Source organism: Larus michahellis, chromosome 1 (assembly GCF_964199755.1).
Source record: "Larus michahellis chromosome 1, bLarMic1.1, whole genome shotgun sequence".
NCBI lineage: Eukaryota > Metazoa > Chordata > Aves > Charadriiformes > Laridae > Larus > Larus michahellis.
The window spans coordinates 90691221-90752168 of record NC_133896.1 but is presented as its reverse complement, the minus strand read 5'-3'; the positions used below and the strand labels follow the sequence as shown (position 1 = coordinate 90752168).

Here is a 60948-nt window from a genome sequence, read left to right as displayed (position 1 = left end):
CATTTGCAGCTGTAAGAATGATCACCTCTCTCACTGATACACAGAGTAACTTAAACAAGAGTTGAGTAAAATAGAAAATATAGGTACAAAAAGAAATAATTGAAAGACAAAATTTTTTCTGGCTTTCCTTTTTTATTTTAAACACACTTTGTAAACGTTTTCTTAATTGTAACAGTCAGCTCCGTCCCTCTTCCAAACTGCAGTAGCTCTGTGTAAGTACAGATAAAAATTATTGCTAAAATTGCTAAAATCTTGCAGATAGAAGTCCAAATGGCTAAGGTTGTTATTCTGTGTTCTTTGAGTTCGTGTAAAGGAGAAAACAACTCAAATTTTCTCCTTTAGTGGGGATGCAAATGCTAAGACTTTATATGAATTATTGAAGGACATTAAATTGTTTAGTTGAGGATATCAAAAAATGCTCCTTTTGTTCATGCCTTGTGAATTTGAGACCCACAAAGGCATTTTTGCAAAAAGCAGTCTCTAAGAAAAGAGTTCTCCTTTTTGTTTGAAACAGCCATGAAACTACATAAGTAATAGTTGTAATCAGAATACAAAATAAATCTCTGTTCAATATGATATTCTCTCCTGTTCTGAAGTGTTTCGAGGAGATTAAAGAAGTGACAAGCACAGAGCAGGAAAAATTACTCCATTTTATGTGATTATACTCATCTTTCCTCTAGCACTAAGATATACTTTTTTCTGACGATGACATTAAAAAAGACATACCAGGTTCCCCTCAAATCTATCCTCAAACCCTTTTCAAACAAACAAATGCATTAACTGACAGGTGACTTTTAATCTATGCACCGAATGTTTCTTCGCTACCACCATGAGCCTGGTGCTGTTACCAAGCTTATCTCGAGGAAGAACACAGCGAGAGAAAAAGCAGCTAACGTGCCTCTCCTGAAAGGGTGTCACTTCTCATCTGGGAAGTACTGCCAACAGGCGTACAAACGCATACACGATACAAGTATACGTGTACACACAGCCAGCCACATCGGTCACTGCAGACAGCAACACTCGTGCAAACCGACCTGGATGTTTGAGCCCCCATGGCCTACCACTGCCTGGTACAGACCCCCTCACTCACAGGTACAAAACCTCATGCATGCCTTTGCTCATGCACACACACACGCGCTGGATCCCAGTAACTGGCCTTAGACTTTGAGTCTACCCAGCAACCGGTCCTCCACAAACTCCACGGTCCTCCAGTTACCTCCCACACCCACATGCACACTGGGACCCATGCTTCTACACTATGGATCTCCCAGAAACTAGCCTTAGACACGCAGTCTGCTTGCTAGCTGGCCCTGGGTGCTCACCCTCCCAGTCGCTGGCACTGGAGTGTGCAACCCTCTGAAGCCTGCAGCCCCACTCCAGTTGTTGGTACACAGTGTAAGTACTGGATGAGCCTTCTAGTGTTCTCTTAAAAGATAAGCTATTCCTATAAGGATTGTCAGTGAATGTTCTTTAATGCGAGTTCCTTATGATACTACACATCGCTGGAATTTGTGTTGTAGGACATTATTGCTACAAACGACCAAATTAAAAAAAAACAACTCATGTTTCTTGAATGGAAAATAAGCTAAAACTTTATTCCTAATTCAAGGAGCTGCGTTCTCAGCCTCTGAGCATTAAAAAGGTGTCTGCTTAAAACATATGATACTATACAATATGACATGATACAATACAATATAATATGATGTCGAAGTGCAGGGAAAACCCATCAGTGATTACAACAAAGTGGAAATAACAGGAGGGGGACAGACAATCACTAAGAAATAATATTCAGAATTTTTTAGACAGATGCATGGATTCTTTGCTAAGGAAAGTTAGAAAGTATAATTTGCTGTGTTCCTGCTGATGTGATGAAGAGGACTCTTCATTTATTCTCTATACAACTTGCCACCACCCTAATTGAAAACAAAACAGAACAAAAAAAATTTTTAAAAAAGCAAAAGGAACAAATACAATAATCATCTATCAGTGTCCCAACTATTGTGTCTCCTGAGACCATTAATAGAAATGACCATGTTGTATCTCCATGCTTTCTCCCCTTTGTGTACCAAGGAAGCATCTTAACCTGTACAAGTTATTTACTTACATATGGAACTAATATCTTTACACACAACTTTGTGTGTTAGATGACTAATCTGGTGGCCTTCTATAATGGAGTGCCTGCATCAGTGGACAAGGGAACAGCTACAGACATCATCTACCTGAACTTCTGTAAAACCTTTGATACAGTCCCCCACAGCATTCTTGCTGCTAAATTGGAGAGAGATTGGTTTAATGGATGGACTGTTACATGGGTAAGGAATCGGCTGGATGACCATGCCCAAAGAGTTACAGTCAATGTCTCAACGTCCGAGTGGAAACCAGTAGAAAGTGGTTTCCCTCAAGGCTACATACTGGGACTGATACCATTTAATACCTTCATCAGTATATCATTGATAGTGGGATTGAGTGCACCCTCATCAAGTTTGTAGATGACACCTAGCTGAGTGGTGCAGTTGATGTGCTTGAGGGAAAGGATGCCATCCAGAGGGATCTGAACGGGCTTGAGGAGTGGGCCCATGTGAACAACATAAAGTTCAACAAGGCCTAGCACAAGGTTCTGCACCTGTGTTGGAGCAATCACCAGGACCAGTACAGGCTGGGGGATGAATGGCTTGAGAGTAGCCCTGTGGAGAAGGACTTTGGGATACTGGTAGATGACAAATTTTATGCCAGCTGACCATGTGCACCTGCAGCCCAGACAGCCAATTGTATCCTGGGCTGTATAAAAAGAAGCATGGCCAGCAGGTTGAGGAAGGTGATTCTACCCCACTACCCTACTCTCATGTGACCCCACCTGGAGTACTGCACCCGGTTCTGGGGGCCTCCAGCACAAGAAAGCCATGGACGTGTTAGAGTGGGTCCAGAAGAGGGCAACAAAAATGATCAGAGGCATGGAACACCTCTCCTATGAAGAAAGGCTCAGAGAGTTCTGGTTGTTCAGCCTGGAGAAGAAAAGGCTCTGGGGAGACCTTCTTGTGGCCTTTCAAAATACAAGGGGGCTTATAAGAAAGACTGAGACTTTTTACCAAGGCTTGTAGGGACAGGACTAAGGGCAATGGTTTAAACTAATACAGGGTAGCTTTAGATTAGATATAAGGAAGAAATTTGTTATGATGAGGGTGGTGAGACACTGGAACTTATTGCCCAGGGAAGTTGTGGATGCCCCAGCATTGGAAGTGTTCAAGGTCAGGTTGGATGGGCCCTTGGGTAACCTGATCTAGTGAAAGATGTCCCTGTTATGGCAAGGGTGTTGGACCAGATGATTTTTAAAAGTCGCAAACCATTCTGTGATTCTATGATTGTGATCCAGTAAAGTACAAACCTACTCCCTCTTAGTATCCTTGAAAAAGGGTGCAAAAACATAATTGAGACTGTGTTCATACTCACTCTCAACTCTACCAGGTCACTTTTCAAATACGCGTACTAGTCCTGCTTTTAAAGGAACAAGTACTGAGGTTTCTACTACTCTCACTGGGAGTATCTTTCAGCCATATGAGAAACTTACTGATAGAAAGTATTTCCTGGTAGCTAGTAAAACTTCTCCCATTTTTTCAGATTTATGCCATTGTTCTATGTAAATCTATGTAAATCTCTGTTCAGATTTATCCCACATATGTCCTCAAAAATGCTGATTATTACTTTTACTGCAGGCATGAGTCCCTTTTCAATGTTTACTGAAAAGTATGATATATCTGATATTTCCCTTCTTTACTTTCTGGAGAAGTTGTCATTAATTCTCATTTTTTCTGTGTGTTTGAAAGAGTATTTTGAGAAAGAATTTCTCTGACAGATAGTATTGATTTTATTTGAGTTATGGAAAAACAATAATAGAAAACTCATCACTTGTGATTTTTCTAACTAGCCTGCACAAAGCCCAGTAAAGCACATGGAGAACAACGCCACAGCTGAGAATAGATTTACTCTGTATCCACTGATCCTTGTACTAGTGAGTAAGCTCAACCTTCAAGTGGAACACTAGCCTACCTTGGCTGTCCACACCAGACTGCTCACCAAAACTGCATAGACCAAGGCTTTGCCACAGAGAATCAGGTAAGTGAGCTTCAGGGAATTTCCATACCACAGGTAGGTCCCTGCAAATCAAGCATCATTTGTGTATTGAATTAATATCATCACAAAACACCAGACCTAATGTAGCTTTAATCAAATAAGAACCCTTGAAATCTTTAGCCAAGCAACACAGAGGAACTAGAGCCAAATGCATGGCTCCATTGAGCCATGTAGGTAGTGGGAAAGAATTGTAGGTAATGGGAAAGAACACTGTGATTCAAAGAACCAAAAGAGACATGGAGTCTAGAAAAGACGGAGGTTGGCTTTATGCTAAGAAAGTATGTTGTGACTGGAAATGTTTAACCGTTGTGTGCCACATTTACTGAAAACTAGGCTGTTCGCGTGAATCCCCTTTTAGGAACTCAAGCTTAATCACAAGATATGGACATTTTTCACTTGTTATTGTCAGTAGTCTTGTGAGTGCTGCTGATATATCAAGGAAGCTTTATATCGCCCAGAATAACATAGTATCTAGAACTTTTATTCCTGTAGATTTTTCACTCTTAAGGAATTGCAGTAGCCTTGAGACACCAGCCTGATCTTGGTTCAGCCTTAAGATTCCTGAAGCATTAGAGAAGTTGGTGAAAAACAAGAGCATGTAAATATATATACATAGACGAAAGAAACATAGTTTTTAATATGGATATCATCACAGTTTGGGGGTGAATGTGACTTGTAATGAGAAATATTCTGAATTTGATACTAAGAAATATTCAGAATTCCAGATTCTGAATCTTGATATCATAATCCCTTGGCTATGTATGAATTTTTTCTTTTATGTCTGAGCAAGCAGCTTCCCAACAGAAGCCAGTGTTAAGGACTGGAGGAGAAGATAAAAAGAGAAAATTACACTCTATAGGAAGGTTCCACAATTTCTTCTGTTATTTGAGAAAGGGAATCATAAAGAAGAGCTAAAAACCCAAAACACAGCTACATATAGCATGGCCATACAACTCTCCCGAAGTCTTTTTTTTTTTAATCTAACATACAAATCACTTAGATGACGAAGTACAAGTTATTCTTGAAGTAGAAATCTCACACACCTTGTACTTAGCCTCAGTAAAACTAGAATTAAAATACATAGACATTTGCCTGTAAAAAGACGCACATACCTTCCGTGACTGCACAACCTGAAAGACAAAAATGAACTGAAGTCATGTTTCTCTTCAATGCAAACAGAACACAAATTTTAGAAGTTTCAATTTACAATATACTGCCTGATTCATTTTCCTATACTATGTATTTTATTATACTATACATTTTACTATATTACAGAGATTTCTCAGTGAAAATCTGAAGATACCTTTGAAAAACTATAGATGTATAATGATAATGGAGATACAGAGGCCCAGGAATATGAAGAGACATATGCAAATACCTACATTATTACATATATATTTGTGCCATAACAACCCTCTATAGAAGTTGTATATAGATGTGTTTCACATCATAACCCACATCCTTTTGACTTGTGATTTCTAGTTTGTACAGCATGGTGATACGCATTTTTTACTCACCAGCATCACCGTTGATTAATTTGTGTATCGATTCCAGTGTTCCATTCTTAAAAAATTTTGCAACACACTCAAAACGGTTCAAAGGGTTAAACCATTCCTGGGCTGAGATCCTCAGTCGGCTTGTCAACGAGTAGGTACTCCCATTCCACGTGGAAAACTCATCTGTCCCCACCCCTTCTGTCCTCTTAGCACCATTCACCTTCCAGAACAGATTCAGGTGGTCAGGGTAGAAACCAGAGGCCAGGCATACCAGTGTGGCCTTGCTCTTCTGTTGGATCTCTTGCTTTGATGGGGAAAAGATGGCCACAGATGGAGGTATGATTTCGTCATTCTTCTCTAAAACAGAAAGCAACATGGCTCAGAGACTCCTTCATTGTCTTCAGTCAGAAACCCCTTAAAACTGTGCTATGTTTATGCTGTGTGACTCCTGATATATATGGCCTTTTAACAACTGTCTATTAGATTAATATCTATTAGATAGGTAGACACCAGGAAACTTACAGCGTTTGTCTTCACTCGTTATACAGGAACATAAAAGGTCTGGCTACAGAAATACATGAGTGAATTGTATTGTCTCTGCCAGAAGAATAGGAAAGCTGAAAAGAAGCTGAGCAAACAGGTAGGCAGAGAAGTACCCAGTAGTGCTAGAAGGCCTGTATTTGTAATATTGTACTAATAGATAAGAGTCTGTGTTACAATGCACAAGCATCTTCAACCAACTGCATTATATTCCTGGATATGTAGTAAGACATGACAGTTATTGCAGTGTTCAGAATTACACTGCCATGTGATAACCTACTTGGACCCCCCCACCTAAGAGGTGACTTGGAAGGAAGGAGCTAATCTTTCTCATTGTCTGAAGCGAAGAACACTTTTGGTATGTGATTTGAATCTGCCTGGGACAATTTTTGCTTTAGGTCTTACCTTGCCATCCTTTTTCCTTTAAGACTATGAAATACCTCTTTATGTTATTTATTATTTAGGTTATCCTGGGTATGATAAACTCTCATCCTAGACGACATATCTTTCCAAAATGATGCAAGATTTTATACAATCACAAACCAAAATTTGTCCCCTGTCTGAAAGTGTTTAATACGTACATATAAGACCAGAGACAACAGGCTTCTACAGTCAAAAGGATGTACAAAGCAACAAGATGTTACACAGAAGCTAGGCAGAGACCCTGAAAGCCACCTTTTTTTTTTCCCCATATACATTATTAGAGTGCCTTTTCACTCGTCTAGCATGACAAACCCACCAGGTCTGCAGAGGGCACGTGGAAACAGAAAGACAGAGAGAACTATGGATCCAGAGATAAGACTCTTACTTTTTCTCGATGTGAAGGCACTATAAATTCTAGATGCCAGTGCTTACTCTACAAAGATCCCTGGGGTGCTTCTGTGAAATGTGTGAGCTTGTACAGACTCTAGATAGTAATGGAGACAACTCCCTGGAAGGTTCAGCACTGCACTGCTTTCCTTCCAGTGGATATGAGGAGAGATTGATCAGTTTTACTGCTCCCTTCTAGTACGTGCCTTTATGAATTTTTTCGTACCCTAAAAGTATCTCTGAGATGAGTTCATTGGCTCATAGCCTAAACGGCGAATGAGTAAAGACATGGAAACAGATAGGGAGGACACAAAAGAAAAATGAGAGAGATTTAGCAGACTTCAAAAAAAAAAAAGGCAAAGAGGAAGGCAAGTAAAAAAAGACAGACAGGAAGAATGAAAAAACTACTGAAAAGATAAAGAAAGCCAGAAAATGAGCATGCTTGAAATGGAATAAGGAGACTGGTACAAGCAAGAACAGAGACAATCAGAAAAAAGTGTTATCAACAGCCTATTCTGTTCTGACCTTCCTCAGTGTTCATGGCAGACACTGGCACAATGCTTAATCACTTTCACACATAAAGTCATGCATTCCCTGTCACACCTGCTTTCCTTCATGAGAAAAAGTACCACAATTCTTCCATTCCCGTCATGGCAAGGTGAGTTTCACGTTTTCTTGTTATGTTTGACTCCTACTCTCATTTTAAAATCATCTGCGTATATGCTACGTATCTTTAACGCAAAGGAAATTTTCAAGTGTCCTCCACATTGAGCACTGGGTCAATCACGGCTACTTACCTATAACTCTGAGCACAGTGCCAACTCCAAAGGTAAGCTGTGCAGCTGAAAAGCACAGCTGTACATGGTCAGACTACAACCCACGGTATCATTGTGCTCTTCTTGCCAGCCGTTTAGTTCCTTGCTTAAAGGAGCAGGCACCCGTGTGTGTATTTCTACAGTTTACTATCAGATATGGCAGTAGCAGATGGAAAAGGTTATTTTGTATTGTGATTCCAAAATGCCTTGATATAGGTGGTGTTAAATCCTTTCCTGGGAGAGGAGAACGCAGAGAAAGCAAACACGGAAAAAGAGAAAGAATAGAGGAGAGGAGCGCACTGAGAGAAAAAGAACATAGTCCTTTCTGAGAATTAGAAGTCACGAAAGCCAGTGTCCTAACGCAACTTTAGGCAGCCTGCCCACCATCTATGGAGCAGAGGGCAAAGTACCAGCAAGACTACTTTGTCCCTGCCTGATTCAGCGGACACAAGAATCCAGACTCTACCTACGAAATGTTGCTTTTGATTGTTACATTGATGAACTGCAAAAATTTGCAGACCAAAGAATGATCTTTCATTCCCAACCCCTATAATGTTTTCTTGGAGAATGGGAAAAACAGAATTATTTCTTCCTTTCTCCCTTCATGAAGTTCCCAGTAAGGGAAGACAAAAGCAACAGAGACAAGGATCTGAAAAGTCATGCCTGCAAATCCTACGCTTCCACATTAGCACATCTCATTTTAATAAGCAACCAATAAAGCACTAATCACGTCCTCATGGCCATATGAAAAATTATCATTATTATGCTGTTAACAAAGAACGCTCTTGTCCCCGAAACCAGTGTTGTATATATCACGGAGATGTGACTTCTGTCTTACCTATGACGGTGAGTTTTGTCCCACTGCCAAAGTCGAGTTTGTTATTATTCACACTGTTTTGCAGCTGCAGAAAAACCTCTCCTCTACTTTCAGTCCTCTGAGCCAAACCTGTGGACTAACCCTACCCTCATGCTATACCACCAAAAGAAGAAATACAAAGTACATTAATTTATGGTCCCTTTAAAAAAAAAGAAAGGTCTTTAAGGGAACACCACCACATCTGTGTGTCTAACCAGGTGAGATCAATCTCAGAAATACCTCTTCCAGAGCCCTTTTTCTTCAGGCTTAGGTGAATCGGTTGTTGCATATTTTGCCATTTCTTTAGATCACGTTTATGTATTTATCTAGGTGTACTCTTAGAAAATATTTCCCATATGCATAGAGTAATTTTCTTTGCTTATTTTCAACTTAACAGCCTCATTTCCTTAATTTCCTCATTTCCTTTCAACATCGTGAATATTCTTCTCTAGTAAAACACGTCTTTTTTTTTTGACTTACAAAATAACTTGCAATATATAACACAGGACCCTGGTCCACTCTCCCCATTGTAGCAGTTCCTAAATATCCCTCCCTTTCTCCTTCTCTGGAAGGAATTCTCTGCTTTTATTGTCTCTAGTCTCTTAGCTATTATTATTGAAGTTAGCTGCATAATTGTTTATCGTCAATGGGGGATCATCAGCTCAGGCACTTCAGATTCACACTGGATTTCAAAAAAATGTACCGATCACTGAATATTTCCTATGGACATTGAATTTTATCACTTGTAAGCATTTTACTCTGCAGAGGAATGGTATGGTACAAAAGGCTGAGGCATCAATTCCTCCAACTCCAGGAACAATACAATGAGAAGAAGAGATCGCCATGATTTATCAGTCTTAGAAGCAGCCTTGTTTTCCCCTGGATTTGGACTCTCTCCAAATCCAGAAGTGTGGCCCAGAGAGAAACATTCCCTGAGAGCTACTTTTATTTGAAATCAATCACATATTCCATTTCTGTGGTTTTCAGTGGGTTTTTAGCATCTACTCTGAAATAGTAAGACTGCTGTCCTAAATGATCTTTTTATCACTATCTTGATGAGCCTGTTTTGTGGAAAGAAACTTGCTGTGCTGTGGACAGTTGTTTTCTATAACAACAAGGAATTAAACAACTGCAGAGAGCTGTTAGTATTGCTTATGATAAAGTTGAATTTTTATTTGTGGCTTCTGTTTTGTCAACTAAAAATGCTAGTACACTTATTTGTCTTTCCCAGTTACCTGAGATAACACATGCTTTAGTTTACCCTGAAAAGACACAGAGTAATTTAAGTTTGTGGAGTATTTATTTGGTTTTCTTGACCTGCCCAAAGTGTAAATGTAACTCAGTTCTTCCCAGCCAAATACCCTTTCATTGAATTGTCCTTAATCACCTGTGGTCCCAGGAGAACTAGGATTATGGAAAATAGCTATACTTTGGGGAACAGTGATTTTTGCAGGTGTCAATTTATTAAGACAATATACTTATGATATGCGCATACTTTTTAACCCAGTCCTCATCCTCGTTCTTTCTATGGAAAACTTTTTATTCACTGAAAATGCATTCATTCAGTTCTCCAAAGTGAAATGTGTGTCCCTACCTAGGGTACTAAGGTATTCTCCAAAGTAGACTGGGTTACTAGCACATCAGGAAAACACCAGTTTAATAATGAAAGGGAGAATAAGATTGAAGTGAAGCTCTCTAAAGAAAAGACCTGGGATTTGAAGTGACTTAAAAGAGAAAACAAAAATTTCTTACCCATTACTGTAAGTTTTGTGCCATTGCCGAAAATCAGGTTATTGGTAGTCACAGTGACAAAATGTTGTATCATAAACGAAGAAAAGGGATGCACTGCAATTGACTTAAGGAAATAGAAGCTTAAGCAACGTTTATTGGATCTGGAATCACAAAGATCCCTCAATGTCTGTATGAAGGGCTTTGGCAGAAAATCAGCTTGAAATCCCCATTGTGTAATCTCTAGCCTTTATCAAAGCATTTCCCGGAGTTTTTTGATACTTATTTTTACTGTCTACATTTCAGCTCAAGTTATTTTACAACCCTTTTCTAATGTTGTCGCATTGATATTACCTGCTATTCTAATTTTGCAGATGTAGTAAACCATGCAGACGTACCACATAGGATGTCATTGTCTAGAAATAAAATTCCTCTACAACTAGAGCTTCCTTACTGTCAGTCTTGTACTTTAAGCATTGGGAAGCCTTCCTTTCTGTAACTTGTGGAGTTAATAATAAAATAATACTTGCTTTGTGGTTGTCATAGTCACATGCATTTTCATATAGGCGGTTCGCTTTTGTGGCACTGAACTACTTTTAGTAGTTCACATTCCATTTGTTTTCCCCTCAATGGTAGGCCATCCATCTGGAGTAGTCTTTCAGGATCCCATTCAGTTTTCTGATAGGTTAAAAGTAATCCAAACAAGGAGAGTCCAGAAGAATCAGTTGGCTGGTCTCAGACAAACCCTTGACATCAACTAGGAAGAACTGCAGTGAGACAGTGTGAAGAAGGATTAGAGAAAACCTTTGTGCTCACAGGCGTGAGTCAGTCAGTGGACACTGGAGGCTTATTAAAAGAGAAAACCCCAACACATTTTATATACTGCATCTGAGAGATACCTGCTACACATCAGAATTCTTTTTCTAACCCTTTTATCACACAAGAACCATTTTGTGGTCTATTGCAAACATTATCACATCAGAAAAAAATACTAATTCTCTGCTTCACGTACTCCGATAGGTTTTAGGTGCATTTGCAGTCAACCTGGTTTGCTGAAATTCATTTCAGTGTCTCAGAATCTCCTGGCTTGTTTTCCAGAGAGAGCAGGCTCAGTTCTCAGAAGATGAAAGTAAGTCCTAGCATCCCAGGCCTGTCAAGAAAAAACAAGACAGAACGTGCCTGCTGTGCTGCAGAATTCTCTGTGGCTGCCTTAACGCACTCTCCCACAAGGCTTTTGCACATTTGGGTTTTTGTAAAGGCCTCCTGGGGAATGTATCATTGTGGGCTACCTGTCCCCACAATGATAGAACCTCGTACAAAAACGATCCCACCCATGGCTCCGCCCTCCCATTTTGTCACCCCATGGGAACCACAGGCCACATCCTTCCTCTGCCATTACTGCTTCTGTGTGGTAGTCCAATTACCTCTTAGTGTATGCATTACCCCTGAATTTATAATCCCAACATTTTTCTCCTATAGACAAAAAAGTAATTTTTTTTTCTTTTATTGGCTGGTTTTAGATGCAACTATTTTTCACTTGGTAACTTCATGACAGTGTTTATGCTGCTTTCCTTCCCATGCTTTTTTCTTCTGCCCCAGGATGATAAACAGACCTCAAGCCCACTGTAACTGGTCTGATTTGCTTAGTACAGACTGGTGTTTCTGTTTGTAGCCTGGCCTGATTGTGAATATCCTCTTTGGTCCGTGCTGCACTTGTAACAGTTGCTCTGCAAGGGAGGGAAGTAGGATGATGAACTCTTAAGTTTGTTTTCCTCTGACTGCAGAAGTACAGGAAGCAGAAGTACAAGCTTCTCCCCAGTGCCTGTGACCCTGACTATGAAAAGGCTTCATCTAGGAGTAAGAGCATGCCTTCATTTTGGAGACCCTCTGAAGGAGCTGGGGACTGGCAGCGACAAGTAACAGGATACTTTTATCTCCCTCCCTTACACATAATTAAATGGAGACACAAAACTGTATTTTTTCCCCCCATAGGTTTGTCCAGATATGATGCAACTCCCAAGAGGGAAAGATCTGTGCCACTGAGGCGGTGTGTACCAGAAAACACTGAGGCAATACGGGGAAAGACAGGCACATGAACAAACCAGTTTAGGTTTGGGGCATACGCAGCCCATTCTGGCCTAGTCTTCTTACATAAAAGGTCAGCACATAGTCAGCAACGTGACCAAGTACCTGCAGTAAACATGTTGTTCATATTGCTCTTTAATGGTTTCACTTCAGTCTGTCTTGATATAAAAAATAGGCTGTAAGTACAGGACACAATGCTTCAAAACAAGTTAATTCTACTAGGAAAATCAGAAATTATTTTCTCTTGTTTTCAGATATCACCGAAGAACCCATAATTTCTCATACAGCCTATTCAGCTGGGAACAGCTATTAGTGTCCCAGGGAAAAGAATGAGAAACATAGGCTAAGATGAAACATTTAAGATCAAGACATAAGACTACAGAAGGTAAGATATTGGACCAGTGATCTCAGGTGCCCCTACAGTATCCTCTCTTCAACAACAGCAAAACTGTGTGCTTAAGTCACTAGTTATGTGAATGACTGCAGACATTTGTCTTTGGTTAGATTGAATTCCCTTTAAAAATACATTTAGGATTTTATTTGTCTGGCTCTGCCTAAATAATAACACTAATAGTGTGATATTATTTGTTTGCCTGGGTCTTAGTCTGCCTCTGATCTCAGCACTGTTTACTCTGGGTTTAAAACCATTCTACGAAAATTCATTTAAGATTATCCTGTCTCCTTCTGCAGTCTATACCTCTATTACTGTCCTTACTATCGCTAATAGACTCTCTCCAATATGGTGCCTTTCATTTAAAAACAGGCAAATCACCTCTATATTAATTTTGAAGGAGTGTTTCTATGTGGTGCTAACATCTCCTCAGGGCATGTTCATAAAGCAATTTCCAAGACATGCCAGCAGAGACCAGTGTTGTCCCACTTCAATGTTCACCTGCAACCTGTCAAAATGAAAGGCCTTCTGGGCCATGAATTCAAATGAGTGAGAGGAAAAGAAGAGCGGAAAGACAGTTCCTTGATTTTTATTTCCATGTCTCTCATAGGAGCCTTCACGGGCCGAGTTGTGTAAAACTTCAGACAACAAGGAAAAGTCACAATATGCAGGCAAGAGACATTTAGAGCCTTTACATTTAGAGACCATTTCTAACAATGCTATCATTTTAGTGGGGGAATTTCACAGGAAAGTAGTGATCGTATCACTTACATCAGTCCTAGATTCTTCTTTAGAATTTACAGAAGAAGCAGCTGCAAAGAAGCAGACAGAACTACAGAGATGCCCTGAGCTTTACAGATTTCTTTTAGGGACACCAGGAAGCTCTTTTCATAAATATTCAGTACTTTTGACCATGAACCCCTAAAATTAAGCAACAGACCCTTTTTAGGGTATGTTTGTTGCTGAAAAGATAAGATGGTGGAAGGAGAGGATGCATAAAATCACATCGTGTGGTGGGCTGACTAGGTGGCTCCCAGGTGCCCACCAAGCCCCTTTGTCACTCCCCTTCCTCAGTGGGATTGGGGGTGAGGGGGAAGAAAATAAGATGAAAAAAACCTCATGGGTCAAGGTAAAGGCAGTTTAATGAAGAAAAAGCAAAGACAGTGTGCAGAAGCAAAGGAAAACAAAAATATTTATTCTCTACTTCCCATCAGCAGGCAATGTTCAGCCACTTCCTGGGAAGTAGGGCCTCAGTGCACACAGCAGTTGCTCCAGAAAACAAATGCCTTAATAGCGAATGTCCCCTCTCCTCCTCCTTTCTCTTAGCATTTCATTGCTGAGCATGACATCATAAGTTATGGAATATTCCTTTGGTTGCACTGGGTCAGCTGTTCTTGCTATGTCCCCTCCCAACCTCTCTTGCACCCTCAGCCTAAGTGGCCTTTGGGCAGGGTGGGCGGTGGAGGGGATGGGTTCAGAGAGAGAGTCTTGATGTTGTGCGAGCACTGCTCAGCAGTAGTAGCCAAAACACTGGTGCGTTATCAACACCTTTCTAGCTACAAATACAAAGCATAGTACTATGAGGGCTGCTATGGGGAAAGTTAACTCCATCCCAGCCAGACCAAATACACATCCCTATGCCATCCTACGTATGTATATTTCCTTTATTTCATTTCCTTTGTTTCCCTTCTCTTCCAGCTTCTATCTACTCAAGCTTCTTGTTAGAGGCCATTGATTTGCACCCAAGTTGTTCCATTAAAGAAAAATATTGTTTCCCAAATGTTCATCTTTGCTCCCAACCCAATACCTGTATTAAATGATTAACACAAGGTTATTTGTCCTATTATTTCTGTTCTGAGTCAGTTCTTGTCTCACAGGAAACCTGAGAAACTGCAGCAGTGCTGGGAAACACCTTTGTTTGGCATCCTCATTAATGATCTGGATGATAGGGCAGAGTATACCCTCAGCATCATTTTGCAGAAAACACCAAAGTGGGAGGAGTGGCTGGTACACTACAGAGTCACGCTGCCATCCAGAGGGACTTCGACAGGCTGGGGAAATGGGCCGACAATAACCTCATGAAGTTCAACAAGAGGAAGTGCAAAGTCCTGCACCTGGTGAGGTATAATCCCATGAACCAATATATGCTGGGGGCAACCCAGCTGGAAAGCAGCTTGTCAGAAAAGGACCTGGGTCTCCTGGTGGACAGCACGTTGAACATGAGCCAGCAACGTGCCCTTGCTGCAAAGGCAGCAAATAGTGTACCGGGCTACATTAAACAAAGTTTTGCCAGCAATTTGAAGGAGGTGATCCTTCCTCTTCATTTAGCACTATTAAGGCCACACCTGGAGTACTGTGTCCAATTCTGTGCTCTTCACTACAAGAGAGACATGGACAATCTGGAGAGTGTTCAACAAAGGGCCACAAAGATGACAAAGGGACTGGAGTGCGTCGCACAGGAGGAGAGGCTGAGACAGCTGGGACTGTTTAGCCTAGAGAGAGAAGCCTCAGGAGGGCTCTGGTTAATATATATGTATATAAGTAATATAATGTATATAAGTACCTGAAGGGAGAGTGCAAAGAGGATGGAGACAGGCTCTTTTCAACGGTGCCCAGTGACAGGCCCAAAGGCAATGAGCACAAACTGAAATGCAGGGGGTTCCTTCTGAGCACAAGGAAACACTTTTTTACTGTGAGGGTGACTGAGATCTGGAGTAGGTTGCCTAGGGAGGCTGTAGAGTCTCAGTGCTTAAAGATACTCAAAAAGCTGTCTAGACACAGTCCTTGGCCACTGGCCCTTGGTGGCCCTGCTTGAGAAGGGGGTTTGGACAAGATGATCTTCAGATGCTCCTTCCAACCTCAACCATTCTGTGATTCTGTTATTCTGTGATTCTGCAAAACCCTCATAGTAGTTGCAGGGTGACCACATCACATGGTATAGCATCATTATCTGCATAGTGGTGTGACTTTACACATCCTCTTCTTCCATCATCCTATCTTTTGAGTAGCTAGCATAACCTCTAGACTGCAGATAGGCTATTATTGACAAAGTACTATTCATTACAGATATATGGCTGTTTACACAGATGTGCCTGAGATTTCACTGCTGAATATCTAAAATAAGTACTTTTGACAATGGTTTCCGTACCTACAGCTCCCCTGCCACCTTCTACAGCAGGAGATGAAGAAGAATAAATATGAGGACAGGGAGTGCAGCAAGGAGAGTAGCTATTTCATGCAAAACTTCTTAGAATAGCTGCTTTTTGTGCAGTGCCACCTCATGCTGGCAAAAGAAGTACTGCGTAGGAGAAAATTATATCTCAGAGCTGGATTAGAGAACTGTGACTGCATAATTTTGAGATGGCAATGACCACTAGAGATCTCTGTGGTTTTCCACTACCACCTGGAAATTGCACAGCTGTGACTGGTCAATAATTAAGCTCATTAATCTGTTGAACATTGAAAGCTGCTGATAAGTTTGTTTTCACAGGGCCTTAAAATTGCATTTGCCACTCTAAACTAAAAAAGCCCAAGAGTTGAGAAATAGAAAGGGATCCTTCCTCTGTTGTGTTCCCAGAGCTGGTAAAGTTGGTTTTCAGTGTTTAAGCAAGAGGTCTGAGCTAGGACTCTAACATTATGATTTTCAGGAACTGGTAATTTATTAAAAAAGAACAAAAATAATCTAAAAAAATCACCCAAATGTCACTCCCAAAGTTACCACCACGGTGCTTATATCCCTTAATGATTCCATCATAAACTGCTTTTCCTAAAACTTTCACAGGGCATTTGAATCACCAGTAATAATTCCAGACAGCAACAGAGTGAATGTGTTTGGTCTTTGTCTAAGATCAGAGGCTGAAGAGAATAAGGAACTCAGTGTGTCTCTGCTATGTGAGAGACAATGCTTTCCCAGTGCTTCCCTGCTGTTTGTCTGTAGCCTGATATGAACAGTGAGTAGATCAGGGACCTAAGAGTGTTCTGCGGAGTAAATGGGTGCTCCCTGGCAGCAAGGAATGGTGTATTACGCTCATCGCTGAGCTGCTCCTGGAGTCAGAGGAATATTGGCTACCAGGCTGAGCAAGGAGCGGTGCGTGAAGCTGACTCTTTCAAAAATGTCTTTGGAGGACTGGAGTAAGTCTGGGATGCAACTAGATTTAGCCTCTTCAGAGCCTCCACTGTGTCCAGGGTGAGACTACAATGAATGAAGTTTCTGTCATGTGTCTGGATTTCCCTAACCAAGACCATTTTAGCTTCTTTTACAGCAGAGCCTGGAAGCAAAGTAACATTTATGTAGTATGGTCGATCAGGAGACTAGGACCCTGGCATGAAATCAAGTGATCTATCCTGGCAGCACAAAAGTCTCCCAGCAATTTTGGTGAAATGGAGTGTGAGGATCTTTTACAGGACATACTCCCAGCTGATTCCCACTCCTTGCTCTCACCAGCTATTCCCATCAGCTCCCACTCTTTTTTTTTTTTGCTTAATCAAATAATATGTTTCATTTCAGCATATCCAGCTTTCCCACATCACTGAGCATTTGCTGCCTGTGATAGTTATGTGCTTCATATGCTATGTCTTCCGTACAAGCATATGAGACAAACAATTGGTCTGTGCTCGATGGTATGCAGTCTGTCAAAGACATGACCTAAAAACAGAAGCCCAAAATACAGAAGCGTATAGCCATACTTTCTTACAGATAGCTTTTGCTCTTTTATGTGCTGTTCCCCTTTCTTTGAAGAAAAGGTAAATTCTAGGTTATGTTATGAAAACAGGAGCACAGACAGGCAATGGCAGGTAGGGAAACCCTAATAATACCCTGCCCTCACTTTTCCCAGGCCCATCACTGAAGAGCAATTAGTTCATCAAAAGCTCATCTCTGCAAGCAATGAAGACAGAAGCACAATGGGAGGTGATTTCTGCCTTCAACTGTCTCTCACAAGGGGAGCACCAGGTGACGGCAGCTTTTTGTGGTTTCCTTTCTCTGCCCACGAGGTTTTGCTGAGAAGAGCTGCCTCAGTGCAGCTCAGAACCGTATGCATTTCAGTGGCAAGGAAGAGAGGGTTCCTGCAATTAAGCGGTGTGGGGAGGACGTGAATAAAAGTGCTGCAGGGCATGCTATTGCTTGTTAAGCTGCTAAGGGACTGTCCCTTCCACAATGGAAGGTATGCCTGTTTCCTCCCACCTGTACTGGTGCCGTCCTCCTATGTCCACAATCAGAGGCTGGGCTCTCCTCCCACACCAATCAATCTCTCATTGGGCACCTCTGTCTCCGGATGGATCATCAGTTCATCAGTATGTGTAAGAAGCTTGAATTCTCCTTCTGCTTTGTACTCTTTTCTTGGTGCTATGGTGAGGTCCATGGGGAGCTAGTGGCCCAGAACATGACTGTGCTTCTGTAACACCAATCTTAAGAACTATCTGCTACCTTTCACTAACCACATCAGTAGTGCCTCAATTCTTAATGCTGATCTATGGGTTTGTATTTCTGAAGGCTTTTTGTCTTCGAATCTAGATGCTGCTGCACTGCTTTTTCTGTCCCTCTTCCCTCCAAAATGTCCTGGCTCTATTGCCCCACACCTTCCTTGTCTTTCTTCTGCTCTTCCTCTGCCCCTTTCCAATATGTCTTGCACACATTTTTCAGAGACTCCGTCTCTCACTCAGGCAAGGTGGGGATTTTATCTTAGTGTTCAATCCCCTCGCTGTACTGTGTGATCACTCGCAGCACAGAAATACATGGCTGCATCACTGGATGTCACATTCTTGATTGTCATCACAGAGTAATCATTATTGTCTCTGCTTATGCCAAACTTGGCCTCACTGTAACCTTCTTCATAAGAGCTCTGCAACCATGCAGTAATAGTGGCTACTAACTTCAGACCATTTCTTGGAGGCTGCTTGTACCATAACATATAGGCAAGTGTGGTAAAATTCTGGTAGCAGGAGATGTCAACAGTCTCTCCAGACCTCTTAAGGGTTTCTTCTGGCCACTGCTTGATGAGGTTTCCAACCCCAGCACCTGCATGAGTGAGAGAGAAAAAGAGAAAGGGAGATGAAGCCAGGATGATGGCCAAAAAGGGTCCTTTACCTCACGCCAGCCTTGCATGGCCTGGAGGAGAGCCATGCTGCGGATGGATCTGTTGTCTCTCACCAGGTAAAAGAGCAAGCAAAACAGTCAGCATGGCCTCTCAGCTGTCCCAGAACACTGTGTTACTGATGATTGTGAGTCAAGAGAGAAGAGGCTAGAGAGACGGATGCCCCTCCCCTTGTTCTCATTTTTCCATCACGCTTGGGCAGAGAAGAGAGAAGGGACAGTCAACCTTTGATACCCTCTTTGGTGAGCCATTAAAAGAAAAGTGAAGTATTTACGTGGCTGTAAGTTTTGCTTTAGCCTTTCAACAAGACAGGCAGTGTTCGGTGCTGCTGACAAAAGTGTGGGATTGCTTGCAGACCAGTAAGTTGCTGGCTGAATATTGTACTGCCTGTTATTCCATCATCATCCGTGTCTGTGAATAGGATCTGTCAGCCATGAAAACCTGGGAATATTGGCATCATAAATGATTTTTTGACTCATTTACACCTGTGTATGTAACTTGGGATGTCTTTCCAGAAGGCTTTATTCCAGTAAATGTAAGCATATATTGTTTCCTTCTGGAGAGATGTTCTTAGTCCCTGAAAGACGATACGTCACAACTCAGAACTTATGTTAGACAGAAGCAAATATAATACACACAGATAGCGGAGGCACAAAAATCGTTTTGAATCACATCTTAGTTTCTTCAGTTTTACGGTCATCAGGGAAGCATATTCCCGGCAGTTTAATCTTCTTGGGAGTTCTAATTCACTTCCTAATTACAAAAAGCAAGGCATCTCTGCCAGCTTTTTTTTCTGAAAGCAAAAACTGTGGTTAGACATTAGCCTCATGAACAGTCTGTTATTTCTAGTCTGCCAAGTACTTCCTAGTTAGCCTTGTCTTAACCTGTACCATTCTGATCTTTTCTGTATATCTAAGATTCAAAAAACTTATATCATTAGCTGATTCTTTTCTCACTAGTACTTTGAATGAAATATACATATTCAATGATCTTCTTCAGTAATCCTGATATTGCATCTTCCAAACAGTAAGCAATATTACTGAGGTTTTCTCTTTTTCTTCCCGTTTTGTTGATATTTGCCTGAAGGTCTAGAGGAATTCATATTTTCCCTTGACCCTCTTTGTAGAAGAGCCATGTTCTGTCTGTGAGCCTGGTGATATTGTACTTTCTCTGGGCTTAAGGCTGAGTTCCTAGGGTCATACCAGGATTCAGAGCAGTGTGAATGACAAAAATTTTGGTAATGACAGTTCCTTGTCTCGCTTTTTAAATTCTGCTTTTTTAAGAAGTTAACAGAAATTACCTGAAAAGATACAGCTTCTTCCCAGACAGGAAAGAAAATATATTCTATATGATCTATAAAAGTTTTTTTATGATCTCCAGTGTCATGGACACTTACCATATGAGAAGGAGGGTTTTGACAATGGCTCCCATTCAGTCCCTGCCAGTTCTTGTCACTACAGGTTTTCTCAGGAGAAATTATTCCTTACCCATGCTCCAGCAAGGCTGAGGCCAAGGCTGGATGTATTACAGTTTCAGCGACTTGTCAAGGAATTGTAGACAATACAGAACATTTTTTTAATTACCTTCTGTATCTTTTACATTTTTCTTTGAATTTTTGCACTGCTTTCAAAGTCAATACAGCAGTTAGCAAATGAGTTTGACCAAATTTAATATGCCTGTATATTCTTTTATATTTTTGACACAGATTATCCTTGGATGCATATTTTTAGCATTTACTCCCCACACCTGCTCTTTTTTATCTTTCATGGAAGTCTTGTCTTGATTTGTCTTGTACTCCATCTGAATTTATTGACATTTTGCCCTTTCGCATTACTGCTAGGATGGAACAACTTGAGACACTTCCATGGGCAATGTTCCATGGGACACTGCTTCTTTGATGAATGTCCATAAATCACCCCTACATGTCTTGTGCATGGAGAAACTACAGGATTTTTAGTTTGATTATTGTCTGTCATGACAAGTCTAACATGTCTGTTAGAAACCTTTTCAACCTCAAGTCCTGGAGGGAGACACTATTTCAGAGACTTGATGGGAACAGACTACGGAGACTGTGGGAATTAATTCTAGGATTATGCTGTGTAAGAACTCTGAGACAAGGAAAAATCATTTCACTGCAGCTGGGCTGCACATTCTTCTTCAGTCACATGCACTAGAATGTATTACTCATTCCAGGATGAAGATTTTTATCGAGAGTAACTTTTCTGTCTCAGGAAACAAAAAAAAATGATTGCACACTCTCCAAAAGAAGGAAGTATCTGGAAGATGTAACTCAGGACCTCTAGCGTGTCTCTCAGGAATTGCTTAACATGTTGCTGCCTTCTGAAGAGTGGCTAGATTGGCAGCCCTTCTGTTTTTCCGTTCAAAACATCTAATTCTTTCAATCTATTTTCTTTTTAGAATAAAGAAGTAACAAGGGAAAACAAAATAGTACCAAAATAAAGGCAGTTATGGTTGAGCTTCCCAAATCAGACCCTGAACTACTGGATTTGGGGAAGAATAGATGTAGGAAAATAGAGGAATAAAGTTATAGAAGGGGCCAGTCACAGGTAAACAGGTTTCTCATCAGTATGCTTGTCTGGCTATGCCTTGTGCCTCCTCAGCTCAGTGTATGTCTTATTAAATTCTATTTCTAAGTATTTCCCTGAAGGAGGGATAGTCTGTTCTGACCGCATGTGTTTTGTGTATGGAGGTCCAAGTGCTAGTCAGGTAAGAGTGGCCACGTGTTTGTCATGCCAGCAGCTGGGGCAAAGGAGGGTATGTGAGTGCGTGTGCTCACTAGTGCACATGAAGGCAGACCAGCTGGCAAGTAAGTGAAGTGACCTAGGTTCCAGGTGTGTGTCTGTGTTTCTAATGGCAAGACCAGTGGGAGGTGGCAACCAGAGGGAGCGGAGGAGTCTCAGACACCTACTGGGGAGAGGGGTGCGCGTGCGTGTGTGGTTGGTGTTTGTGTGCGCGTACCAGCAATTGGAGTGAGGCTGCAGGGCTTGGGTACTGTGGTGACTGGGATACAGGGGCAGCTACTGAGCAGACTCAGTGTCTAAGCACAGCTATGGAAAGGATGCACACGTATTTCCCACTGTTAAACCTTCATCCAGTTCAGCCAGAGAGGGACACAAGATGAGGCCATTGGTGCTGTTTCTGTTTGTGTGAGTGGTAGGTGTGTCTGTCTGCCCTGATCTGTGTGGCTGGCTGCGTATACATGTATATATGCATTGTATATGTGTGTGTCTAGTGGGAGTACATTCTCAGCCTTGCTATCAGCTGGGTCAGGCGGCATGGAGCTGGGGCAGCCTCCCCTCTGTCAGACAATCAGATTCAGCCCAGCCTAACAGTGAGCCTCAAGGAAAGCAGTGAGATCTGCTCCTTAAGGGAAAAGGAGACCGTAGAAGAAATGTGACAATGAGGAAAGCGCTGAGGTACCCTGCCTATGTGGAAGGGAACCAAAAGAACAAGGAAAAGCTTCCTACTGAAGAGTTTTCAACAAAATCTGGAAACAATAAGAACTGGCTTAGCAAAGTTTTGTGCTGGATTTGGAAATTTATGGCATGAAACAGAGCATCAAGCAAAGATTGGCTGTTGTAACACAAGGAAGGCACTGGCAGCCCATTTTCAGAGCTACATATAGGCTTAGTATTTAACGTCAGGACTAGGACTGTGTCCAGATCAATGGTGACTGTGTGCAATTACCATCAGAAGACTCTTAAATCTTGGTGGATTTAAGGTGTGTCAGGACAGTTTCTTTCAGTAGCCTACACTGGTACAGAAAGTTTCTGTAGGTCCACCTGTTTGTTTATATAATCATAGAATAGTTTGGGTTAGAAGAGAGCTTTAAAGGTCATCTAGTCCAGCCTCCCCTCCAATAAGCAGGGACACATTCAGCTAGATCAGGTTGCTCAGAGCCCCATCCTACCTGACCTTCAATGTTTCCAGTGAAGGCACCTCTACCACCTCCCTGGGTGACCTGTTGCACCACCATCATTGCAAAATATTTCTTCCTTATATTTAGTCTAAATTTTCCCTCTTTTAGATTAAAGCTATTACCCCTAGTCCTATCGCAACAGGCCTCGCTAAAAAGTTTGTCCCCATCTTTCCTGTAGGCCCCCTTTAAGTACTGAAAGGCTGCTATAAGGTCTCCTCGGAGCCTTCTCTTCTCCAGGCTGAACACCACCAACTTTCTCAGCCTGTGCTTATAGGAGAGGTGTTCCAGCCCTCTGATCGTTTTTGTGGCCCTCCTTTGGACCCCTTCCAACAAGTCCATGTCATTCCTGTGCTGAGGGCTCCAGAGATGGATGCAATACTCCAGGTGGGGTCAAATAAGAGCAGAGCAGAGGGGCAGAATCACCTCCCTTGACCTGCTGGCCACTCTTCTTTTGATGCAGCCCAAGATACGGTTGGCTTTCTGGGCTATGAATGCACATTGTTGGCTCATGTCCAGCTTTTCATCCACCAGTACCCCCAAGTCCTTCTAGGCAGGGCTACTCTCAATCCCTTCATCCCCCAGCCTGTATTGATACTAGGGATTGCCCTGACCCAGGTGCAGGATCCTGCACTTGGCCTTGTTGAACCTCATGAGGTTCCCACAGGCCCACTTCTTGAGCCTGTCCAGGTCCCTCTGGATAGTATCCAGTCCCTCAGGTGTGTCAACCACACCACTCAGCTTGGTGTGGTCTGTAAACGTGGTGAGGGTGTATTCCATCCCCCTGTCTCTATCATTGATGAAGAATTGAACAGTTCTGGTCCCAATACAGACTCCTGAGGGACACCACTTGTCACTGATCTCCATTTGGACATTGAGCCATTGACCACTACCCTCTGGATGTGAACATCCTATCTCATCCACCCAACAGTCCACCCATCAAATCTGTACATCTCCAATTTAGAGAGAAGGATGTTGTAGGCGACCGTGTCAAAGGCCTTACAGAAGTCCAGATAGACAGACAATTCCTAAAGAAATCATTCCTCCTCAGGCTTGTCATCTCAGATCCCTTGCCCATTCAGACCTGTGCTGCTCCTTTCACACCTCTCATCTCCAACCAGTCCATTCTAATTCCATTTCTAATCCAGCTGTGTCTGCTTGTCTGGTGCAAATTCCCCTTCCTCATCCCTTCTATTTCACTGTGCCAGCCTCACTGGCTGCCACGTCTAAACTTCTTCCCCAGATTTTTCAGACCACTTAACTTTCTACCTCACCATCTTTACACTTTTTCCAGTCCCTATTTGTCCTCCCTTTTCTTTCCCAAACTCTCCATCCTGTATTGTCACAGCAAAGAGGCAGTTTCTAGGTTTGGAGATGTTAAAATTGCCCAGTAGTGGCCCAGTTTACACAGGTTTGGGGTGCACAGACCCTTCAGGGGAAGTTTTTCTGTCTGCTCTCTACAGATCATGTACTGGATGAGGTGGATGAAATAAATACTTTAAAATCTGATCTCCCCCGTCTGCTATGTCCTTGCAGGGCCCTTCCTTTCCTTTCTGGTCCAGCCATTCGCTGAAGATTCCTGGGACACAGTCTGTTTCCCACCTCAAAGGCTGAGGCTGTATATCCACTTGTGGCTGCATGTGGGACCACTGTTCTCATGAATTTCCTACCCTTCTCCCCAGTACTATGGTCTCTCCTCACTTTGTTATTCCCACAGTGCCTTTGGCCCACAGTCCTCCAGGACCTCTTCCTGAGCCCATGCACTCTGAAAGAAGGCATGACTTTCCTTCTTCCAAAAACAAAAACCAGAATAGCAGAAGAGTAAACACAAATATGTGGGTAGCGCTGCCCCTGCCCTCTCCTCCCTTCCAGTCCCCATGCTTCCTTTCTAAACTGATCTTCTCCCATGCTTTACACTGTTATAAGGTCACAGACCTTTTCTGCACCTGCTTGCTGTTGTTTTCCTTTCCTTAGCAACTAGTCTGTGTTACCTGCTAGATCCTGGTGTCCCTGAGGAAGTGAAGAGGAAAGATGATGATCATTGATCACAGCTGTTGCCAGTGGCCTGACTGCTCTGTGCCTGTGGTCTCTGACCACTGTTTGACCCACCACCATAGTTGTAATGACCACCATCAAAGCTGTCACAGTACCAGTGAGATAACTTCACCATTGGCAGGGGCAAAAGAGGACTCTGCTCCACTGCTGTAGGAACCTCCTCTCTAGGGACCTGCTCCCTCTCCTCCCTTTCTCAGTAAGAGGGCCAGGAGTAAAGAAAAGGAGGAACCTGTCTCAGAAGACTTTCTAGATGGTTCACAATTCCTTATCCCTTTGCCTCCTGGCCCAGCAGCTCTAGGCCACTGCTCCCAGCACTCACACCCAAACGAGAACAGAAGGGAAAGGTCAGAAGGAGCTGGTGTAGGGCTGTAGGGAACCCCCCTTTTGTATGGTGCTCATCAATTCCCAGAGAAAATATCTGTAAGGTCTTTAAGTAAGACTTTTATTTGTGCTATTATCTTAAGAGGAGTGATAGGGCGGAAGGGTAGTGGCCAAGGAGCCAGTCATCAACATGTCACTAGGCTGCAATGGTTTCTTTGATTCAAGCAATGTAATTGCAGACCTTGGTGTAGACACTGGGATGACCTTTCAGAGCACACTCAGTTCCTGATGACATGAATCCTTGGAGTTTTCCAATGCATACATCTGGGACACCTGAGTCACCCTGAGGAGAAAAATTTAGAAGCATGAGCTGATCTCACCTGGAAAGGTTTTGACCTGGTACAAAGAATCTAGGGAATGCAAAGTGAAGTGCAGCAAGTCCTGATACGGAAGCACAGAAAGATAGCGCCCCTTATTTGCTGACCTGCCCTACCCCGCAACAATTAACTGCTGAAAACTGCGGAATTAACTGCTGGAAACTGTGGAATTAACTGCGGAAAGCACAGGGTGCACATATGTGTAGGCTGAGAAATGGAAACTGGCAAATGCAGTTGAGAGTGTCAGAAGAGTTCTAATTTGCTGGGGGGAAGCTAGGGCTGAGAAAGATTGGAAGGAAGCCCTGTTAGTGAAGAAACCAGAGAGAGCATGAAGGCTCTGCAGAGTTGGAGGCTGACGTTATAGCAGAATGTAAGAAAGAACATGTAAGGTGTTTGTTGAAACCATTAGAACAGTGGTTTCCAAACATTTCTGATCACGCACCTTTACCAGTAAAATGTTTTTGAACATGCACCCCCAGTGTATGTATATTTAGTAATTGATAATTATATACATACAATATTGAAGTTCTAATGTTTCCATCCCACACCCCAGTGCATCATCTTGTGCACCCCCAGGGGTGCATGCACCCCTCTTTGGAGACCACTGCACTGGAACATCATAAACCAAGAGCCTGTCCCTGATCGTCAATTATAGATGCAAAGAGCAGAAACGCAAAACCCTTCCCAGATGCTCTCCTGGACTTGAGCAACTGGGGACTTGATGTTCGTAGGTCAGATGGGACATCTTTCAACCAGCTCCTCCCAGGCAAAGAGAGAGACTTGGGAAAAGAGAATCAGTGGTGCCTCCACCACCAAGGTCTGTAAGATGTACAAGGACTAGCCTCAGAAACTCCTCTGCTTTATGCTCCTGGGAAGTTTTATCTCTGTCAGCACATGTTCTCACCACCTTTCCCTTTCCCAGGATCTTGCATCAGCCTGGACAAATGTATTTACTTTATCTGAGTCCGGTGATGATACAGCTGACTGAAATACTTGAACTAGGAACATGGATTTCTAGAAATGCAAGGTGCCATTGATGGTATCTAACACAGCTGCCCTCCACTCACTGATCCTCCTTCTTCCTGTGCCCCTGGAGCTGCAGCTTTGCATTAAATGAGAGACTTGTTTGCACCTGGAGATGTATCCCTGGAGTGTATTTTTTGAAAGACCCTGAAAAAACCTTGCAATGGGTCTGTGGGATGTTCAGCAGCATTGAGCAGAAGAGGGTATTTACATTCCAGGTAGGGATTCGTCATCTTAAAGGAAGGAAGGAGAAGCGTCGGGAGATGTTCCAATTTCATCCTGAATGCAAAGGATTCTCTTCATCCTTCACAGTTCTCACTGAAAGGCCTGAAGGGCTGTTCTGAAGCAGCCTGTCTGCTGGATGACCCCTGAGCTGTGCATCAAAAACAGCCCTTTGCCTTCATTTGAGATCAGTATCCTCCAGGAGCTGCGCTGCTGGCACACACCCTGGAGTTCTGGAATTCATGGGAGCCTCTATAGCAGGGGCCCCTTCTACAGAGGGGAATATAGGAGAATGGGAGGGACTCGGGTGAGGCATGTTCACTAGATATCTGACATCAAGGACTTAGGAACACAAGAACCACAGGAACTGTGACCCAGGACTTTTGCCGTGAGCTCTGGCAGTAGCCTGGGAAGAGGTCAGTACTGTCCTCTTGGTGACTTAAGCAAGTAGCCTAGAGAGTTTCAGAGAGACCTTTTCTTCAAGGAGATCACCAGCCGGCCCTATATAATGCCTTTCCTGCTGTTGAGAAGAACTGATCTGTTAAAGACCAGAACAGGTTAAATAAGTAACAAGGGAAAAGAAAAAAAGTACCAAGACAAAGGCAGGTATGGTCAAGCTTCCCAATTCAAATGCTGAATTACTGGATTTTCCTGAAATTGTTTGTGTTCACAGTATATTTGTTCATACACATTACATGCATAAGCATCAATGTTATACTGAAATTCTTCCGTGGCAAAAATTAGTATCTGTAGAACATTCCAAAGCTAAATAAAAAAATACGTGTTTTGGTACTTAGGCCAATATTATCATAAAGATTAGGTGAGAGAAATGCTTTCAAAGAGATGTGGTGAGAATTCGCACATTTGAGCTATTTAACTTGGAAGGGGGGAGGGGGGTAGGCACAGAATAGTTTTTTCACAGAATCACAGAAACTTCAGAGTTGGAAGGGACCTCTCGGGATCATCTAGTCCAACTCCCCTGCTAAAGCGGGATTGCCTAGAGCACATTACTCAGGACTGCATCCAGGCGGGTCTTGAAAATCTCCAGAGAAGGGGACTCCACAACCTCCCTGGGCAGCCTGTTCCGGTGCTCTGTCACCCTCACTGTAAAGAAGTTTTTCCATGTATTTGAATGGAAATTCCTATGTTCTAACTTGTCCCCGTTGCCCCTTGTCCGGTCACTGGGAACCAATGAAAAGAGCCTGGCACCATCCTCCTTCAACCCACCCTTTAGATACTTGTATGCCATAATAAGGTCTCCCCTCAGCCTTCTCTTCTCCAGGCTAAAGAGTCCCAGCTCTCTCAGCCTTTCCTCATAAGGGAGATGCTCCAGTCCCTCAATCATCTTAGTTGGCCTACGCTGGACCCGCTCCAGTAGTTCCCTGTCCCTCTTGAACTGGGGAGCCCAAAACTGGATGCAGTATTCCAGTTGTGGCCTCACCAGTGCAGAGTAGAGGGGGAGAATGACCTCCTTCGACCTACTGGCCACACTCTTCCCTATGCAGCCCAGGATTCCATTGGCCTTTTTGTCAACAAGGGCACATTGTTGGCTCATGGATAATTTACTGTCTACCAGGACCCCCAGATCCTTCTCCTCAGAACTACTTCCCAGCAGGTCCACCCCTAACCTATACTGGTGCTTAGCATTCTTCCTCCCCAGGTCGAGGACCTTCCACTTGCTTTTGTTGAACCTCATTAGGTTCTTCTCTGCACAGCTCTCCAGCCTGTCCAGGCAGCACGGCCCTCCGGACCGTCAGCCACCCCTCGCAGCTTGGTATCATCAGCGAACTTGCTGAGGATACACTCTGTCCCATCATCCAAGTCATTAATGAATGACATTAATTAATGTCATGACATTAATTAATTGTCAATGAATGACAATTAATTAGTGATGACATTTTCATCCTCATTGAAATTACTTTTGAATCATTTTATGTGGGGAAACGCTGTGTTCTCTATGATAAAAACACACATGCACACATACATAAATCAAGAAAAGGAATTTGATAAAATACAATTAACAAATGAACACTGAGAGGTTTGGGGTTGTTTTGTTTTGCTTCGCTTTGTATGTCTTATTTTGTTTATTTAAATATAAATGCATACTATTACTGTCCATTACCTACAATATTCAGCTTCCAGTAAAAATACACATTTTTAATAATGACACCATCAGCGCAGAGGAATCTCAAAGGGGTTTGAGGGTTGCCCTCAACAGGTGCTGCGTATAGGAATGAGATAGACAAACAGCTACACACCTTCCAAAGCCCAAAGGTATTTTTAAGTTGAAGGCTGCCCTCTGAAATAATTTGAAATAGCTCTCTATCTTAGGAAAGGTTTATTATTAACTGATATGTTATTTTTACTTTCTGCCTGTGCCTGTTAATGACCACATTTGGATCTTCAAATTTTCCACTGTGTACTTTTTGTCCGGAGAAAACCTTGGACTAGAGATAAGGCCATCTCAAAAAATGTATTTCTAGCAGCTCACACTTGCAGTGCACCAGTCGGGGCGTGAGGCTGTGTCGAGATCATGAAATTCATACTGTTTCTCACCTTTGTTGGGGTGGCTGGTGAGTATGTTTTGTACTTCTGCTTTTGTGAGTTGTAAGGAAGCCCATTTTCTGAGCAAATTTACAGGGCAGTCTATTGGGGGAAAGGGAAGTCCAGTTTCAACTTGCACAAACTTTACGGCACAGCACTGCAACTTCTTTTGACTGTGTCCGTTCACAATTGCTTGTGTCACAAAATGGGGAACGAAAGCCTTCATAGGGGTTCTCGTCCCAGCACTACTGAAATGTGTGCGTCAGCTTCAAAAAAAGCCTGTCTCTCCCTTAAGGAGTACCAAGTATGAAGGTAACACCGCTGGCCAGGAAGTCCTAAAGCTGCTGTAAAGTTTTGGACAATGGCCGCGTGCTTGCCCGCTGATGCTGTGAGTTTTTAGAGAAGTACAGCCTGCAAGTGAGACGCTTCAGTCAGTCGCAGGGGGACAAGACTCCTTATGGCAGATGTTGACATATGCCACTTCTTATCTCCCAGTTGCCTTCCCCGTCAACGCTGACGATGATGATGACAAGATCGTGGGAGGCTACACCTGTGCAGAGAACTCTGTCCCCTACCAGGTGTCCCTGAATTCTGGGTATCACTTCTGTGGAGGTTCCCTCATCAGCAGCCAGTGGGTTGTGTCGGCTGCCCACTGCTACAAGTCGTGAGTACAAAAAACTATATTCTTCCCTAAAGCTACTTCTTTCTTCCAGTTCGCTTCTAGCAGGAAGTCTGAGCTGTGAGATCCAAATCTGGAAGGGACTTTGTTCTGACAGGGGACAACCAAGGAATGGGTGGCTCGGTCAGGAAGCTGGGCTGAGGCATCATGAGGGCTTTTCCCCTTCTGCAAATGCTTCTGGGAATGCAGAGCACTTTCTGAAATGGCAATGTGATAATCGAGCAATGAGTTACGGGCTGTGACTTCTTACAAATTGCATGAATCTTGCTACAACTTAGTCACTGGAGAACAGGAAGGGGAATGAGGTCAGGGTGACAGCAGTTTGCCTTTTTCCAGAATGTTTGTATAAAGCACTGTTATATATCTGACTCGTCCCAGCTCAACAAAAGGAACCTGCAGAAACTCACCAGCTGTGCTGGGAGTGGGTAAGATCTCAGTGTGGATCCCCAGGACGCGTTGCAGGACAAGAAAGATGACCTGCATGAAAACAGCTCCCACAGTAGCGATGTTGCAGCGAGCGCATACGGTGACAGGGAGGTTCCTCATAAGCAGGCGGCAGCAGTAAAGTACGTGCCATTCCTTCTCTTTTCCAGGCGCATCCAAGTGCAGCTCGGGAAACATAACCTGGAACTCACAGAATCGACACAGCAGTTGATCAATTCAGCTAAAGTCATCCGCCACCCTCGCTTCAGCTCCAGAACACTGGACAATGACATTATGCTCATCAAGCTTTCCGTACCAGCCCAGCTCAACCGAGCTGTCCAAACAATTCCTCTGCCTACCAGCTGTGTGACCACAGGCACCACGTGCCTCATCTCTGGCTGGGGCAACACACTCAGCAATGGCAGTGAGTACTCTGTGGGAATGTACAGCATCGCAAGGGCCTGGGAGACGCTCTAAGACTCCGCAATTAACTCCAAACTGTGCAGGGTAAAGCTCAGAGAAGTGCTGTGGGACGGGCCTTTTTCACTGATGAGTCCGTATAGGATGGTAACAATTGAACTGCTTTGAAGGAAATCCTTTATAAGGTCCTTCCTCTTGTTCTGTGGTACGAACATGGAATCACTCGAGTCATCCATGTGCTCTTCACCAGCATGTTCACTCCGCCCTAAATTTTGTGGCCTGGCGCTATCAGCTGTGCAGTGCCAAGCACTGGCAATTTAACTAATGCCAATAGAGTTGTCAGTGCTCTGAGAACAAGATCAAAATCTGTGATTGTGGATCTCAAATTACTACAAGAGAGCTCCGTTCTCTTACGCCAATGGTCAGAGGTGTGAATGGTGACTGGTGTCTAATCCACCGACAACAACAAAACCTGCACCAGAGGAGAGGATGGTTTTCCTGAGGCGCAGGTTTCCTCCAGCATATGGGCTACAAGAGTAGCTCGTGGCACCACGCTTGCCAGTTGATGACTGCCTAGGTATCAGAAAAATTAACGTGGCTGCAGTTCCATCTGAACAAAAGGAATCCATGCTGTGATTACCGTTCAGAGGAAAAATGACCACTAAAACATGATGCTCAGTCATTACTTTTCTGATAAGGAAGATCTCCTCCGGGCTCCGAAATGAACTCAGAGATGTCATCAACCACCTCTCTCTATTTTCTTCTAGATTTGTTTCCGGACACCTTGCAGTGCCTGAAGGCTCCCGTACTCTCCGCAAGAGAGTGCAGCGATGCCTACCCTCGGCAAATTACCAACAATATGATGTGTGTAGGATTCCTGGAGGGAGGGAAAGACTCCTGCCAGGTAAAACATCTGTCTCTCCTTTCCCATATGTTTCTCTCCTGCCTGTTGCCAGTAGAAGAGGCCGTCGCATTAGAGAATCTGCTACTCTCACTGCACTGGCGTGTCTGAATGTCGTATTTTTGAACAACAGCAGAGACTTAGGGTGAAAGCTGCTTACCGAGTGAGGCTAGCTTTTTTCCCACTCTGTCGGTCATTGTCCCTTTTTGAGATGGACAATACCTCTGCCCTAAACTTCCACGAGCAGACTATGCCACCTCCTGCGCCTTGGGCTATTGAAAAGGGAGGAGTCCTGCACCAGAGAATCAATAGTAATCACGGTGACTTCAGAGCTTAGGACACAAATGTTAGGTTTGGACTCACCAAAAATTACATAGCCTGTTCCAAGATCCGGGTAGTCTGGAAAACGAACACACCTGACAATTGGTCTGCATTTTACATGTGCCGAGCTCCACGGAGTTATTTGGCAGAATAATGTTTAAGACACCCATATCCTAAGTGTCTGCCAAGGACTGCATCCATCCAAAATAGGCAGCTTACTCATCCTCAGCTGCAGTGCCCTTGGAGCTAAAGTAAGGCACAGGAGCATCAGGTGTAGAGTGGTAATCAGAAATGACCTCTGTAGAACTTCAGTGCAGAAAAAGCCCAACGGAGCTCCCTCGACTGTCAGTGATTTCTGGGATCTCTGGCTCATCACTTCACGCTCCTCTCATTTGCTGAATATCCGTATCCTTTATGTGCACAGGGGGATTCCGGCGGTCCAGTAGTCTGCAATGGGCAGCTCCAGGGCATTGTTTCCTGGGGTATTGGATGTGCGCAGAGAGGCTATCCCGGAGTTTACACTAAGGTTTGCAACTACGTCTCCTGGATCCAAGACACTATAGCTGCCAACTGAGACGCTCTCTCTCATTCTATGGTGTGACCTGTTTCTTCTCCTCATCATTTTCTTCCATTTTGGGACTGGACACACCAAAATTATCAAAAAATAAAGACTTTCAGGCACCCCTTCTTTGTGCAACATTTCTCTGGGTACTTCCATAGGCCATTTGTATGGAGGGCAGAGGCAGGGAATATCACTCCAAGGAAAATATTTAATATTTGTAGTGCTTCTCAACTAGCAGGATCTTGCAACACTTTTCAGCTTCACCTTCAGGAGCCTGTCAGTCAGTTACAGGCAGCCATCTTTTCTGTTTATCAGCATGTACTCAGGTGCTACAAAACTGCCTAAAAAAGCCGACAGAGTGCGCTGAATCATACAGGCAGCAGACTCCTACTGTAGAAAACAGCAGGCAGCAGCACAAACGCTCCCCATCGCCCCCACTCTCACCCCCACCCCTGACTATATGACTGAACATTCCTTAGTGGAACCTCTCCGAAAGCTCCACTTGGGAATGAAACAACCTCTTGCTGAGGGCTTGTTCTCTTCATGGACCAGTCCCCAGTCCTCTTCCAGTCCAGTTCCAGTCCTCTTCAATATATTCATCAACGACCTGGATGAAGGGATGGAGTGCACCCCCAGCAAGTTTGCTGATGATACAAAACTGGGAGGGGTGTCTGACACACCGGAAGGCTGTGCTGCAATACAGAGAGACCTAGACAGATTGGAGAGTTGGGCGGAGAGAAACCTTATGAAATTCAACAAGGGCAAGTGTAGGGTGCTGCACCTGGGGAGGAATAACCCCATGCACCAGTACAGGTTGGGGGCTGACCTGCTGGAGAGCAGCTCAGTGGAAAGAGACCTGGGAGTCCTGGTGGACAACAGGATGACCATGAGCCAGCAATGTGCCCTTGTGGCCAAGAAGGCCAAAGGCATCCCGGGGTGCATCAAGAAGAGTGTGGCCAGCAGGTTGAGGGAGGTCATCCTCCCCCTCTCCTCTGCCCTGGTGAGGCCACATCTGGAGTACTGTGTCCAGTTCTGGGCTCCCTGATTCAAGAAGAACAGGGAACTGCTGGAGAGGGTGCAGCAAAGGGCTACGAAGATGATCAAGGGACTGGAACATCTCTCTTATGAAGAAAGGCTGAGAGATTTGGGTCTTTTTAGTCTGGAAAAGACAGCTGAGGGGGAACCTTATCAACACTTACAAATACTTACAGGGTGGGTGTCAGGAGGATGGGGCCAGGCTCTTTTCAGTGCTGCCCAGCGACAGGGCAAAAGGTAACAGGAACAAACTTGAACATAGGAAGTTCCACCTAAACATGAGGAGGAACTTCTTTACTTTGAGGGTGGCAGAGCACTGGAACAGGCTGCCCAGAGAGGTAATGGTCTCTCCGTCTCTGGAGACATTCAAAACCCACCTGGACGCGTTCCTGTGCAACCTCCTCCAGGTGAACCTGCTTTGGCAGGAGGGTTGGATGAGATGATCTCCAGAGGTCCCTTCCAACCCCTACCATTCTGTCATTCTGTGATTCCCAGGGCAAAGGCACGTTCAACAGCAGGATCGTGGTGAACATGATAGGGTGGAAGTGCCAGGTAGGAGAGACAGACCACAGGCCTTGATTCCACCTCCTGCCCCAAGCAGCACAGAGAGGGCACCCATCCCATCCGGACCAAGGGACAAAAGGAAGTGGGAGTGAGGACAGTCAGGCTGGGTTGGACTGGTCCAGAGACATCCAGGTAGAGTGGAGTGCAGCCTCAAGGGCTGAAAGGCAGCTGAGCTCTTCCGTGTGATGGAGTAAGGAGCACTGGATGAAACTCAAGCCTTGAGGACACTCATCTTGGACAAATCCTGGGGACCTCATCTAAGGCTGGAATCCTGTGTGATGGGACCCCACTAGAATCTCTTTGAAGTCACAGGGCTTTTTAGGAACCCCAGAACTGGTTTCAGCAAAGGTCTTCACCTGGGACACCTGAGCAGTGAAACGGTCTGCTTAGAGAAAAGGGACAGAGGGCACCTTCCTTCCACAGAGAGGAACTTTCTATCCCTTTCTCCCATCACCAGACAGCATTAACACACATTTGTCTTTCTTGGCAGGACTTTAATGGGAAACCAGCAGTCTACGTGAGTACCGCAAAGACCCTCTCACCCAAATATTCCCCCATTTTTCTTGAAAGACGTAGGGCACTGGGGAACACACCAAAGGCTGATGGAGGTACTCGGGGGTGTGGTATCCAAGGGTTTCCAGTCTGCCCTGCACTCAGGTAAGGTTTGTCTCTAAAATTGGAGCAGGTCTCTCAGGGCATGGACCAGGGTGGTTGGAAAGTCTCCCTAAATGCAAACCTCTCCTTCAAGTACAAGGCCTTGTCCTTGGGCTACATCACTCCTCTGGCAAAGAATTTGTCCCCCTGCCTCAGCAGAATTTCCCCATCCCAGATTGTGCCCATCACTTTTCAGTCCTTTCATGGGGACCTCCAAGAAGACTCTGTCTCTAACTCGTCCTCAGCTCCCTCCAGGAAATGAGAGGCTGCACCTAATGCTCCCCTGCATTCTCATCTTCTGGCCAGACAAACCTAGAACCTTCAACCTCTGCCCACCTGCCCTGTGTTCCAGTGCTCATCATCTCAAGACCCCTGGTGGACATCTCCCTTGTCCTGGGGACGCCAAGTGGTTCCAGTCCGCAGTTATGGTCTCCAAAGTGTGGAGCAGGGTGGAGGAATGATCCCCCTCCTGGCCCTGACACCTCCATTCCGGTTAGCAGAGCCAAAGGTATGGTGGATTATTGCCACGGAGCACCGTGTGGCCTGGGGCTCCTCACCTACAGGACCATGCTCCATCTTTGGATACCATCAAGACCCGAGCTACATGGCATACATCAGAATGTTCAGGTCACAGGGTAACGGCGTGACCCAGGCACCCTGGCACACAGCAGCGTACCCATTCACTGCAGACTGGTGGGGCCAAGGGACCAGTGCACACATAGAAGTCCTCAGTGGCATGGTCTTGCCAGTACTCTGCAACTCGGAGCTCCTCATGCAAGGCAGTGTGCTGAACCCTGGGTTACGATCGAGGCACCTGTACTCTAGGAAACCACAATGTGAGCAATCCCAGGAGACCCCAGAATCCCTTGCCACATTCAACTCCAGGTTGGCCTTGGATTTCCAGCCAAGCAATTAGAGATCAGGCAGAAGACAGACAGATGATAAACACGAGTTTCCTGAAGTAGGCAGTGCTCCTGAAGTAGACGGTTCCTCCTCATGTTTAGGTGGAACTTCCTATGTTCAAGTTCGTGCCCATTACCCCTTGTCCTGTCATGGGGCAGCACTGAAAAGAGCCCAGCCCCATCCTCCTGACACCCACCCTTTAAGTATTTATAAGCATTGGTAAGATCCCTGCTCAGTCGTCTTTTTTCGAGACTAAAAAGACCCAAATCCCTCAGATTTTGTTCCAGTCCCTTAACAATCAGGTCGAGGTAGAGTGGAGGGCAAGAGGAGAACATAATCTACTGTCAAATACACCGCTCTGTGTGTGTGCTGGGGGCACATCCCTCTTTGCACGGAAAGGTTTCTGCTATGCTGCTCCGGATTTTGAGTCACTGTGGGCCTCCCTCAGCACAAAAATATGTGCCAGAGTCATTGAGTAGGGCGTAATCTATCGCCACAGATAAGCGGTAGCCCTTAGTCCCATTACTCCAAAAGTGATTTCTGAATTCCTTCTCAATCTCTGCCCTGCCACCTTCCACCAAATGCACAACCAACTGCAGAGTGGCATCCTTCCGCATGGGCAACTTGTACCAGGACATGGCTGAGTATGCATTGTCCTTTTGGGAACAGTTCAGAACCACAGAGTCTCCCACTCGGACGACTGTGTCTGGCGACTGCTGAAGGGCCTGGCCTGCAAAGAGAAGGGAAGAGATGTGAGGAGTGAAATGCATTGAAGGGGACGCAAAAACACAGCCTTGAACTACGGCATGGGGCGGCATAAGGATGTCAGCAAGATCTAAGGGACAGTGTCCTGTTCCTCAGAGACACACAGGAGAATAAAACCCCACAAACAAGTTTCAAAGACAATGGCAAATTTATTATGAAAAACAATTACTTCGGTACTCTCAATCGAAGTATTAAAAAGGGATAGAAAAAACACCTTTGTAGATGTGTAGAGTTTTCTGAGTTTAGAGGTTGAGGAAAAGCTCACCTCGTTCATTGCCCATCCTCCCCCGGGAAGCCTTGGGGAATGGGGCACTGACAACGACTGGGCACACGGCTGAGGCAGCAGCAGCAGCTCCAGGGCAGCTCTTCAAGCAGAAGAGAAGATCACTTACCCACAGGGACCAGGACGGCCACAAGGAACCAGAGGAGAACCATGGGGAAAGGCCACCTCCTTCCAGCACCCTGCCCGGTGTGGCAGCACAGGCACAGAGACGTGCCAAGACGAGAGGCTGGGAGAGGAAGAGACACGTGTCTCTTTGCGGGTGGGCAGGGCGGTGAGAGAGAGCCTGAAGTGTGAGGAGGCAGTTGGCTGGCTGGGAACAGCGGGGAATGACACCTGCATGCAGGCATGAGGTGCATCCACCCTGCTCCACGCACTTCCTGCTGTGTCTGTGTGTGTGTATAGGCAGAGGTGGGGGACAGGGGTGATCACAGGAGCAGGATGGGGCTGTGTGGCAGCCTGAGTGCGTGCACGGCACAGGGATGCACAAGGAGGCACCAAACGAAGGGAAGAGAAAGAGAGCGTAGGGATGCATGTTTGTTGTGTGCCCCTCAGCTGAGTCTTCTCTCCAGCAGCCTCACACTCAGGCTCCCAGCCCGCAAGCTGCAACGTGGAATCTTCTCTGCTTATCCCAGTGCTGCTCGTCATGTTGCCCAGGAATGGGAAAGGCTGCTGACCTCTCACCCTGCTGTCTACTGTAGTATGCCAGAGAGGAGTTCTGTAACTCTTCCTCTCTTCCTCCAAAGGGACATCTCAAGGAGAGAAAAGGCTGCCTTTGGCTCTGCACTGGGACCGGGACCCCCAAGAGTTCTCTTGGGAGACCGCACCACAGAGCAATTTGTGAGGAGAAGGCTATTCACCGTGGGATAGGCTGGTACAGACTTACCTTCTCCATGCCAGAGAAGAGATGACACTCTCTTTTCTGGAGCATTCTGCAAAGGAGCAGCAGGACGAGGATGGGCAGAGCTGGAGAAAATCCTGTCTTCTTCTCTACTTGGGGCACGGCCTGTTCACCAACCCAATGCTGTGAGAAATCACTGCTGGCAGGAAGTGAGGCTCACAGTGTGTCCACACTGACACCCTCTCTGTGTGTCAGAGGCCTGACAGAGCTTCTGCACGTCTCTGCCATGCTGTGGGCCCAGCAATGCACGGCAGTGTATGGACAGCCCATACAAGAGAGCAAGGGATCTGGCTGCTCAAGGCTGTCATGGGCTTTGCAGAGAAGATGTACCCCTGTGTCCATGCAGAAGGGTGCAGCAATGCCAGCAGCTCCCACTCCCTCTGTTCCAGGTCCGAGTGTATCCCACTGCATTCATTGCCACAAAAATGCCTGTAGCAGATTCAGGAATGACCCCAGCGTCCTCAAAAGAAAAGGGAGAAAAGAACCAAGAGGGTGGGCTAAACTGTGCAGGCAACAGGAAGAAACCCCACAATACCCCACAATACCCCCAGCACTCCAGCTGAGAGGAGGCTGGGCTTGATGTGTCCATGGGAAGGGTCTCCATTTCCCATGGTGTTCCCTGGGGTGCGCAGGCGGCAGGGCAGGGCATTGGGAGCCCTGCCGGGCACATGGGATGCGAGGAGTTAGAGATGTCAAACGGGGCACGCCTGCTCTCTTGGGCCTTGTGCTTAGGGCTGGAGAAGCCCGTCTGTCAGCATGGGAAGCTGCACTGTGGGAACCTGCTGGAGAGCGCCATGATGGCCTGTGCTGCGCACCGGTGTGTGTTAAGACAGAGATACCACTCTAACCCATCAGGAAACCTTCTGTTAGCTGCACAGCTTGCTAACGTAATCTGGAATTTAGATATATCCTTGGGAAAGGTAAACTGTGTGAGGATCAGGGGGTGGAAGGCAGTGATCCTGACCCAGAGACCACTGTAGATGGAGGAGTCAGTGATGCACAAAACAGTGAACCCGAGCACGCGCCCGCCTGTGCTGTGCTGCACCTGCAACATGGCCTTCAGGCCTCTGCTGTGCTGCACATTCCCCCTGGCCACAGGATAACCTCAGGCAGGTCATTGTAACGGAGCAGGACGTGGGCAGCTCCCGCTCGGAACTGGCTCTTACGGCACGTGCCCGGCCTTGTCTTTATCTAAAGGTGCACCAAGAACCTCTCATGCAAACATCCTTTCTGTGTGACGGTGAGAATGACGAACTCCAGGGCTGCCTGGAGTTAAATGAGAGGAGGTCTGCAGAGTGCAGATTGAGGAGAGACAGAAAGAAGAAGGTGGGGAGAGAAAGGGAGGCAGAGAGGGGAAGAAGCGTTGAGGGAAGTGGCTATAATGGAAATGAGAGCTAAACGGAGAGAGAGGCAAGGAGGAGTGGGGTGGCGTGGAGAGAAAGCAGGACAAATAAACTCACAGAGTCTGAGAAGAGGATGAAGGGCAGGCTAGGAAGCAGAGGAGGTCATGAGTGGAAAGGGATCATCCCGCCTTGTGCAGCTCTGACGAGGAGGAAAGCAGGTCCCCTTTGTGCAGGAGCAGGTTTGCGCTCAGCTCCCTCAGCAGCCTACCCACTGTGTTTCACTCTCAGCACAGTAATACGTGCCAGAGTCATTCAGAAAGGCATGCTCGATCGAGATGGTCATCGCGTCTCCTTGTATCCCACTGCTCTTCAAACGGCTGCGGAGATCCTCCTCCACATCTGCTCTACTACCTTCAAATGCAGAAACTACGAGGATCAGACTGGAGTCCTTCCCCAGGGGAAGCTTGTACCAGTAGATAGCAGTGCTGTCGGATTTCTTTTTGGAACAGCTCAGACTCACGGACTGGCCTTCTCGTATCACTGTGTCTGGGGACTGTTCCAGAGCCAGCACTGGAAGGGAAAAGGAAGAGCATTGAGGATGAGAAAAAATGGAAAAACTTTAACTGGGCACTGTGGGTTTGTAAAGAAGAGGGTGGGAAGGAACAGGACAGATTAAGGAGGGTGGGAAGGAACAGGACAGATTAAGGAGCAGTGGAAGGGATGGGACAGCCCTTCCAATCAGCAGGGGAGTTTCCAATCTCTCTCCAAGAGGCAAGAAACATTCCTGGGCAGTTTGTGTCCAAGACATGAACCATGTGGGGGCTGAGCACAGAAGAAGAAATAGACAGCCCTTGCAGGAGATTCAGGGATTCCTGCCCACGGCATTCAGTGCCCATCCTCAGCACTGGAACCTTTGGGGAATTGAGCTCTGCCAGCAAGGGGGGATGCAGCTAGGACAGGAGCAGTGGAATCGCTGTAGGTGCTCAGGGGTGAGTTGAGATCACTTACCCATAGGGGCCAGCATGGCTACAAAGAACCAGCAGGGAGCCATGCGGGAAAAGCCCCTGTCCTTTCAGGGACCTGCCTTTTGTCGCTGCCCAGAGACATGGGAAGAGGAAGCCCTGGGTGAGGAGGGTGAGACATATTAGACATATTGGGGTTGGGCAGGACATGAAAGATAAGAAAGGATTGGCTGGCTGGGAACAGTGGGGAAGGACACACACAGTCACAGGAAACTATAAACCCTGCAGAGATGGGGGGTGGTGGGTGTGTGCATGGGGAGAGGAGAAGGGGGGTTGCATGGAGAGGACCGTGCGGAGGTTGCGTGGGAGTCTGAGTGCGTGCAAGGCAGAGAAATGCTGAGAGTTCCCCTTCTACTTCTGAAAACCTCGAGAGCTGGAGACATGAGCTATGCAGGACACACACAGGTCGCTTGCATTTCCCCAGGCATTTTCCCTCTCTACCTCCAGCCATGGCTTATTCTTTTTTTATAGGTATATGAGGGGTCACTCTGTGTGGGGGGTGTGGGTGTGTGCAGGGCTCCCTCCAGCCCTGGCCCATCAGAGCTGGGGAGAGGAGTAGGAGAGGAAGGTAAATGCCTTTGAAGAGTGTGGCCCAAAGGGGGAGGCATGAGGGAGAAGAGGCGCTGAGGACTGGGGCTAGGGTGGCTTCTCCCTTCACTTTCCTTGCTGACAGGCAGTAGCCCAGGTTCCTCCAGAGATGGTTTCTCCCTGGGACCCAGCTGGGGACCCTTGGTTGTCTCAGCCTGGTGCTGCAGCTGTACAGTGCGATTTCATTCACTCCTGCTCCACCAGTGACACCGCTCTACTGCTCTGCTCACAGGCTCAGGGGACTCCAGCCACTGCCGTCCTCCCCACAGCGCCCTCGGGTGTCTCTGCCCAGGGGGACAGCCACATGGCCTCTCCTGAATGGGGCAAACTCGGCGCAGGGATGCGCAGCTGGCAGAGTGGCAAGAGTGAAAGGAACCCAGGCAACAAATGACAGAGGTCTCCACCATGCCCAGCGCTGCTGGCAGCACCTTTCCCTCCTCATAGGAACTGTCGGAGCCTGTGCCTGGAGCTCTACCTGGTGACAGGCAAAGAGAAGAAATGGCAATGGGCTAGGATCCCTGGTGGTACTCCCGCCTCATGCAGAAGAAGGGAGCAAAACCTCATAAGATCAAAAAAAAAGGACCAAAAAGAGCAAAGAAAAAAAAGTGACAGAGAAGGAAAGATAAAATCTGCCAGAGGAGCAATAATGTCATTAGTGAGCAAGCCTGTCCCCACACAGCTGGTGTGAACAGATCTCTGGACTCTGAGCGCACACAGGGGTCTATTCATTCTGTGGGCGTATGTCTATAAGTGGGAGACTTTACCCTGATATATCAGACTTCTGAGACACCTCATTCTTGGGGCCACCTGGCTTTGTGCTTGGGAGACTGCAGTCTGCGTTACTGGGAAGGGCTTCATGCATGGGCATGCTACAGCTCTGCAGGTATGACACAGCTGCACGGTACGGAGAAAGACAGCCCGAGCTGAATAGAGTGTGTAGGTCTCTCTGGAGTCTCTCATATGCTTAACGTTGAAGTTTTCCTCCCGTTTGCCTCTAGAAAAGTGGGGATCGTTGTCTGCCTCTCAAAGATTGCTAACATTTTCCTCATGATGATGCACAGATGATGTACTGGCAATATCAGCACAAACAGAGGCAGCACAGAAATTCAGTGTGTCTCTGATGAGGTGCATTCCATCTTTCCCCCCAGCATCAGCTCTGTTTCCCTGCCTCATGCACATCTAGAGGTTCTTTCCCTCCACAAACCGTCCTCGGCTTTTCCAGTGGTTCTGGGTGCTTGCAGGACGCGCAGCTGGCCTTGAGCACCCTGCAAGGTCCTACCTTCTCCACAGAGACAATACCTGACGCACATCCCAGACATTCAGACTCTCATCTGCCTTGGGAAGTAACCCCGTCTCATCACTGTCTACCCTGCTGTCTATAGAAACAGAGAGAAGGCTGCACGTACTGAGAGATTTGTGCTCAGCTGCCTCAGCATCTGAATCAAGGTGTATCCTAGCGCAGTCATATGTGCCAGAATCATTCACTGAGGCAAAATCTATTGAAAAGGACACGCAATATCGCATACTCCCACAACTCTTGAAGACATTCTGAAACTCGTCCTCAAACTCTGCCTTTTCCCTTTCCACTCCACACGCTGCAGTATGGTACCAGCTGCAGTATGGCATCCTTTCTTTGAGCCTACTCCTACCATGGCATGTAGGGGCGTGTGGTTCCCATCTGGAAACAGCTGAGAGTCACAGCTCCTCCCTCTCGGATGACTGCATCAGGAGGCTGTTGAAGGGCCCACACTGCCGGGACAAAAGAAAAACAAAAGAAAAAAGTAGGGGGAGTCTAGGCAGAAGGTGAAATGGTGTGAGGAGGAAGGGGATGAAAAAAACCCCACAAAATCTAGCAGGGGTAAGAGATGGGATGGGTTTAAAAGCTATGGGCAAGTTTCTCATCTGTCTGTGAAAGACCAGGAGAAATAGCTGACAGCAAATGTCAATATTTGAAATGGGGAGGAAATCAGAAGAAAGGAGCAGTCAGCGATGGAAATCTGCCCATGGTGGCAGCACAGGCAGCACAGGCACAGAGACGTGTGTGGAGGAAATGCTGAGGAAGGAAGATAGGCATGACATTGGGGGTGGGCAAGGCAGTGGGAGAGCACCTGAAATGTGGGAAAGGAGATGGCTGGCTGGGATCAGTGGGAGAGAACACTCACACACAGCAATGGGTGGTACGAATCCTGCACAGATGTCTTGCTCTGTGTGTGTGTGTGTGTGTGATTATGCGTGCAATCACAGACACATGATGGGGCTGGATGGGAGCCTGGGTTTGAGGCAGGGCAGGGGGGATGCTGGGGGTTTTCCCTTTCTTCCTTTGGCATCAGCTGAGATCTCCAGAAAAGAAGTATTACGCAAAGGACACAGAGATATGGGGCACGGGTTCTGCTTCGCTGTCCCACAGCTGACACGCCATTCCAGACGCCCTGGAACTTCACAGGCCCTGACCCCACAAGCCACGGTGTGGTGTTGTCTCTGCTCAGCCCTATGCTGTCCGTGCCATGGCCCCAGGCACCGAGCAGGCTGCTCACATAACGCTCGTGGCGTGGCTTGTAGCTTGACAGAGAGGAGTTGCTCCAGGGAACTACTGGAGCGAGTCCAGCGAAGGGCAACCAAGATGATTATGGGACTGGAGCACCTCCCTTATGAGGACAGGCTGAAAGAGCTGGGACTCTTTAGCCTGGAGAAGAGAAGATTGAGGGGGGACCTGATTAATGTTTACAAGCACCTAAAGTGTGGGTTTAAGGAGGACGGAGCCAGGCTCTTTTCAATGGTTCCCAGTGACCGGACAAGGGGCAATGGGCACAAGCTAGAACATAGGAAGTTCCGTTCAAATACACGGAAAAACTTCTTTACGGTGAGGGTGACAGAGCACTGGAACAGGCTGCCCAGGGAGGTTGTGGAGTCCCCTTCTCTGGAGATTTTCAAGACCCGCCTGGATGCAGTCCTGAGGGATGTGCTTTAGGTAATCCTGCTCTAGCAGGGGAGTTGGACTAGATGATCTCTAGAGGTCCCTTCCAACTCTGAAGATTCTGTGATTCTGTGAAATGCACCTTTCTCCTCCAAAGAGAGATCTGAAGGGAGAAAAACCTACCCTTGGCATTAGACTAGGAGTAGAGATCCAATGACCGTGCCAAGGAAACTTCCCCGTGAGAATGATTATTTGGGGGTGAGGGTAGTAGGAAGAAGCTCTTCAGGAATTCCCCCTCAAGGACATAGAACAAGGTAACATCTAATGCCTGCCTCCTCCTTGTGGGTTATTTCTGGTCAAACAGGAGACTTCCTTTCCCCCCCACGGATCGCATCCACTTCCAAATGTCCAGTGTTCTTGATGCTCATAGGGACAGTCAAATCTTGGTTCCATGGATCCCTGGGGACTGGCTCTGTGTGTTCATGTCATTCCGAGAGTGGGTCTGCGGAAAGGTCAAGATCCCCCATGCCCTAGGGAAGCAGGGAGCACACACACGCCCACACCCATACCCCTCCACCTCCATCCCCATCTACCACCCTTACCATTGCATGGCAAGAGCCTCCGTGGGTGGAGTCCAACAGTTTTCAGCACAATGGCAGAACAAAAAGGTGGCCATGGGCAGCCAGCATGCAGCTGCGGTCCCTGTCCTCTCTTGGGGCTGGGGGTGGGAGGTGGTGGTGAGACACCTGCTTTGTTCCCTGTGTTACTCTTCAGAGTTTCCCGTGTGCTGGGAACCCAGATTTCACATTCTCCTCATGCCGAGAAGCAAACTAACTTACCCCTTTCTCCCACCATGCCGACAGCTCTGGATCGGGTCATGAAGTGGGGCCAAGGCCTCTCCAACAAGCCCAGGTGAAAACGCTCCCAGCACAGGGCAATGATGGGGGGGTCTGCGGTGATGCTCTAGGGAATGTGCAAAGAGTAATGAAACTGTTGTGGGGGATACAGACCATAGACACAGAAGGACCAGGTAGGTGGAGAGGGAGGTCTCCTCGAGGACCTCACTCTCCCCTCTTCTCAGAGCAGGGCTGGGCCCAAAGTTGAGGACTCGAGCTGGGGCAGGGCCAGTTTGAGACACAGGGAAGCCATAACTAGTGTATCCACATTCCAGAACTGTCCAAGCAAGTCAAATAAAAAGCCTGTGCTCTGGGTGTCCGCGTGTGGGGAGAGGATGACGGGAACGGGCAAAGGTACATCTTCTGCTTCAAAAGCCCTGGGACACTTAAGTGCTCTTGGCGAGCTCTCTCCTGAGTCCACTGGAACCCCTTAGATGAAATCCACGGTTTGGTTGGGGCTGTGGGGCTGGGAGTCTGGATGCCAGTGAGGCTGTGGGCACAAAAATTAACCCCTCGTATCTTCCATACCAAAGTGCACAAATAGGTTTAGGCATCCTCACCCACCCCATTTGTAGCCCTGTGATTCTTCCTTTGGGAAAAATGTGGATGGTCTCTCTCTGGGGATTATTTCTGGCTTCTGTCTCTTGGTGGGGATGATGGGATTCTTGCCCACTGGGATTAGGACATAAGTAGAATCCAGTTATGGGCATAATCACATTGCAATTTCCTGCTTAATTCCCATGTGTGGTTTGGGAATAATCCCAAATGGGATTTCAGAGTTTATGCCATTTGGGATTACAGGATTAATCCTCACTGAGGTGATGGGACTAACCTCAGGGGGGCTATGATATTACTGCTCAATGGCATTACAGAATTCTTTTCATTGAGATAATCGGATTAATCAAAAAAGAATTATGGGATTAGTTCCCAGGGGGGTTACGGGATTAATCCCCACATGGATTATGACCTCTCCGTCTCTGGGAAAGCTATCTGTGCCTTATAACCTGGTGACGTGAGTTACTGCAGAGCAGTCACTTCCCAGGCTGGACCTGAGTGGGCAGAGGTTTGGGCACAGAGATGAGCCCTGGCCCTGGGCAGGAGCATAGAGTGGCCCCTGCTTCACGCTGGGCAAAGGCTGACAGCCATTTGTCTTCCCAGGGCAAGGGCAGGTTCAACAGCAGGATCGTGGTCAACGTGACAGGGTGGAAGTGGCAGGTATTTGAGACAGACCCCAGGCCTTGCTCCCACCTCCTGACTCAAGACACACAGAGAGGCCACCCCACCCCATCCGGACCAAGGGACAAAAGGAAGTGGGGGTGAGGACAGTCAGGCTGGGTTGGACTGGTCCAGAGACGTCCAGGTAGAGTGGAGTGCAGCCTCAAGGGCTGAAAGGCAGCTGAGCTCTTCCGTGTGATGGAGTGAGGAGCACTGGATGAAACTCAAGCCTTGAGGACACTCATCTTGGACAAATCCTGGGGTCCTCATCTAAGGCTGGATTCCTGTGTGATGGGACCCCACTAGAGTCTCTTTGAAGTCACGGGGCTTTTTAAGAACCCCAGAACTGGTTTCAGCAAAGGTCTTCACCTGGGACACCTGAGCAGTGAAACAGTCTGCTTAGGGAAAAGGGACAGAGGGCACCTTCCTTCCACAGAGAGGAACTTTCTATCCCTTTCTCCCATCACCAGACAGCATTAACACACATTAGTCTTTCTTGGCAGGACTTTAATGGGAAACCAGCAGTCTACGTGAGTACCGCAAAGACCCCCTCACCCAAACATTCCCCCATTTTTCTTGAAAGACGTAGGGCACTGGGGAATACACCAAAGGCTGACGGAAGCACTTCGGGGTGGTGGTGGTGGTATCCAAGGGTTTCCAGTCTGCCCTGCACTCAGGTAAGGTGTTGTGTGAAAAGGGGCAAAGCGGTTTTGGCAGAAAATACACCCCCTTGCGTTCTAACACTCCTCACCGAGGTGGGAGGCTAGGTGCGGCTAGGTTTAAATTCTGAGTGATGCCCAATTCAGCACTATCAGTCCAATCGCATTTAATATGTATTAAAGTATTATGATTTGGATACACTAACAGTGGACTGCACCTTCAGTCTAGTCGTGCTCATGAACTAGCATGGCCACTCTTGAGTCTTTGGTCGCGTTCAGTGAGAAACCAAAACGACTAGCTACTTAAAAAAGTGCAGTTTATTTAAACAACAGATATATAGGTTCTTAGGATTGCCGGTGATAAATACACTGTCTGCAAAGCACGTGCAAATGAAAGTATTTTTACATATACAAAACGCGCGACAGTTATAAACGATACAGCCTGGCTCTAAATGTAGAAAAAAGAGTCTCTAGAGAAATTTCTAAGTTTCCGAGGAAGCACTCGGTATAATCTGTGTCTTACCCAAAGACGTCCCTATGGGGGGGAAGAGAGGCTCAGCCCGTCGACTGATCCCAGAAGTCAGTGATGTAATTCTTTATGATGGTGTCTTCCCTGGGTATCCCCCTCTCTCGGGCTGTTTTTATACTATTTGTTATCTTCAAGGTGGAGTTTGAGTGACTTTAGTCATACATACTTTTATCATGATTGGTGTAAATTTCTCTCGCTTCACAATTAAAGGTATAGTTTATGAGAAATTCAGGGCGCAGACTCAAGAAGGAGTGGCCGCACCTTGGAGGCGGGTAGCCTTCAGGATGGAGGTGTGTTTTGGTATTATAATGACATTATAATGAGCAAAGTTCGCACAAAGGACAGCATTTCGTCAAAATTTGACAAAATGTTGGCTCTGAGCATCTAGCGGGCAGCTAATTGGCAGCTTATCTGTTTCACGGTATCATCCCATTCCCGTATCCGCTATACATCATAAGGTAAAGCCACGGAATAATTGCATCCCATCCCATACCTCATGTAGCTTATCAGGGAACCACAGATGTTGTGTCCTTCATGCCAGCTGCGCCTATTTTCTACCTCAGAAGCCTCTTGATTTTATAGTTTTCCTTAATGTGTGAACAATGCTGTACTTTTGTATATTTTAGCCAATTTAGTATTTATTCCACATAAGGTTTGTCTCTAAAATTGGAGCAGGTCTCTCAGGGCATGGACCAGGGCATGTGGGAAAGTCTCCCTAAATGCAAACTTCTCCTTCAAGTGAAAGCCCTTGTGGCCTTGTCCCTGGGCTGCCACACTCCTCTGGCAAAGAATTTGTCCCTCTGCCTCAGCAGAATTTCCCCATCACACATTGTGCCATCGCTTTTCAGTCTTTTCATGGGGAGCTCCCAGAAGACTCTGTCTCTAACTCATCCTCAGCTCCCTCCAGGGAACGAGAGGCTGCACCTAATGCTCCCCTGCATTCTCATCAAGCCGGGGGGACGAATGATCCCCCTCCTGGCCCTGACACCTCCATTCAGGCCAGCAGAGCCAAGGGTATGGTGGGTTATTGCCACAGAGCACCTTGTGGCCTGGGACTCCTCACCTACAGAGCTGCGCTCCATCCTGAATACCGTTGAGACTTGGGCTATATGGCATACATCCGAATGTTCAGGTCACAGGGTAGTGGCGTGACCCAAGGACCATGGCACACAACAGCGAACACAACAGCGTACCCATTCCCTGGAGACGGCTGGGGCCAAGGGACCAGTGCACACATAGAAGTCCTCAGTGGCATGGTCCTGCCAGTACTCTGCAACTCAGAGCCCCTCGTGTACAGCAGTGTGTCGAGCCCTGGGTTAGCAGCGAGGCACCTGTACTCTAGGAAACCACAGTGTGAGCAATCCCAGGAGACCTTGAATCCCTTGCCAGATTTAACTCCAGGTTGGCTTGGCTTTCCAGCAGATGGAGAAGGAAAGGGCTGGGTGAACCGAGACAAAACGATCTACTGTCAAACACAGGGCTCTGTGTGTGTGCTGGGGGCAGATCCCTCGTTGCATGGAAAGGTTTGTGCTATGCTGCTCCGGATTTTGAGTCACTGTGGGCCTCCGTCAGCACAGAAATATGTGCCAGAGTCATTGAGTAGGGCGTAATCTATCGCCACAGATAAGCGGTAGCCCTTAGTCCCATTACTCCAAAAGTGATTTCTGAATTCCTTCTCAATCTCTGCCCTGCCACCTTCCACCGAATATACAACCAACTGCAGAGTGGCATCCTTCCCTGTGGGAACTTGTACCAGGACATGGCTGAGTATGCATTGTCCTTTTGGGAACAGTTCAGAACCACAGAGTCGCCCACTCGGACGACGGTGTCTGGCGACTGCTGAAGGGCCTGGCCTGCAAAGAGAAGGGAAGAGATGTGAGGAGTGAAACACACTGAAGGAGATGGGGTGGCATAAGGATCTCAGCAAGCTCTATGGGACAGTGTCCCGTTTCGCTAAGACACACAGGAGAAAAAAAAAAACACAAACCAGCTTCAAAGACAATGGCAAATTTCTTATGACAAATAATCACTTTGGTACTCTCCATTGAAGAATTAAACTGGGATAGAAAAAACACCTTTGTAGATGTGTAGAGTTTTCTGAGTTTAGAGGTTGAGGAAAAGCTCACCCCGTTCATTGCCCATCCTCCCCCAGGAAGCCTTGGGGAATGGGGCACTGACAACGACTGGGCACACGGCTGAGGCAGCAGCAGCGGCTCCAGGGCAGCTCTTCAAGCGGAAGAGAAGATCACTTACCCACAGGGACCAGGACGGCCACAAGGAACCAGAGGAGAACCATGGGGAAAGGCCACCTCCTTCCAGCACCCTGCCCGGTGTGGCAGCACAGGCACAGAGACGTGCCAAGACGAGAGGCTGGGAGAGGAAGAGACACGTGTCTCTCTGCGGGTGGGCAGGGCGGTGAGAGAGAGCCTGAAGTGTGAGGAGGCAGTTGGCTGGCTGGGAACAGCGGGGAATGACACCTGCATGCAGGCATGAGGTGCATCCACCCTGCTCCACGCACTTCCTGCTGTGTCTGTGTGTGTGTATAGGCAGAGGTGGGGGACAGGGGTGATCACAGGAGCAGGATGGGGCTGTGTGGCAGCCTGAGTGCGTGCACGGCACAGGGATGCACAAGGAGGCACCAAACGAAGGGAAGAGAAAGAGAGCGTAGGGATGCATGTTTGTTGTGTGCCCCTCAGCTGAGTCTTCTCTCCAGCAGCCTCACACTCAGGCTCCCAGCCCGCAAGCTGCAACGTGGAATCTTCTCTGCTTCTCCCAGTGCTGCTCGTCATGTTGCCCAGGAATGGGAAAGGCTGCTGACCTCTCACCCTGCTGTCTACTGTAGTATGCCAGAGAGGAGTTCTGTAACTCTTCCTCTCTTCCTCCAAAGGGACATCTCAAGGAGAGAAAAGGCTGCCTTTGGCTCTGCACTGGGACCGGGACCCCCAAGAGTTCTCTTGGGAGACCGCACCACAGAGCAATTTGTGAGGAGAAGGCTATTCACCGTGGGATAGGCTGGTACAGACTTACCTTCTCCATGCCAGAGAAGAGATGACACTCTCTTTTCTGGAGCATTCTGCAAAGGAGCAGCAGGACGAGGATGGGCAGAGCTGGAGAAAATCCTGTCTTCTTCTCTACATGGGGCACGGCCTGTTCACCAACCCAATGCTGTGAGAAATCACTGCTGGCAGGAAGTGAGGCTCACAGTGTGTCCACACTGACACCCTCTCTGTGTGTCAGAGGCCTGACAGAGCTTCTGCACGTCTCTGCCATGCTGTGGGCCCAGCAATGCACGGCAGTGTATGGACAGCCCATACAAGAGAGCAAGGGACCTGGCTGCTCAAGGCTGTCATGGGCTTTGCAGAGAAGATGTACCCCTGTGTCCATGCAGAAGGGTGCAGCAATGCCAGCAGCTCCCACACCCTCTGTTCCAGGTCTGAGTGTATCCCACTGCATTCATTGCCACAAATCTTATGCAGGAGTTTCAATAATGACCCCAGCGTCCTCAAAAGAAAAGGGAGAAAAGAACCAAGAGGGTGGGCTAAACTGTGCAGGCAACAGGAAGAAACCCCACAATACCCCCAGCACTCCAGCTGAGAGGAGGCTGGTCTTGATGTCTCCATGGGAAGGGTCTCCAATCCCCACTGTAGATGGAGGAGTCAGTGATGCACAAAACAGTGAACCCGAGCACGCGCCCGCCTGTGCTGTGCTGCACCTGCAACATGGCCTTCAGGCCTCTGCTGTGCTGCACATTCCCCCTGGCCACAGGATAACCTCAGGCAGGTCGTTGTAACGGAGCAGGACGTGGGCGGCTCCCGCTCGGTACCGGCTCTTACGCCACGTGCCCGGCCTTGTCTTTATCTAAAGGTGCACCTTAGGTAGAAGAACCTCTCATGCAAACATCCTTTCTGTGTGACGGTGAGAATGATGAACTCCAGGGTTGCCTGGAGTTAAATGAGAGGAGGTCTGCAGAGTGCAGACTGAGGAGAGACAGAAAGAAGAAGGTGGGGAGAGAAAGGGAGGCAGAGCGGGGAAGAAGCGTTGAGGGAAGTGGCTATAATGGAAATGAGAGCTAAACGGAGAGAGAGGCAAGGAGGAGTGGGGTGGCGTGGAGAGAAAGCAGGACAAATAAACTCACAGAATCTGAGAAGAGGATGAAGGGCAGGCTAGGAAGCAGAGGAGGTCATGAGTGGAAAGGGATCATCCCGCCTTGTGCAGCTCTGACGAGGAGGAAAGCAGGTCCCCTTTGTGCAGGAGCAGGTTTGCGCTCAGCTCCCTCAGCAGCCTACCCACTGTGTTTCACTCTCAGCACAGTAATACGTGCCAGAGTCATTCAGAAAGGCATGCTCGATCGAGATGGTCATCGCGTCTCCTTGTATCCCACTGCTCTTCAAACGGCTGCGGAGATCCTCCTCCACATCTGCTTTACCACCTGGTATTGCAGAAGCCACGAGGATCAGCCTGGAGTCCTTCCCCAAAGGAACCTTGTACCAGTATACAGCTGAGCCAGCGGATTTCTTCTTGGAACAGCTCAGACTCACGGACTGGCCTTGTCGTATCACTGTGTCTGGGGACTGTTCCAGAGCCAGCACTGGAAGGGAAAAGGAAGAACATCACTGAGGAAGAGGAAAACATGGAAAAACATTAACTGGCACTACGCGTTGGTAGAGAAGAGGGTGGGAAGGAACAGGACAGATTAAGGAGCAGTGGAAGGGATGGGACAGCTCTTCCCATCAGCAGGGGAGTTTCCAATCTCTCTCCAAGAGGCAAGAAACATTCCTGGGCAGTTTCTGTCCAAAACATTGACCATGTGGGGGCTGAGCACAGAAGAAGAAATAGACAGCCCTTGCAGGAGATTCAGGGATTCCTGCCCACGGCATTCAGTGCCCATCCTCAGCACTGGAACCTTTGGGGAATGGAGCTCTGCCAGCAAGCGGGGATGCAGCTGGGACAGCAGCAGTGGAATCGCTGTAGGTGCTCAGGGGTGAGTTGAGATCACTTACCCATAGGGGCCAGCATGGCCACAAAGAACCAGCAGGGAGCCATGCGGGAAAAGCCCCTGTCCTTTCAGGGACCTGCCTTTTGTCGCTGCCCAGAGACATGGGAAGAGGAAGCCCTGGGTGAGGAGGGTGAGACATATTAGACATACTGGGGTTGGGCAGGACATGAAAGGCGAGAAAGGATTGGCTGGCTGGGAACAGTGGGGAAGGACACACACAGTCACAGGAAACTATAAACCCTGCAGAGCTGGGGGGCGGTGGGTGTGTGTGTGGGAAGGGGAGAAGGGGGGTTGCATGGAGAGGACCGTGCGGAGGTTGCATGGGAGTCTGAGTGCGTGCAAGGCAGAGAAATGCTGAGAGTTCCTCTTCTGCTTCTGAAAACCTCGAGAGCTGGAGACATGAGCTATGCAGGACACACACAGGTCCCTTGCATTTCCCCAGGCATTTTCCCTCTCTCCCCCAGCCATAGCTCTTTCTTCTTTTTATTACTTTTTTCCCCTGACTGTGTGAGGCTGCTTTTTCTCTCTGCGGTACTCTGAGCACAGCAATTAATATCAGTGGGAGGCAGGACCAGGAAAGACACCACAACAGCCCAAGCATTTTGCCTGCTGAGGGCTCTCATGGGCTTTGCAGTGAAACTCTTCCCCCATCCCATTCTCTGAAGAGCAAAACTGTACCTGCAGCTTCCCCCTGCTCTCCTGCAGGGAACTATGAATCCCACTGCACTTTGTTTCTCTTAATCTCTGCAGCAGAGTTGGGAATGTTCCAGGACATCACAAAGGACAGAGGGGCATGGAGGTCTCAGCTGCCCCATGCTGTCCCTACCCAGAACACCTTTCATCCTGGGACCAGGAGGGGCAGGAAGAAGGCAGGCCAGGACCCCCTTTCCTGGCTGCTTTTCCCAGCCTTCTTTCCACAGCCTTCTTTCCTCCCTAGCCACAGGATAACCTCAGGCAGGTCGTTGTAATGGAGCAGGACGTGGGCAGCTCCCGCTCGGTTAACAGCTCTTACGCCACGTGCCTGGCCTTGCCTTTATCTAAAGGTGCACCAAGAACATCTCATGCAAACATCCTTTCTGTGTGACAGTGAGAATGATGAACTCTGAGGTGGCCTGGAGTTAAATGAGAGGAGGTCTGCAGAGTGCAGACTGAGGAGAGACAGAATGAAGGTGGCAGGGGTAGGAAAGGAGTCAGAGAGGGGAAGAAGTGTTGAGAGAAGTGACTGTAATGGAAATGGGAGTGAAAAGAAGAGGGAGGCAAGGAGTGTGAGAAGTCCCACAGAGTCTGAGAAGAGGATGAAGGGCAGGCTAGGAAGCAGAGGAGGTAAGGAGTGGAAAGGAATCATCCCGCCTTGTGCAGCTCTGACGAGGAGGAAAGCAGGTCCCCTTTGTGCAGGAGCAGGTTTGCGCTCAGCTCCCTCAGCAGCCTACCCACTGTGTTTCACTCTCAGCACAGTAATACGTGCCAGAGTCATTCAGAAAGGCATGCTCGATCGAGATGGTCATCGTGTCTCCTTGTATCCCACTGCTCTTCAAATGGCTGCGGAGATCCTCCTCCACATCTGCTTTACCACCTTCTACTGCTGAAGCCATGAAGATCAGCCTGGAGTCCTTCCCCAAAGGAACCTTGTACCAGAACACATATGTGCTGGTGGATTTCTTCTTGGAACAGCTCAGACTCACGGACTGGCCTTCTCGTATCACTGTGTCTGGGGACTGTTCCAGAGCCAGCACTGGAAGGGAAAAGGAAGAGCATTGAGGACGAGGAAAAAATGGAGAAACTTTAACTGGGCACTGTGGGTTTGTAGAGAAGAGGGTGAGAAGAAACAGGACAGATTAAGGAGCAGTGGAAGGGATGGGACAGCCCTTCCGATCAGCAGGGGAGTTTCCAATCTCTCTCCAAGAGGCAAGAAACATTCCTGGGCAGTTTGTGTCCAAGACATGAACCATGTAGGGGCTGAGCACAGAAGAAAAAATAGACAGCCCTTGCAGGAGATTCAGGGATTCCTGCCCACGGCATTCAGTGCCCATCCTCAGCACTGGGAGCTTTGGGGAATGGAGCTCTGCCAGCAAGCGGGGATGCAGCTGGGACAGCAGCAGTGGAATCGCTGTAGGTGCTCAGGGGTGAGTTGAGATCACTTACCCATAGGGGCCAGCATGGCCACAAAGAACCAGCAGGGAGCCATGCGGGAAAAGCCCCTGTCCTTTCAGGGACCTGCCTTTTGTCGCTGCCCAGAGACATGGGAAGAGGAAGCCCTGGGTGAGGAGGGTGAGACATATTAGACATACTGGGGTTGGGCAGGACATGAAAGGCGAGAAAGGATTGGCTGGCTGGGAACAGTGGGGAAGGACACACACAGTCACAGGAAACTATAAACCCTGCAGAGATGGGGGGCGGTGGGTGTGTGTGTGGGCAGGGGAGAAGGGGGGTTGCATGGAGAGGACCGTGCTGAGGTTGCATGGGAGTCTGAGTGCGTGCAAGGCAGAGAAATGCTGAGAGTTCCCCTTCTACTTCTGAAAACCTCGAGAGCTGGAGACATGAGCTATGCAGGACACACACAGAGGTCCCTTGCACTTCCCCAGGCATTTTCCCTCTCTCCCCCCAGCCATGGCTTATTCTTTTTTTAAATGTATGTGGGGGGTCACTCTGTGTGGGGGTGGGGGTGGGTGTGTGCAGGGCTCCCTCCAGCCCTGGCCCATCAGAGCTGGGGAGAGGAGTAGGAGAGGAAGGTAAATGCCTTTGAAGAGTGTGGGCCAAAGGGGGAGGCATGAGGGAGAAGAGGCGCTGAGGACTGGGGCTAGGGTGGCTTCTCCCTCCACTTTCCTTGCTGACAGGCAGTAGCCCAGCTTCCTCCAGAGATGGTTTCTCTGATGATTCTGGGACCCAGCTGGGGACCCTTGGTTGTCTCAGCCTGGTGCTGCAGCTGTACAGTGCGATTTCATTCACTCCTGCTCCACCAGTGACACCGCTCTACTGCTCTGCTCACAGGCTCAGGGGACTCCAGCCACTGCCGTCCTCCCCACAGCGCCCTCGGGTGTCTCTGCCCAGGGGGACAGCCACATGGCCTCTCCTGAATGGGGCAAACTCGGCGCAGGGATGCGAAGCTGGCAGAGTGGCAAGAGTGAAAGGAACCCAGGCAACAAATGACAGAGGTCTCCACCATGCCCAGCGCTGCTGGCAGCACCTTTCCCTCCTCCTAGGAACTGTCGGAGCCTGTGCCTGGAGCTCTACCTGGTGACAGGCAAAGAGAAGAAATGGCAATGGGCTAGGATCCCTGGTGGTACTCCCGCCTCATGCAGAAGAAGGGAGCAAATCCTCATAAGATCAAAAAAAAAGGACCAAAAAGAGCAAAGAAAAAAAAAGTGACAGAGAAGGAAAGATAAAATCTGCCAGAGGAGCAATAATGTCATTAGTGAGCAAGCCTGTCCCCAGACAGCTGGTGTGAACAGATCTCTGGACTCTGAGCGCACACAGGGGTCTATTCATTCTGTGGGCGTATGTCTATAAGTGGGAGACTTTACCCTGATATATCAGACTTCTGAGACACCTCATTCTTGGGGCCACCTGGCTTTGTGCTTGGGAGACTGCAGTCTGCGTTACTGGGAAGGGCTTCATGCATGGGCATGCTACAGCTCTGCAGGTATGACACAGCTGCACGGTACGGAGAAAGACAGCCCGAGCTGAATAGAGTGTGTAGGTCTCTCTGGAGTCTCTGATATGCTTAACATTGAAGTTTTCCTCCCGTTTGCCTCTAGAAAATTGGGGATCATTGTCTGCCTCTCAAAGATTGCTAACATTTTCCTCATGATGATGCACAGATGATGTACTGGCAATATCAGCACAAACAGAGGCAGCACAGAAATTCAGTGTGTCTCTGATGAGGTGCATTCCATCTTTCCCCCCAGCATCAGCTCTGTTTCCCTGCCTCATGCACATCTAGAGGTTCTTTCCCTCCACAAACCGTCCTCAGCTTTTCCAGTGGTTCTGGGTGCTTGCAGGAAGCGCAGCTGGCCTTGAGCACTCTGCAAGGTCCTACCTTCTCCACAGAGACAATACCTGATGAACATCCCAGACATTCAGACTCTCATCTGCCTTGGGAAGTAACCCCGTCTCATCACTGTCTACCCTGCTGTCTATAGAAACAGAGAGAAGGCTGCACGTACTGAGAGATTTGTGCTCAGCTGCCTCAGCATCTGAATCAAGGTGTATCCTAGCGCAGTCATATGTGCCAGAATCATTCACTGAGGCAAAATCTATTGAAAAGGACACGCAATATCGCATACTCCCACAACTCTTGAAGGCATTCTGAAATTCGTCCTCAAACTCTGCCTTTTCCCTTTCCACTCCACACGCTGCAGTATGGTACCAGCTGCAGTATGGCATCCTTTCTTTGAGCCTACTCCTACCATGGCATGTAGGGGCGTGTGGTTCCCATCTGGAAACAGCTGAGAGTCACAGCTCCTCCCTCTCGGATGACTGCATCTGGAGGCTGTTGAAGGGCCCACACTGCCAGGACAAAAGAAAAACAAAAGAAAAAAGTAGGGGGAGTCTAGGCAGAAGGTGAAATGGTGTGAGGAGGAAGGGGATGAAAAAAACCCCACAAAATCTAGCAGGGGTAAGAGATGGGATGGGTTTAAAAGCTATGGGCAAGTTTCTCATCTGTCTGTGAAAGACCAGGAGAAATAGCTGACAGCAAATGTCAATATTTGAAATGGGGAGGAAATCAGAAGAAAGGAGCAGTCAGCGATGGAAATCTGCCCATGGTGGCAGCACGGGCAGCACAGGCACAGAGACGTGTGTGGAGGAAATGCTGAGGAAGGAAGATAGGCATGACATTGGGGGTGGGCAAGGCAGTGGGAGAGCACCTAAAATGTGGGAAAGGAGATGGCTGGCTGGGATCAGTGGGAGAGAACACTCACACACAGCAATGGGTGGTAGGAATCCTGCACAGATGTCTTGCTATGTGTGTGTGTGTGTGTGATTATGCGTGCAATCACAGACACATGATGGGGCTGGATGGGAGCCTGGGTTTGAGGCAGGGCAGGGGGGATGCTGGGGGTTTTCCCTTTCTTCCTTTGGCATCAGCTGAGATCTCCAGAAAAGAAGTATTACGCAAAGGACACAGAGATATGGGGCACGGGTTCTGCTTCGCTGTCCCACAGCTGACACGCCATTCCAGACGCCCTGGAACTTCACAGGCCCTGACCCCACAAGCCACAGCGTGGTGTTGTCTCTGCTCAGCCCTATGCTGTGCATGCCATGGCCCCAGGCACCGAGCAGGCTGCTCACATAACGCTCGTGGCGTGGCTTGTAGCTTGACAGAGAGGAGTTGCACAAATGCACCTTTCTCCTCCAAAGAGAGATCTGAAGGGAGAAAAACCTACCCTTGGCATTAGACTAGGAGTAGAGATCCAATGACCGTGCCAAGGAAACTTCCCCGTGAGAATGATTATTTGGGGGTGAGGGCAGTAGGAAGAAGCTCTTCAGGAATTCCCCCTCAAGGACATAGAACAAGGTAACATCTAATGCCTGCCTCCTCCTTGTGGGTTATTTCTGGTCAAACAGGAGACTTCCTTTCCCCCCCACGGATCGCATCCACTTCCAAATGTCCAGTGTTCTTGATGCTCATAGGGACAGTCAAATCTTGGTTCCATGGATCCCTGGGGACTGGCTCTGTGTGTTCATGTCATTCCGAGAGTGGGTCTGCAGAAAGGTCAAGAATCCCCATGCCCTAGGGAAGCAGGGAGCACACACACCCCCACACCCATACCCCTCCACCTCCATCCCCATCTACCACCCTTACCATTGGATGGCAAGAGCTTCCATGGGTGGAGTCCAACAGCTTTCAGCACAATGGTGGAACAAAAAGGTGGCCATGGGCAGCCAGCATGCAGCTGCGGTCCCTCCTCACTCCTGGGATTGGGGGTGGGAGGTGGTGGTGAGACACCTGCTTTGCTCCCTGTGTTACTCTTCAGAGTTTTCCGTGTGCTGGGAACCCAGACTTCACATTCTCCTCATGCTGAGAAGCAAACAATGTTGTCCCTTCCTCCAACCAGACTGAAAGCACTGCATGGGGTCATGAAGTGGGGCCAAGGCCTCTCCAACAAGCCCAGGTGAAAATGCACCCAGCCCAGGGCAGTGGTGAGTCAGGCTGCGGTGATCCTCTAGGGAATGTGCAAAGAGTAATGAACCTGTTGTGGGGGATACAGACCATAGGCGCAGAAGGACCAGGTAGGTGGAGCGGGAGGTCTCCTTGAGGACCTCACTCTCCCCGCATTTCAGGGCAGGGCTGAGCCCAAAGTTCAGGACTCGAGCTGGGATCGTGGAATCTTCTCTGCTTATCCCAGTGCTGCTTGTCATGTTGCCCAGGAATGGAAGAAGGAGGGGAAGAAGTGTTGAGGGAAGTGGCTATAATGGAAATGAGAGCTAAACGGAGAGAGAAGCAAGGAGGAGTGGGGTGGCATGGAGAGAAAGCAGGACAAATAAACTCACAGAGCCTGAGAAGAGGATGAAGGGCAGGCTAGGAAGCAGAGGAGGTAAGGAGTGGAAAGGGATCATCCCGCCTTGTGCAGCTCTGACGAGGAGGAAAGCAGGTCCCCTTTGTGCAGGAGCAGGTTTGCGCTCAGCTCCCTCAGCAGCCTACCCACTGTGTTTCATCCTCAGCACAGTAATACGTGCCAGAGTCATTCAGAAAGGCATGCTCGATCGAGATGGTCATCGTGTCTCCTTGTATCCCACTGCTCTTCAAACGGCTGCGGAGATCCTCCTCCACATCTGCTTTACCACCTACTAATGCAGAAACCACCAGGATCAGCCTGGAGTCCCTCCCCAAAGGAACCTTGTACCAGTATACAGCAGTGCTGGCGGATTTCTTCTTGGAACAGCTCAGACTCACGGACTGGCCTTCTCGTGTCACTGTGTCTGGGGACTGTTCCAGAGCCAGCACTGGAAGGGAAAAGGAAGAGCACTGAGGACGAGGAAAAAATGGAAAAACTTTAACTAGGCACTGTGGGTTTGTAGAGAAGAGGGTGGGAAGGAACAGGACAGATTAAGGAGCAGTGGAAGGGATGGGACATCTCTTCCCATCAGCAGGGGAGTTTCCAGTCTCTCTCCAAGAGGCAAGAAACATTCCTGGGCAGTTTGTGTCCAAAACATGAACCATGTGGGGGCTGAGCACAGAAGAAAAAATAGACAGCCCTTGCAGGAGATTCAGGGATTCCTGCCCACAGCATTCAGTGCCCATCCTCAGCACTGGGAGCTTTGGGGAATGGAGCTCTGCCAGCAAGCGGGGATGCAGCTGGGACAGCAGCAGTGGAATCGCTGTAGGTGCTCAGGGGTGAGTTGAGATCACTTACCCATAGGGGCCAGCATGGCCACAAAGAACCAGCAGGGAGCCATGCGGGAAAAGCCCCTGTCCTTTCAGGGACCTGCCTTTTGTCGCTGCCCAGAGACATGGGAAGAGGAAGCCCTGGGTGAGGAGGGTGAGACATATTAGGCATACTGGGGTTGGGCAGGACATGAAAGGCGAGAAAGGATTGGCTGGCTGGGAACAGTGGGGAAGGACACACACAATCACAGGAAACTATAAACCCTGCAGAGATGGGGGGCGGTGGGTGTGTGTGTGGGCAGGGGAGAAGGGGGGTTGCATGGAGAGGACCGTGCGGAGGTTGCATGGGAGTCTGATTGCGTGCAAGGCAGAGAAATCCTGAGAGTTCCTCTTCTGCTTCTGAAGTCCTCGAGACCTGGAGACATGAGCTATGCAGGAAACACACAGGTCCCTTGCACTTCCCCAGGCATTTTCCCTCTCTCCCCCAGCCATGGCTCATTCTTTTTTTATAGGTATATGAGGAGTCACTCGGTGTGGGGGTGGGGGTGGGGGTCTGCAGGGCTCCCTCCAGCCCTGGCTCAGCAGAGCTGGGGAGAGGAGTAGGAGAGGAAGGTAAATGCCTTTGAAGAGTGTGGGCCAAAGGGGGAGGCATGAGGGAGAAGAGGCGCTGAGGACTGGGGCTAGGGTGGCTTCTCCCTCCACTTTCCTTGCTGACAGGCAGTAGCCCAGCTTCCTCCAGAGGTGATTTCTCCCTGGGACCTGGGACCCAGCTGGGGACCCTTGGTTGTCTCAGCCTGGTGCTGCAGCTGCAGCAGATTTCATTCACTCCTGCTCCACCAGTGACACCGCTCTACTGCTCTGCTCACAGGCTCAGGGGACTCCAGCCACTGCCATCCTCCCCACAGCGCCCTCGGGTGTCTCTGCCCAGGGGGACAGCCACATGGCCTCTCCTGAATGGGGCAAACTCGGCGCAGGGATGCGCAGCTGGCAGAGTGGCAAGAGTGAAAGGAACCCAGGCAACAAATGACAGAGGTCTCCACCATGCCCAGCGCTGCTGGCAGCACCTTTCCCTCCTCATAGGAACTGTCGGAGCCTGTGCCTGGAGCTCTACCTGGTGACAGGCAAAGAGAAGAAATGGCAATGGGCTAGGATCCCTGGTGGTAGGCCTGCCTCATCAGGCTGGGAAGAAGGAGGCTAGTGGGATGTCACCCAGCTCAGTGTTTCTCTGAAGAAGACAGTTCAGGAAAGGCATAAGGAAAACTGCGGGTGCGAAGCGGGAGAATCCCACATACTGGGACGACAGGTGTGCGCCACCACACCCGGCAAACTGCTGCAGGGGCCAGCTGCAGGGCAGGTAAGACTGCGCTGGGGAAGGGATCTGCAGCGAAAAGGGCTGACAAAAAGCTCTTTGTGGGCCTTTTGGAAGCCGGCAAAAGCCCTCGGCCTGTGCTGAGGGCTGACAGCTGCTGGGCGGGCTGCTGAGGGAGCCTGGGGCGGAGACAGCACCTCCCCCGGTCGATCAAGCCACCAGCTTATAAGAAGCCTCCGGGAGGGCAGGGACTAGTGCCTGGCCACAGAGCAACCAGTGCTCACCCCAACTGACCGTCGACTTGCAAGGTCTCACTTGTGCG

At 47.7% G+C, this 60948-nt stretch overlaps 1 protein-coding gene and 1 gene segment (V, D, J or C); one reads left to right on the top strand and one right to left on the bottom strand.

Annotated features, from left to right (window-relative positions):
• Positions 1-1565: 1565 nt before the first annotated feature.
• Positions 1566-37082, bottom strand: LOC141744684 (T cell receptor beta constant 1-like). The segment is given in 8 exon segments: positions 1566-1913; positions 4045-4151; positions 5241-5258; positions 5646-5981; positions 8628-8680; positions 34705-34710; positions 36315-36612; positions 37040-37082. Coding segments are annotated over 8 exon segments (888 nt in total).
• On the top strand, positions 28918-32851 carry LOC141744686 (trypsin I-P1-like). The gene is made up of 5 exons (XM_074591194.1): positions 28918-29449; positions 29916-30084; positions 30693-30946; positions 31710-31846; positions 32589-32851. Exons 1-5 carry the CDS (start codon positions 29410-29412, stop codon positions 32736-32738), a joined length of 750 nt encoding a protein of 249 aa, XP_074447295.1. The 5' UTR covers positions 28918-29409; the 3' UTR covers positions 32739-32851.
• Positions 37083-60948: the final 23866 nt, after the last annotated feature.

Excerpts from the sequence above, each read along its gene's own strand:
- LOC141744686 (XM_074591194.1), top strand. The coding sequence starts at position 29,410 with ATGAAATTCATACTGTTTCTCACCTTTGTTGGGGTGGCTG. Across the intron at positions 29,450-29,915 it reads CACCTTTGTTGGGGTGGCTG|TTGCCTTCCCCGTCAACGCT; the intron begins GTGAGTATGTTT and ends CTTATCTCCCAG. Across the intron at positions 30,947-31,709 it reads CAACACACTCAGCAATGGCA|ATTTGTTTCCGGACACCTTG; the intron begins GTGAGTACTCTG and ends ATTTTCTTCTAG.